This window comes from Ruditapes philippinarum, unplaced genomic scaffold (genome assembly GCF_026571515.1).
Source record: "Ruditapes philippinarum isolate M1 unplaced genomic scaffold, ASM2657151v2 ctg6106_1_1_1_1, whole genome shotgun sequence".
Classification (NCBI taxonomy): Eukaryota; Metazoa; Mollusca; class Bivalvia; order Venerida; family Veneridae; genus Ruditapes; species Ruditapes philippinarum.
The window spans coordinates 53,269-115,731 of NW_026854198.1; the positions used below are offsets into that span (position 1 = coordinate 53,269).

The 62,463-nt window shown below is 30.7% G+C and overlaps 3 protein-coding genes across 3 annotated transcripts; 1 reads left to right on the plus strand and 2 right to left on the minus strand.

Moving 5' to 3' along the window:
* The first annotated feature begins 288 nt into the window (after nt 1–288).
* LOC132739377 (C-type lectin domain family 4 member M-like) lies at nt 289–13,958 on the plus strand. Its single transcript, XM_060727068.1, has 4 exons — nt 289–300; nt 1,826–1,884; nt 5,769–6,782; nt 12,811–13,958. Exons 1-4 carry the CDS (start codon nt 289–291, stop codon nt 12,959–12,961), a joined length of 1,236 nt encoding a protein of 411 aa, XP_060583051.1. The 3' UTR covers nt 12,962–13,958.
* Nucleotides 13,959–25,342: 11,384 nt separating this feature from the next.
* Nucleotides 25,343–33,433, minus strand: LOC132739376 (uncharacterized). Its single transcript, XM_060727067.1, has 4 exons — nt 33,251–33,433; nt 28,699–29,132; nt 28,460–28,531; nt 25,343–25,703 (listed from the first exon to the last, which is right to left on the minus strand). Exons 2-4 carry the CDS (start codon nt 29,098–29,100, stop codon nt 25,374–25,376), a joined length of 804 nt encoding a protein of 267 aa, XP_060583050.1. The 5' UTR covers nt 29,101–29,132; nt 33,251–33,433; the 3' UTR covers nt 25,343–25,373.
* Nucleotides 33,434–41,171: 7,738 nt separating this feature from the next.
* LOC132739378 (putative nuclease HARBI1) lies at nt 41,172–44,668 on the minus strand (the record flags this gene model as incomplete). Its single annotated transcript, XM_060727069.1, has 4 exons — nt 41,172–41,278; nt 41,417–41,494; nt 41,726–41,827; nt 44,260–44,668. Coding segments are annotated over 4 exons (696 nt in total), but the record flags the coding sequence as incomplete, so codon positions are not given.
* Nucleotides 44,669–62,463: the final 17,795 nt, after the last annotated feature.

Here is a 62,463-nt window from a genome sequence, read left to right on the forward strand (position 1 = left end):
AACAACATTAAGTATTGACTGTGTGATTCCTTTTATTTCAAAACATACATAATACATCTTCATTATTTTGAAATAACCAAAAACCTTATCAATCAAATTCTTAATTTTCTACTATCAACTATTCTCTAAAAAAGAGTTTACATAGGAATCTTTTATCTTACCCATCATAGTTGTTTTAATATATATTTTTTCAATGACTTCAATAGAAGCGTTTTCACACTATTTAGCACACATTTTACACTAGATTCTGAGACATGCGTACGTATTTAACAGTAAACAATACTATATATGACAAACAAAGTAGAGAAACAATCAAACATATTCAGAAAAAAGTATCTATTTCACATAAACTTTCTTCTCATTTACAAAAACATGATAGTTCAAATTTCAAGAAAAGTATTCAACCTACTTTAATTTTGAGTTAGATTATGTTTTGGTTTTATCTTTTATTATAGGAATTAAAGGAAATAAGGTTCATATTGTATTGTTATTTAAAATAATCATATTAATTTATAACCGACATCAGCTTAAACTTGATTTAACTTAAATATAATTTAGATATCGATCGAGTTTATCTAATAAGGTCATAGTAATACAGACTTTGATTTTGTTTATTTTTATTTGGTCTAAATGCTATTGCTCCAGCACTTTGAGGTTTTCCTGTATTTCCTGTTATTATAGAAAGCGAACAAAAACATGATTTTATAACATTGTATTGTTTTTTATTTGTATTTGAATTAATTATGTTATAAAAAAACTGTATCATTTTAAACATGTTATTTTGAGAATATTAGGATTGGACTATAATGGGAATATCTTCAATTTTTAAAATTGATTTAAGCAATTGAAGCGTATTCGTATAAAATAGTTCTGAAATAATGTTGATAGAGTTCTAAGTGATTAGTTTGAATACTTAAAATTAATAACGAAACATTATAATGAATATAAGTAATAGAAAACATTATCATTTGCTTTATAGGGATATTTATTATATCTAACCATGTATCTTACACTTACATACAACATTCGTATACATATTTTAGTGTGTGTAAGATACTGAATACTATCATGGTATAACAGACTTTCAATTATGAACAAAATAAATAGCATAATTTTATGAATTGTATTATGAAACGCGTAGTTTATTTTTGTTGCTGTTGTTTGTTTGTATTCTGTATCAGAAAGTTTTAACATGAGAAGCATTCGTCACTTCGATAAGAAATAAATTGCAATCATTACAAATGTAAATGTTAAAATGGTTTCAATATAAATAAAGTAAATAGATAGCATAAAACACATCTTTTATGATAGGTTTTACGTATATTCGAAACACTTAGACTATAAATCACTCAATCATTACAATAAAATCAGACATATTTTTTAAATATACGAAACTAATAACAATGCACTTTCGGAGTTAATACGAGTGTATTCAAAATAAATGTATATAACATGTAGCAAGGCTTTGTCTATGACTGCGTAACGCCTTGTATTGTTGATCTGTTTTTGTAGCAAATAAGGAGTATCATATTAGCAGCATCTGTCTGAAAGGCTCTTTTAAAATTGCTGGAACTGTTATCGACAAAATTTTTTAAAAGATATGGCTACTGTAAGGCGGACCTTAACAGGGTGACATACTTGTTGAATAAAAGTTAACGTACTTTTTGTATTGAGTTCAAAAACAGATTATATAAAAATGATATGTTACAGTGTTAAGATAGGCGGGGCTTAACTTGAATATGCTTGTTAATTAAGTTAGCGCAATTTATTGTTTTGTGCTTAAAAGAAGATTATACAAATATGATATGTTGCAGTGCTAAGATAGTTTGCTTTTATCATAATTGCAATCATAAAGATGTGTACTGAATTTAGCCAGACTGTAACGTTTTCATTTCAAAACTGTTATTTGACATTTTTGTTGTTATATTCTATCGGAGCAAGTGGCATTTTCCCACTTTGTTTCAAAAGTTTGATTAAATAACTTAACAGAATATATATTCAACAGATACACTTACTGTTAATCAATCATACTTACCAGAAACATGCTAGGCATATAACATTACAACAAGTACGCATGTAACACCAAATTAAATGAAATCATGATGTAATGGATCTATCAGTATTCTTATCGTAACTTAACAACATTCCTGATTTAATTTTCATGTTACAGTTACATGTTGCATCAACAAGAGAATAAAACGATATTTTTCTCTGGTGTTATATGTAAAATTATCTGAATTTACAATAATCTATTAAAGAATGTTTAGAAGCAATGCAATCTTGATTGATAACCATCTACAAAAATGGGAAGAAATTGCGAATAGTTTTACAACTGCTATATAACATTTTTAAAGGACATAAAGGCTTCAGAAACACCTAAAATTTTCAATCGTTAAAAGGAACAAAAATTGAGTTTTGTGATATTTTAATATTAGAATGATTTACAATATGTTAGATGTTTATCACTGCTAGAAAATAGCATATACTGTGACGTTATTTGTCACATTTCTATACAAGTAGCAATATGTAAACAAATTTCAAAGTGGTATTTAACTTCCATACAAACTACCAACTTACTTGAGTGAACTTAATTCCGAAATGTCAGAGAAGCAAAGTATGATTCAGCTTCACGACAAAGAATTATGTTTTGGAATAATAAAAATAATTAGATGCAAAAAAATATTCGAGGGGAATTTGAATAATAAAGATAAACTTTTTTTATTTCTGAAATGCAAAACATTGGAACAGTCTCCACTCAAAACTGATGCGCCTTAAAGATTTGTGTATTTTCTGTTCATATACGTATGGGCATAATTTGTTTTCGTGATATTACAATGCGTTTGAGTTTAGAACGTTTCGTAATTTGAAAAGATGGTTTTCTTGCAATTGTAAAATTCACTTTAATAAATGTCATTATTGTAATATATTCATTGTTTATTTTAGTATGCACACACAATTTCAACATGCTTTTATTTAAACATGTTTATTATTTTATGTTTAAAAAACAAAACATGTTACTTAAATAATGCACTTCTATGGAATAATGATTATAAGCATGAGCATTTCGTACTTTAAGACTGCACAAAGAAAGAGTAGTATGCCATAACGAATTATCCCCCATAAACATTAGTGATTTCTTACATGATTCAAGTTAAAGCATCATTTATACAGATTAGCGGACACGATGTAAGAAAACAATCATAAAACATTTTGAGTCAGGACTTTAAGGTATGACTACCCTAACGGGCACAATAAGGAACTGGAAAATTGACATCATAGGTTAGATATATACCTTAAAGTACACCTGTATGCAAAATTTAAACAATTTTTACCGTACGGAAATCAAGTTATGATCACTTTTCTGAACTAAAGCTAGGGTGTTATGATGGCCTTTTTCAGAAATGATGAACCTTTAAATAATCTGCAATAAGATTCTAATGAAAACCGTTTTCCAATTATTTTGGTAAGAAACAAAAAGTACCATTCAGCGAATAATTCACGTAAGCAAAATTATGGTTCCTACTCAAAATTTATGAGCTGTGTGAAAATGTTAACCTACCCCATCCATTTTTAAAACGTGTTTGGTCATTTTCCTACTTAGGGAGCCTAGTTTAAAAAATTCTGTAAATTTACCCAAATTAGTGTCGGTTTTCAAAGTTTACCTAAATTTTTAAAGAAGTATATTTGTTGATCTTGTCAAATATTAAATACTTTTAACGTCTGGTTTTGATTTAATTACATTTTGAAAATATCAGGTACCATATTTATTACTAAATTTAGCACTATTTAGCCAACAAATACATATATAAATTAAATAATCAAAATTAAACACTTTTTTCATCCCAAAGGTGACATTAGAGATACATAAATTATGTTAAAAAAAATTTCCACGGCCCTCAGTTTCAATGAGGTGAACAGTAGTTCTAGCCCTTTTTGAATACTCTTCAAAGCAGAGGTAATGCATAAGGATGTTAATACCTTAACTTGTAAAACTTTCTTTCCATAAGTCTAACTTTTACACGCCATACACACGCAATAATATAATTGTTAACATGCAATAGACCGATTAAGGCAAATCTATGTTTCCGTGCTAATATCAAACTGGCATAATGATTTACAAAATGCAACTTTTTGAGGAACTTTCCGTTGCAACAATAATTTCAAAATATAAACTAAGTACCAAAATAGTTACAGCTCAGAATCGCTCACGTAAAGGAATATAAAAAACACACATGACTTAATATTTACTGAAAAAAAAAGAACATAAGTGTAAAATTGAAAACCCAATTGAATCAATTATGTTTAAACATGTACAACTCTATCGCCCCAAGCATCAACTTGTGCATTGTTCAATCTTCGAGAATGACCTAATAAAAATCAGTAATCTAGAAGGATCATAATAGCTATGCAAAGTGATATAAAAAATTAACGGCAAATTCTCAAAGAAGTGCGTGGCCAAAAGTTCCTGTATGTAGAGTCAAATCCTAATTGTCTTAACCTTTGAATGATAATAAACGAGAATAAATGCGTTGCCAATATTTGCATGTTGTGTCTTGTGTTTTTGTCACTAATAGAGTATAGCTAATACCAGATAAAAAAACATATCTGAAGGAATAATGCTCAGTTATAACTATCTGCCTACAGTATGTTTAGTGAGAATCTCATACAAATATACATATTTAATTATTATATATTCCTCTACTCTTTATTTTTAGAAAACCAGAAGCTTTTTTTATCACGTGTTTTTTTATTAAATTCACAAGTGCTTTTTAAAAGTAAACAGGCATCTATTTAATATATTTATATTGCGTTAGATAAAAACACCTAATCATAGGATCAGAGACATACGATAAACGTGTATGTTTACATTCTTTTGAAGGCCATGATTAGATAAAATGTTCTTGTATATTATCTGTTTTACATTACATCTGGCAAGTGTTTTTGCAAAGAACTACGGAATCCGATAAATTCCACATTTCACTTCATGTATGTAAATGCAACATGTTACGCGACTCAAAGTTTGAAAGACAACATTGTATTAAACCAAACGACCATATGCTATGTCATTCGATATTTCAGCGTTATATTGTTTTTTTATTGTATTTTTGAAATCAATGTTACAATACAAATGTGTGCCGACTGTCATTATCATGTGTTGTATGAAATTTTGCGTTCAGATAGAGCGAGACATTAATAGTTTTACATGTCCGAGTTCACATTTGCATGTTCGTCTGTCGCATTTATACGTCATATTGCCAAAACTAAAAATTTGCTGTGGTACGTACCGTATTTCATAGGTTTAAGTGGAGATTGAAGAACTCGATATTGTTGTTTGATTTAGATAGAACTGGTACCGTTTCTCTCCTAATATAAGCTTCTAATTCCTACCTTTCTATAAAAAGGACGATGAAGTATAAGATTGACTGTCAATGCAACATTACTGCTTGTTTTGCTTTTTATTTAACAACATTATATTAAATTTGTAGATGCATTAAGAAATGTTCTCTCTAACAATAATTCGCCAAGTTGGTGTTTAGCACGGTTTAAGGTGTTTGATATTAGAATAAATACACTATGAACTTTTCAGTTTTTGTTATGTAATCTTGAAGCATTCGTTCAAGTTGAACTGATAAGAAAGCAAATGAGATGATACTTCAGGCATTTTACGCTAATGTTTTGATAGTTGTGAGTTGAAAATAACATTGAAATTTATAAAAAAGAAGATAAATAAATAATTTAGGAATTTAAAACAGAATTGCCAGCTGAAGTTGTTTTCCGCCTCAAGTAGTATTTGGTTGTTTAGAACAGTCAAGATGTTTTTCTGAGACATTTTTAAGATTCTCGTTTGGAAGACAAATAAAACTTGATATAATGGAAAAAATAGTGAGATATCTATGTTTCTTATTACTATGTGTTCCAATTATGGAGGCAAAACGCTTAAAAGATAGATTTGATATCATGGAAAAACGAATGGATGTTGTTGAAATACAAATAAATGCTGATAGGGAACTTAAAAAAACGTGTGTGTCACTACAACAAAACTTCGAGGAACTTAGTGCTTCTGTGATTAATCTTAAGGATGAAGTGGCTCTTAAAATGGGGAAACAGACAGGAAAAGAGATGAAAACAGTTTCTGAAGAAACTGATGATATCTGCAAGGCCAGCCGAATGCTTGCTTCATTGGGGATTGAAAGGGAGAAGAAGTGGCTACGAGATCAAGTAGAAACGCTTACACATCTGATGAATGAACAAAATATCAGGATAGATGCAAAACTGAATCTGCTAGGTAGTTGTGAAGACAAGGCATCTGATTTAGAGATTATTTTGGCTAATATTAATAAAACTGTTCAAACAGAGCTTCGCAAAATGAATGAATCAATAACCAGGAATATAAAATTAATAGATCATCTTATATATCTCAAAATTCAGAGAACCGAAATGACCATAAATGCACAGAATCAAGAGATTGAAAATCTGAAAGAAATATTAGTCGCTAGTAGTAACGTTAATTCTACAACGTCAGCTACATTATCATGTCTGCCAGACTGGACACAATTCTCATCTCACTGTTACTTGCTCGTGAAGGAAAAAAAGTCATTCTTTGCTGCAAGCGCCCGCTGCCATCTCCTAGGAGCAACGTTAGCTGACTTTGAAAGCCGTGAAGCTAGCGCTTTTATCGTTGATAAATATCAAATCCAGCAAGACTTTTGGATTGGTTATTCCGATGAGAAGCAAGAAACTAAGTGGATTTCTGAAAGAACCGGACAACCGGCACAATACATGTATGTTTGCATAATAGTCTAAACTAGGCAACGAGTCTGTTATTCGAATATCTTTAAAAGTTATGTTTTGTTTATCAATGTTTTGTTTATCAATATTTGTATGTTATGTTAAAGCATCAAATAATGTATAGCGATTCATAATTGCTTTTAAAATATGAACAATCATAATTAGTTTAATCCTTCGTCCATGCAAATTGTTTTATATTATTGTTGTAAACACATCGCTAGCATTTACATATTTGACGTACATAGAGAACAGTAAAACATTTTTGTTCAATTGTATAACAAAGATACATCAATAATCGACATAGACATTAAATATTCATACAACCAAATGTATAAAATGTGACAGAGATCATACATTTGAAACAAACGAATCTTCTTCTCACGTTGGGCTTGCATTATAAGAGGAGTATAAATTCATGCTCCATTTTTATGTGTACTTGGTAGTCTTTTTGAAGGTTCCACGAATACTGCCGCATAAACATGTCTGTAGATGTTTCAAGATGAAAAAAATACATGTTTTTGTTATATGTTGAGTTCTGCTTAAATTAGCAAATGCTAGGGATGTAGACATCCGTAAACAGGCTCAATCAAACCGAGTCAGATCGATAAAGAAAAATATTCATAACTCCCCTTAAGGAGATATGACACACCTGGTACGTTTACATATTGATATTTTCAATATTGATCTGTAAGAATTCAAAACCTCAATTTTTTATCCTTAAGCGTGTAGAAAAGAAAAAAGCAATGTGTTGGCCAACTTCTAATGAAGTCATGACTCTAGATCAAGTCATTTTTTAGTTAGGCATGACAAAACTTGAAATTGTATATGTTTTCTTAGTGAAAGGCAAAGTCTTTACCAGCACTGAATAAATTTACAGGCAAGCCCCCAGGAACATAACACCACATAGTGATTAAGTTTCAAGACTTCCGCTCAAACACATTTTGTGTTATGCGCGACAAAAGTTGAAACTGCATATTTTTACTAAGTCAAGGACGATAACTCTTACTAAACTAAATTATTTTTCGCGTATTACACTAGGTGCACAACGTCACATGCGTATCAACATTACAATAAAAAATTTTTGACTCTAGCGCACGCACTTTTAATTGTACACATGACATAATATTTTGGGACGTTTTACTAAAGGCATTTGCTCTACAAATACTGTCTAAATACAAAAGCAATCCCCTAGGTGCACAACTTCACCTGCTGACCAACGTTGCTGTAAAGTTTCATGATTCTAGGTTAAGTTTTTCTTAAGGAGAAGGAGAAGAATTCTATAAGACTTGTCTTTCATTCTCATCCTTTTCCATTGTGTAAAAATGTTTTGTTTGTTATATATTTGTATGTACATTATATATACTTTCGGGAATAAATATGTTTAAACTAAAGGAAACAAAAGTTTAAAATTACAAATTTTACTAAGTCAGAAGTAATAACTCTTACAAAAATTAATTAATTCTCAAGCAAAATCCTAGTTGCACTACTTTACATGGTGATCAACATAACTGTACAGTTTTTTTACTCTACCGCAAAAACGTTAAGAGCTACATATGACTCAACATAGAACGCAGGCACGCACAAACACGCACCTACGTACGGACAAGAGTAAATCTTAATATCCCCTAAAGTGGGATACAAAAAGAAATCATTAAAATATAATTAACTGAAACCACATTTCTCATTTTTACTTGGACAAATTTATGAAAGAAAATTAAGTCGTATTTACCATTTCCGTTTGCCGTTTTACAAAAAAAATGATTTCAAAGTCACACTTTGTGTGGAATGTTGTGCCATCAACAAAGGCTAGTTTTCCCGTACATAAATAAATCATATTGATGTACTTAAATCGAAATTTCATTTTGCATTATATTTTCAATATGTTAAAACAATTATACGACAGCTGATTCATTTTTAAACAATGGTCTGAATGTGTCTGTGTATAATTTCAGCTGTTATGGCATATAATTAACGTTATTTATGAAATACACGTGTTTAACAAATGTTTCAGACAAATCGTAATGCTATATACCACTATCTATGTATCCTTATTTGAATTGTGTAAATTGTAAAGGATTATTTAAATGGACTTTTTTAGGGGAACCGTAAATGATCACATAGCTTTTACCTGTTAAAAATATTGGATTTTGAACCATTGAATAGTAGATTGGCCAATAGTAATTTACAAATGAATACAGCAATCTAAAAGGAAGGTTTTTGTTATACAATGTTACATGACATGAAAAAAATACTTATTTTGATTTAATTATCCTTTCCTTAGTTTAAACAACAGTTTTCTTTCCATGTTATAAAACATGTTATTTTGTTTCTATAAAATCAATTAAAATGTATGATGACTTTTCGCTTAAGATATGAAAGATCAAGATCACAAAGCAAGGGTGGCGTTCAACGAACGACCCAGCAACACGGGACAACAGGCAAAGAGCCTGTAAGTTTGATATAACATTATATTGTGCAACTTACATGTACATCTACAGTAACTATATGATTTGTATTATAGTTGTTTTCAGATAAATATTATACTTACAGGATCAGATTAAAAATCTACTGGGATCAGATTAAAAATCTACTTTCACCGACAGGAGTATCGTAAAGACAGTCTGTTCTTTTTTTCCATCTGCATTATTGAAAAATATAGACTCTTTCATTTAAGCGATAAACGTCGAGGAAGAAAATACTTCCCTTATCGGATGTGACGTAAATTGGGGATTATTCTATAGACCGCGTAAGATGTTAGCTTATTGGAAGTTAAATGCGTAAAAACTGATCGTTCAATTATGATTATAACATGAAGAAATTGACTTATGCATACATAAATATCATATCAAGACCATAAGAAATATACATAAATAAAGATTAAGATTAATTCTTGCTACGGTGTAAACTTGCAGAATTTCAAATTAAATTTTTTCTAATGCCAGGGCAAAAGGGTAGTAACTAAATAAATTTTTGATATTTTATGAACACCCATACACACTGAAAGTACTTAATGTAAATTTAAATGGTCATTTTCTACATTTCTGTGTGATTTCTTGTCATTTAGAACATTCCGGCGTTTTTTGTTTTTGTTTTCTTTTTATTGTGTGTGACAAACATGAAAATAAGATTGTCAATGTTTTTGAATGATTGTTGAACAGTAGCAGAATGCATTCTGCCAAGACTTATTGATTCTTTTTGATTATGTCTTATAAAAACTGAAGGATATAATTTTATAAACATGCCTGAAAGAACAAAAACCATCAGGCAATGACTTTTTTAACGTAAGATTCGTAACAAACGAATATAAAATAATTTTTATATTACAAATCTATTCTTATACTTTTAGGAGAACATTTCACAGTAACTTATTATATAAAGAAATATTTTTTTTATATTTAAGCGCCATTGTGCCGTACCATATTAATTAACAGGGTAAATATGTTGTTTATACTGGCGACTGTGATATCATAAATCACCAGTGTGCATATTTAAGAGTTAAAACATTACATCAGATTATGTCACATTTGTTAGTTGTCAAAATATTTATAATCTGAATTTGGTGATGGATCATTCTAGGGACTTAATTGATTATGCATTTGTACATTTAAAAGAATTATTTTTTATGCTTTAACATTTGTTTTGAAATTACATAGATTTATATTACTGCTTTTCGTTGATTCAGAAATGCTTAAGTCAAAATGATATTCATTCAACCAGTATCTTGCAATTATTTATTAACAGCCGTTTTTCGAAACTACAAAAACCTTACATTTTTGAAACTCGAAGAGCTCTTGGTTACTGTGCAAAAGCAAGTTAGTACGATTTAACTGCCTGCCATTTTATTCAATTTCACAAATGTTGACGATTTCAATCTACCTATCTTACACGAGTAAGGATTCAGGTCTTATATCCTTTTATTAATGTATTTAATCCTATCGGCAATGTCCACTGTCGGCAATGACGTCATCCAAATGAGACATTTTAAACCGGTCTTAAATGAAAGGGTCAATAATCAAGCGATAATGCAACTTATCGCCTCATTTTTGATTAACACGCGACAAGGTGAAAAAAATGGAAACACCACAGAATCTCGAACCCGGATCCTCGGAAATGTTCTGCTTTATTTTCAATATATGTTGTATGGTGAAAATGTTAAGTTAAGTTGTTTATTAATTTTATGTTTCAACGACAAACTGCAACAACAAATATAGGAGATGGATATATCATTTATTTCTCTTAATTGTTTTAATTATTAAATCATCCTCTTTATATAATGAAAGACATCCATTACGTATTAATTTAAATAATTTATACAATTACATAAAATATATATTATAAGCAAAGATCAAAAATACAAATTTATTTGCATAGAGTTCTTATTCTCTTAATTAAAACTTAGTTGGAAACATAGAAATATATTCATCGAAATGTGAAATCTTCATAAAAAGCCAAACAAACAAAAAACAAAACAAATGTGTTAATAATTAATATTATTTAATATACATAGAGTTATATTGTGTAGTTCTACAATATAAGTATACTTACATTGAGACCGACAATGTGGCATATAGGTACATTTCAATGACTTGATAAACATGTTTGATCAGGTCACCAGCTATAAACCACAAGATGAGGTGTATTTTGCTTTAAAACGACAAAACATACACTAATACAAGCAGCTTATATACACATTTGCCTTGTTTGTGGAAATCCGTGTTTTATTCTATATTTCAGTCTGAATGTGTATCAAATTTTCAACTGTTTGTTTATTTTCTTGCATCAACTCATAAACACTGTGCTTTTGTGCTGTACTATTAAAAAAAAACTCTTGTCACCTTTGCACAATGTACTTTTGTTTAAATCTATGTATTTTGCTCGAAATGTTTGATTTCTTTTAAACATATTTTACTAACATAAACGGAGGAGGGGGAGAAATCCACAGTTTCCAAAGCTTGTCAGCGAACAACTGACCACTTCAAAATCAAAACCAGACATATATATATTTTTAGTTTTCGAGCACATATAGTCCCGGTTTTTTTATTTAAAATATTTTTGTCGCGAAAATTAATGACAAAAACAGCAAACGACGTTGTATACCCTTTTTGAAGAAAAGGAAGAAAAGGAAAATATAACAACTTCAAAAATGAGAATTTCACATACTGCATTGTCTGTGCCTTCTTAAGCACTTTACTCTCTGAAAATAAAGTCCAAAGAAGGAGTTATGCACATCCTTTCACAATTTTAAGTCTTATGCATACCCTTAAAATTGAAAAGCTTATTTCCAACCTAGCTCGTAACTCATTCATTTGCATTTGACTGGTACTCCCTGAAAATGGTCAACACTACTGGAATCAATTTTAATAAATTACTAAAACACAATTCTAGCCACAAAAACTTGAAGTACTGTATCTTTAAATTTTAAGAAGCTCAAATACCCACTTCTATTTCAAAACCTTTAAATTTGACCCTGGTCAATTTGAAACTAAACGACCGACTCCCCGTTTACATAGACGCAAGTTATCTTCTTCCTGGCCAGTACTTAATCCGTCTCCAAGATGGTCAGAGTTTTTTAATCCATCGCCGGATACCCACGGCAGAATCATTAACAGGTATTAACCATTATCCAGTTGACTGTGTGTCAATTGCAGCTACGTATTTCATTGGTTGCCTCACGAACTCATTAAAAGTGTTGGTGTTTGTTGCATTTACCTACATTCATTTTCTAATGTGATCAGACATATTTTGGGGTGCGTGTTGCTTGTGGTTGCAGATCTAAAATAAATAGGCTGAGATTTCGGTGTTCGGTGAGTCCTAAGTCACAAACTGTAATGTGAAGCTACGTTAAATTAGTTTCTCATGATGTCCTTTAAATACACTTAGATTTACACTAAAGTGAGCGGGATATTTTATTTATACTGGAATATTTATTTACTTTAGGTGTTGATATTCTGTTTAATTTAGTTCTATTATAAGTATTTATACGAATTTTTTTTCATAAAAACTTTTCAATATATTTTTCAGAAACTTTGCAGACGGACAACCAAATGGAGGTATTGATCAGAATTGTGTTGGGTTTGGTGTTGGGAGCCCTTACGATGAATGGTATGACTTGCCATGTGAAGACGAGCATCCATATTTTTGTAAAAAAGGCGCGACGATAGTTAGAAGTTGAAGCAAGTTTAGTCGAGTGCCCTCCTAATAGAGTGCCGTTTGTTTCTAACAAAAGGCCGATACACTAATTAGAATAGATAGAGTGGTCCAGATGTATTTTAACGTCATTAATGTCATTTTCCATTTTAATCTTTTGGTTTAATAATTATATAAAACGATTAAACCAAAAGTAATATTTTAACTTTTAATTAGAAAATCTGAAGACCGCTTTAAAAATATGTAATGATCGAAAAAGTACAGCAATCATGACAAAAAGTATATGCTATACTGTATCAATATATAATATGTAAAATTTAATTTTACCTATCCCTGTCTTACGGACCCCACATGATTACTTCTGTTAATTGTGTGTCCGTTCATTTATCAGAGCCTCTTAAAATTCGGATAGTTTCCGATAAAGCAATGCTTGCTCTGGCACGCACCTGATCCACTCATTATTCCAAAGATCTTTTTTTTTACTTGTTTTGTACTAAAGGTATCAGATGTCTATTGCAAAATGTCCATTCTAAAAGGTATTCATTTTAATTGAGGACACTGGGTTCAAACCCTAGAAGAGGCAATTTGTTTTCAAGTTTTGTCTTTTTTCTTCTTATTAAAAAAAGTTTTTACCTTGGCCAGATATTCTTTTCTTATCTTTATTTAGAATCTCAAATTAAGAATAAATTCAAATTTGATGAACCTTTAACTTTTTACAGTAAATTGTGTGAAATTGGATAGAATAACAACTTAAAATGATGATAGTTTGAAATTTGCATGGTAAAGTATCTTTATATTTTTCACAAATGTTTAGATATATATCAAAAGAATCATTATTAAATAATATTTTGATGCCCCGATTTTATATGACAAAATTTTATAGGTTTTTCTACCCCACCGTCTTCTTATTTGATGTAAAATGAAAAGTGCCTGTCTCAATAATGCAAGAAGAATTTTTTTCATTGGCTTTATTTGTAGTAATTAAAACATTATGGATCATCATGAGTACTTTTCAACTAACAAATATACAAGGGGCAGGACGTGAATTGGTAGCACACTTGGTTCAAGCGAGCGAACTCGCTTGAACCAAGTGTGCTACCACTTTACGTCCTGCCCCTTGAATATATGAAAATAGCAACACTTTTCTTAAGATTTGTTGTTGTTGTTGTTGTATAAAACTGATACAATAGTTATACTTCAATTGTCAATATTTTTCAAACAAGATGGTAAAGTTTTGTAATATTTTTATTAATGTCCAGGATATGTAGTAAAGTTTATTTATATAAAGTTTAAAATGGCTTTTGAGAAAGTGTTAACCCTAAAATGGATTGTATGATTTACATGCACTTATGAATGAAAATGAGCGGCATCTGAAATTATCAGAAGAAGAGAGACCTTGTATATTTTGTCAAACAAGGTGGAAGCGGAGTACCATTTCCTCCTTATTTATCTACTTTAGTATATATTATCAAACATGGTAGAAGCGGGGTACCATTTCCTCCTTATTTATCTACTTTATAATAGTTTACGTTTAAGGTATTTAAATGAAAAGTTTTGTGTAGCACCATCATTACATAAATTTGATGTCTTAATGCCAAGCAATAATATCTCTGTTATAAATAGGAAATTTAGCGATGTGCATGAAAAACGAAATATTGAATTGGTATATGTGTTTATTGGTAACTTAAACATGAAATAATATACTGTTAACATGAATTTTTTATTGAATTAAGTAGCCACAAAACGTGTCTAGTCATTCACATTATGTATTATTTGAATGTACATTCTGTATAATGTGTATTGGCAGGTGGCCATATATCGGAAAATAAAAATATCAAAAATTTTATATTTAAAAAGAACTTAAACATTCAATCTATTATGTTGACGCTAATTCACGCGTCATATTATGTATAGTCTCTCTGATGAATGCCTATGACATGCGCACTTTTAAATTTCATGCAAATCCTTTATTGACGCATGTTTTTGATTGTTACAGTTATATACTACATTATTCATAATGTTTTCATATGATTTTTGATTTTTTCATATAACATAATTAAATTTGAGCATAATACCATAACTTAAATAGATAATAGATGGATCATTTTCATTTTATTTGATAAGCTTTATAAGATATACTGATTGATAGCGATGTTTCTAAAGTATTATCTCCCTTTTTACAATTTCAACATATGATTAAAGCACGTTTTTTTTTCGAAATTCTAAACTTTCACATAAGTAACTGTTATTTTCATACTTGTTGTAATTATTTACTAGCCTAGTTTCTCTATGAAAGTATATGTATTTTTTGATCCAGTTATTGTTTGTAATTCTTTTCGAAAATTATATAATTTATTATGCTATGTAAATTTACGTTGATACAAACATATGCACACGTTTTATTGTATTGTATTGTAATAGACGTTTTATCTTATTGTAATATTATAACGTTTCTTTTACGCGCCAAATGTGGCGCCTGTTAACGTAGACGTCTGTTTTGTACGTTTACGTCATTTCCTTTATGTACAATGTCAACTGACGAAGCTAATAAAGCGAAACATGTATTGATATTTAAATTTGTGTTGGTTTTTGATCTAATTGTCCAGTATTGCTCGTGTAAAACAAATATTGTAACATTTATGAATAAATTCGATCTTCGGGTTTGAATGTTGTGACGTTTTTTCCCACTAAAATAAATAATATTCATTTTAAAAGATATTTTACATAATTTATATACATGCATATCAATAATGAAAACTGAAAAAATGAAATACAGGTTTTCAGTATTTTTATGCCTGAGCGACGGAGAACTTCAGAGGCTTACGTCTGCAACTTATTTAAGATTGACCCAACTGCCTAAGAAAGGTCTATGTCATTCAATAAGCGATATAATAATGACTTATTTGGTTAGCATGTGGTGCATAATTAAACAATTAAATATTTCTGAAGGAGGCAATCTGATTTATTGGCAAATGTTTGATAGAGTCGTTTTTCAGACTTTCGATGAGCGACTTTGGATATTAAATAAAAGTTTCAAATACAAACCATTTTACATGCGTCCGAATCTCTAATGACGTGAAACTGCAGCATGACAATTTTTACACCGTAAAATTAAATGGGCAGACTGTTTAACCGTCGATAGCCGTACTAGTATATAAATGTCGGTGTAAAAAAAAACACAATTTATGATCGGTAGGTATTTATCTATTTTTAAGATATCCCAACTGTGTTTAAGTAAATAAATGTTATGGATTCATAGTCAATATTCAAAGGAGCATGCCCTGTGCAAGCTTTATTTTAAGTTAATTCTGTCTGAAAATAATCACACTTTCCAATGAGATAAGGCATTTTATGTCTGCTCATTTAATTGTACGATGTCAAAATTGTCTTGCTATAATGTGATAATGTTTTTAGACATTTAAATCATGTATACAATATAAAGCTGTTTACCTGTGAATTGTGCGAGACATACCCATTTTCCTACCAACTTTGCACAACATTTTATTAGTATTAGTGAAACATTTTTTGTAACAATAGCAGGGTTCTTTTATGTAATGATACAAGTTCTTTATCTGAGTGACCCCTGTGAGAGGCCAATATTGACCCATTTACCACGGTTTATAAAACTCGTGTTGACGTCAAAAAGGCATGCTTCATGTAAAATATCTAAACTTTAACAAAACATAAAATAATATTTGTGTGCATATGAAAATGTGTTACAATTACCTCCCTTTATTTAAAGCTTTTTAAAATTTAGAAATGCAATTGTAGTCATGGGCTTAACCTTTTAATGTAAACAATCAGCATTTCAAATAGAAAAAGACTTTAAGCATCATTTACAACTTTTTTATTTAGTGAATTTACAAACATGTGTTTAAAGTAACATCACTTTCAATGAAAATAGATTGTCTTATTTCAAAATTATTAAATCGAAAAACATTTAATCCTCTCAAATATTATTATCTACAGACATACAAAAAATCTACAACTATAAAGTTTGATAAAACAAAACAATTATAAAGTTACAGGTTTTGGGAAATAAAGTGAGGTCACATTTATATTGTGAAGAAACATATTTATTCTTCCATACCTTGTAATCTCCCTTTTGTAATATATACACTTATATAAGAAATGTGAATGAGTAAGATTGACCTTGACCTGAGGTAGTCCAAAACTGGGCTCGGTAATAAACACATTATTGTCAAATATATTTAAGTTTCTACTATCGTTCTAAAACAGAGAGGATACAGTTATTGTTATTGTTAATATTGATACAAAATGACTAAGTGTGACCTTGACTTGAGGAAGACCAAATCTGTGCTCTGCAAATTGTCTTACTGCGGTAAAACATTTTGCCAAGTAGTGTCAATTTCCTTTTCCACCGATTCAAAGATAATGACCAGACAAAAAAATCAAATCTAAGCCTATATAAATCAATTAATCACCGAGACGGGGCCGATTTTGATCTTATAAAGTGTGAACTTGTGCTCTGCAAACCATCTCAATTTTATTTATATTTCTGCAAAAAAGTTTTAAATACTTTCTATCGGTTCAAAAGATATAGAAAGAACACAAAATTTTGATATTGTTACAAAATTGTTACAATCAAACCGGTTTTATATAAGCATTAGATGAATCAAAGTTATTAAAAAACCATTATCCGTGGAAGTTAAACAAAATGGTTATTTTTGAAACAAATGTTTGAAGTAATTTTTTACAAATAAACTTGAAATAATAGAGTCGATTTTTAATGAGCACGATTGTTTTACCAGTTTACCTGCCGGCTATATGGACAACGCCAGGTTTGTTCCCGAAATCGTGAAAATTACCTACTCCATATTGGTTTTGCCAGGGTTAAAATTAGTAACCAGATCGCTTCCAAAGTTATGAAAGCTCACCGATGTTTTGCTGTGTAGAAGGTCACCGGAAATGACTTCGTATTTTGGTCATGGTCATATCTGAAAGTGGAGCGTTATTTAGAGCTGAAATAAAAAATAAGATTGAATCACGGATTTTTATTACAATTATGTCAATTAAAGTCCGTGATTCAATATATGTCGAAATTTTTTGGGCGTATAAAATGTATCCGTGGAATGTTATTGTTTCCTTTCATAAGGTAGCTCCGTGTCTTGACAAAACATACTCATTTCAGCTCGTCTTTTTTTCTTTGTATTTGAAGGTCAATTTAATGAATTTTCTTTTTTTTTTTCATTTTTATTCTTCTACTTTTTTATTTCATTTCATTATTTATTTATTTATTTATTTATTTATTTATTTATTCATTTATTAATTTATTTATTTATCCATTTATTTATTTATGTATGTATATGCTTTAACTGCTTATAGCATAATTATAAATGATTGAATTGGCTTCATATTTTAACACAACATTTTAAGGATAATACCTTCATGTATATTAATAAACTCAAATTGACCTTGGTTCATTTTTCGACCTTTAATAAAATTAAATTATTGAATTTTCACTAATTTTTGCTATACTTGACAGTAACTCAGGAATTTATACATAGATTATATTCATACTATGACAGAATTTTTTTTTGCACAAGACCTTCTTACAAAAATGAATTGACCAATGGCCCTGAGCTTCAAATAGCCTTGACCGTGAGGTTAAAGTATCGAAGTTTTGTTTTATTGTCAAAATTTTGTAATTATGTACTGATTTGATTCATACTTGGACAACACAATACTACCAAACAAGTGTATTGAATAATTAAGATGTGACCTTGACCTTAGATTGACCTTTACTGCCACATTGAAATTAATGCGATTCTTTTAGTTTTGGTTCTGTTACTGGCTATCCCTTTGTTATTTATTAATGAATTAACTTCATATTTAAACTCAAAATCTTTTAGATCAGGAGATTAATGTAGATTAAACTCAATTTGACATTGACTCATGCATGATATTGACTGTCGAGTTATAAAACTCTTAAATAATTATCGCTAATATTGGCTGTAACTTGGTAATTTATTAATGGATAACTCTCATACTTCAACAAAATAACCTTTTGAACAAGACCTTAAAAAGGTTGAAATAACCCTAAGCTGTAAATGTCCTTAAACATCAAGGTCAAAGTATCGAATTCTGGTTAAGTTGTCATCATGTTGTTATTGATGTACGGATTTTATTCTTACTGAACAAACAACACTTGTAAATAAACAGACATATGGATTAATTTAAATATGACCATAATCTTTAAATGATTGAAACTTTATTATAATTTCTTAACTTTGTCATTTATTTACGGAAAGGATTTATACTTGGTTAAAACAACATGTGTGACTAGATAGACATATAAAGATTAAAAAAGGAAAAACTTATTTTTGTTCTTACATATCGTTTTAAAGATTGTTTTAACTATTTGTTTGTTCGCTTTTTTTTAAAAAAAAGTAAAAAGGTCAAGCGTTGACCCGCCTGATGGTGGCTCTTTTTAGGTAAAACGTCACATTCGCTATTCAAACATTTCTTCCAATTCGTGTTTCCTGACTGTTTTTTTGTCCTTGTGTATTTGATAAGTGTCTATTAGAGAAATATTTACATAACAATAATGTCTTTTGGACATTTAAAGAAATGCAAATTCATGCAGTGATTCCTTTCATAACAACAATATACATTATCTAAATTATCTAATATGTACCGCAGTGTTTTCTTAATATATTTAATGCCGAGATTTTTCATTGACTTAGAAATTTGTCGTTTATGCACGAAAAAATGAAATGGCTACCACTACAAGCACTGTCCGAATCATCTCTAAAGAAAACAAAAAAGAACGCTTTTATTTAAAAGGAATTGTTTTCTAGTTTCTTATGGTAAATAAATGGATAGATAAAAATACAGGTTTTTATGATAGTAGAATGCAAACGCTGAGAAACCGATGCGTTTTGTCAAATGCAAAACAGATCTTCTACTGTATAGATGGAGACGACCCAGATTTAATTTTAGCCACAATATAACATTTCGCTAGACTATCATCATATCATGAAGTCAGATAAATGGATAGTTTAGTATTTCTATACGGTGATACGAAAAAAAGGCTTTCTTTTGGACGAATATGCATCGATCCACAAATAAAAAGTGGTTGCAAGCAAAGAGTTACAATGTAAGTTGATATTCGTGAATGTTTGTATAAACATGATTCTAGAACTTTTGACGTGTTGAAAATTGAGTACCTATGATACCGAAGCTAGGGATGTTGCATGTTTTCATTAACCTTCATGTACAAACCCAATTACACCGAGTCTGCAATTTTCAAGTAATTTTGTTGTGGTTAATGCTACCGAGGGATCACCTTTCTTCCAGATGTTTGTAATTTTGTAACGACGTAGGTAGAACGTCATATAATGAGCTTTACAATATGCGAAAACAAAAGATGATGAATTCACATAAAGGATAGTATCCAATATATAAGGGCATAAACCACTCTCGGTGGTGAGCTAGCTTTTCACCGACAGGGTTTGTGTGCCTTAAAAACGTTACATTTGGTGGCCAGTGTGGGGGGATGTAGACAACTGCCAGACCGGAGTTGCCCTACCCACAGATTTCCCAGGCCAAGTCTCGGGACGAGACTTCTCGGAGGGGAAAGTAATGTAACGACGTAGGTAGAACGTCATATAATGAGCTTTACAATATGCGAAAACAAAAGATGATGAATTCACATAAAGGATAGTATCCAATATATAAGGGCATAAACCACTCTCCGTGGTGAGCTAGCTTTTCACCGACAGGGTTTGTGTGCCTTAAAAACGTTACAATTTTATTGAGGGTTCGCAAAATGAAAGGTGTTATAGTCTTATTCAGAATCATATGAAGACTCAACTACTTTACAATTGAGCAAGGCATTTAACAAATATTATAACTAACAGTGCTTCTACAAAATATATTTTATTTATACATATATCCAGAAATATATCCATCATAAAAAACATCGAATATGCATGAAAATATATCATTAACACATTTGTATTGTTAACACAAGACAAAGTGCTTAAATGTTTATACTTTGTGTTTTTGTTAATTCATCGTATATTGTAATGAAATTTTTATTAAGCAAATATATAACAGGGCCAGCATTCCGTTAACATACCCTCCATATGTTTTCTTTAAATGCATTATCTTGATTTGACCAAACAGTTATTAAAGTAACAAGTAAACAAATGACAGATCCGAACAGATCATCGGTTCCCATGTTTTATGTGTATACATATTATAGCAATATTGTTGACGCATAGAGCTATTATTTGTTCTTAAACTTTATAGTTACGTTTATGAGGAAAATAAACATATTTTATAAACAAATCTATTACCCTGAAATAAGTGCCCAAGTATGCTATCTATTTTACAGTAATAATCTATTCTGTACGTGGTTTTTGATTGTTTGAACAAAAAATTTTTGCGGCACATGAGTGTTGTCGTCCGTAATATCAAAGGATCTGAATTTTTCTTTATATCTTTTTACGATTTTCATATTTCTGCATTCCGGTTTTTATCTTTACCAAATGCTTTACTATAACTGACTGTTGGAATATTCTCAAGCGCTTTTTATAAAGTTTTTGTAAGCTCTATGCAGGAACGACATTTCTGATTCCCGCCAATCCCAAACGTGTAATATATTCACCATCGTGGCAGACAGAGTAAAAATTGAACGCTTCAACAAGTTTGATTCCTGACAAGTAAATAGATATTAATGAAAAAAGTTTTTACTTTTTAATTTGAAACGAGGGCAAACCACGGGAAAACTAACATTTAACATGAATTTTTGAAAAAGGTAAAGGGTAAAATGTTTTACAACCAGGACCAGTTCTTTCATAAACATAACAAGCCCACTTCGCGTATAGTTTTTTTCCCCGAGACAAAATAAAAAAATTGATTCCATTTTTTTATAAAAACGAAAAAATTTTCCAATGGATAAAATTGAAAATTTTTCAAGATTTTGACCCCAAACCCTTAAATAGCAAAGCCATTGACCCCACAATAACGACAAACTTTTTAAAAAAGGGAAAAAAAAAGTTTATCAACATCGGTCTTTTTTCCCATTGAAAACCCTTGTAATAAAATTTTTTAAAAAATTCAGACTTTTTAGAAACCCAATAAAACAATAATTTTTAAAGGGGCATTGCTTGCAGCCTCGCTGGGTTTTAAAAAAGTGATTAATGTTTGTTTTTTTGTTTTGACAAACGCTTTTTGGTGTTTTTTTGTGAACATATCAGGTCCAAAAAAAACACATCTTTGAAACCCCAAATAGTTTTATCATTTTAGGCATTTTCCCTTTTCCCCATGTCAAGAGTTAAATTTTTTTTGTCACGTTAAAAAGGTTTTTTCCCGCAACTGTTTGCCCTTCCCTATTTTGTAAATTTCGTGTTTTCTCGTCTTTAAACTTTTACCCAAAAAAAAACTATTTTTAAAAGTCTATAATCGTCAACTTATTTAAATTTTAAAAAATTTACATAGTAAAAAATGTTAAAATCTTTAATAGGCTCCACTTTTTTCTAGAAAAAGACCTCTTTAGCGTTTCTTTTAGAACATAAAAATTAAAGCAGCAAAAAATTTCCCGGGCAAGTTTTTGTGCGAAAAAAGAGACTTAGAAATTTTCTTTTTCTAAAGATTTTTTTGTACTTTTTCGTTAAAAAATCCATAAAAGGCTTAAAATTTCATGTCAACTCCTTTGGACTAAGAAATGTTTCAGCAACTGAACTTTCAAGTACAAGTAAGTTTTCTCTGGTTATACTTGATAATGTGTGGCATGCTAGTCTTCCAAGAGAATTGAGAAGAGTTATGTATTTCATACAATACTCGAGATCCCTTAAGCAATCTGGAATAATATTGACAGAAGTTTCAAAATGCTGCGGAAGCCCCTTGTGTTTCTTTGCCATTCTCGATAACAGGAGTTCGACAATATTTACGTAAAGATTGCATTTTGAACTTCCTATTGGAACTCCGTCGCACCATAAACAAATGGTATACATTAAAAGTAGAGGTATAGAAGTAAGGTCCAAATTTTCTGTAATACTGATTTCCTTATTAAACTCACTGACCTCATTCAGTAACGACATTTCATCAGAATGTGACTTTAATCTTGTCAATGTCTTGTTTACAAATGTTACTGCCGATGAGCTACAAAGTTTTGTAAGTTCTACTTGTTGACCTAATTCATTCGAACTTAGGTTCAAAACTCCTAATTTCCATGGTCTCGTAGTAGTCAGGACAGTACACATTTTTCGATTATTCCTGTGGGGTATCGATTGTGGAACTCTATAGCACATTTTCTCGGGATGAATCCATTCATCCAGTCCATCAAGTATCACAAGACACTTTTCACGATTTAAAATGTCCTGCAAAAAATCTTCTGAAAAGTGTTTTGCGTTAGCTAAATTCGAAATAATTAGCTTGTATATGAGATCATCGATGCAACATAAATCATAAGAATCTCGCAATACCACAAGAAAGAGGAAAATTTTTAAAAAAAATTTTCAGACAATCTAAAACACTTTTTTTTAAAAAATATGTCGGGCGTTTTCTTCTTTTCATTCGCCTGGCACCCTAACATTTTTCCCAACGGTATTTTGGGGGAAAAAATTAAATTTTCCAAAACCCTTTCATCAGCGGGTTAGAAAATATTTTTCTATTAGAATTTTTTCCAGTTTTTAAATGTTTTACAGGGACGACGTTTAAAAATTTGGTTTTTAATTTGAAAGCCCCCAATTGGGGTATCCTTTTTTTCAAAAAAGGCGACAGGGGGAAATTTTCCCGTGTCTCCATTTTTTTAAAAAGCAATCAAATTTTCTTTAAATCGAAGTAAAAAGTAACCAAAGACTTAAGTTTAAATTTTTAAAACATTTGCCTTATAAAATTTAACAAGAAATAGAAAGGATCATTTTTAACGAAACGCTTAAACAATAAAGAGTTATTTCTGATTTTACATTACACGAGTTGGAGCCTTTCTGGGCTCAATATTCGAGATATATAAAAATTAATCAATAAAATATGGATGAATAAGGGGTCTCAATTGCATTAAGCCATTAACCAAACTTATTGTCTTGTTTCACGATTAACTTGCTTCTGTTTTTCTCTATTTTATCTATTTTATTTTTTTTGTAAAATTCATAACTCGAAGAAAAGTTTTAACATTTTACTTGTAGCAGTATAAGATAAAATATATCGCATGAAATGCTAGAAAAGTATAAACCGTGGATCGGGTAATTAAATAATAAGCCTAAATATTGGTTCAAGTGAGATATTGCTTGTCACATTTTAATACTCTTGATAATGACACAAGATGAGAAAAAAAAAATGAACAAAAAGTAAAAGGGATACCCCGGGTTTTTTAATCTTGTTTTTCTTTTTTCATGCAAAGTTAAGGAAATTATTGATGTTTGTGCTTTCCTTCATTTGAGTTTTAAAAAGTTCGCCGCAATTAATTTTGGTCTACTAGCTTCATAAAAGTGTTGTTATTGACCTTATATTGTCTTCCTTCAGCGTTACTCGCTATATACGCAAAGGCAATAAAATAATTTTATATTTTTTAAATTTGGCGTACTCTTTTGTTTCTAAAAAACTATAAGGTTTAAATAAAAACTTTTTAAAATTTTAAAAATAAAAGGGAATTTAACGGGACCAAAACGATTTTCTGTCTATTCTTTGATAAAAAAAATGGCAGCGGCATGCTCTAAATCGATGCTGATCTTTATTAAATTTTTGAAAATGTATTCAAGAGTGTTGTTTGTTTGTTGTATTTTTTTATAAAAAGAAGGTAGTTTAACATTGCAATTGTCACTTTTAAATTCACGTAAATAACCAAATAAATTTCATAATATGCAAAGAAAGTCGCGAAGTCGAAAATGTTGATAGATACTGTAAAATCAGTAAATCATTGCCAGTAACATGTAACATTTTACTTAATCTGTAATGTGTTATTTTTAACAAAAGATCTTAAAACGATTGATTTCCTAAGATTGATTTACTTGAAACTGGAGAAATACAGCTTAACACTTAAACCCCACAATTGACATAACACTTTGGTGTGGTGCAAAACAATTCTGTTTGTCATATAATATTAATTACGAGGGCTGTTCAATAAATACGCGGAAAAATTGTCGGTACAAAGCATCCATTGAAATTATCATAGAAACACTTATAACTTGGCAATATTTAACGACATTGGTTTGGTGACCCATGTTATCAATACCTGTAATACTAAAAAGAATAAAAAAATTGTTACTTTAATTGTTTGAAGATTTTTACCCTGTTTGCGTCGCTGATACGGGTTACTTTGCTCGTTTTAAGCCCCAAATTTATCTTGCAAAAAAATTTAATGAAAACTTAAAAAATTGAAAACTTCTATTTAATTTGAAGGGAATGGATGGATCACTTGAGAGGATATTATTTTAAATCTCATGTCTCTGTAATTATTAATGTATATTCTAAATAGTCTTACCATTGTTAAGTGGTTGTAAACGTTCTTCTATTTTAGCTATTTTGTCCCTGTTTATCCGTATATCTTTATTTATTTTCACCGTACGCTTTCGTGCCTCAAAATGTCTCTTAGTTTGCGTTTGTTTAATGGCTTTATAGCTTTCCTTCAGAAGCTTTAAATCTATTTCTACGGCCTTTTCCAGTCTTCTCCATTTCTCCATTTCATATTTGATCCTCCGTTCTGCTTTCGGATCAAGATGGCATGAATTAAAGTCAGAAATCGTGTGTTGAAGGTCTGTTAGTGGAGACACCGAGGACGAGTTAAGTCTCAGAAGTAACTACAATATATTCAAACTGATTAAAACCTGTAAAATCATTTTTAAGCAGCAACTAACGGTATAATGTCTGGGTGACTATATACCGATGCCATTTTCGCCGTCACCATAATAAAACGATTCAAGACATCTTACACATTTTACCAGGAAATGGCATAATCTTTCAGGAATGTTTTATTATTCAACAAGAAATTCGGTACCTTAAATTCAATATTGTATCAATAAGTATTGTATAAATAAGATCTTTTCACTTTCTTATTTTAGGAGCAATTGTATCGCTGTTAAGCGAGAAGAGATATCGGACTTCTGTCTTAGACTAATGGTCGTTTGTCTCTCATTGCTGAATTAGACGTGCGGTAAGAAGTTGGTCACCTGCAGAGAAGTATTTAATTACTTGTTATTAGAAAGCTTATCAGTTGGATTAACCTTTGACGTACGACTTAAGTTCCTCCAGATGAACAAAACAAATTATAAATTCAATACTGAAACAATTCTTGTTTTAAAAGGAAAAGTGTAAAGACTTCAAAACTAGTTTTTATGAATTATTTTCAAATTATTTCGATTCAGGACGCAATTTTACATTTTCTAAACTATGCGATTGACCAGAAAGGTAAATCTAACATATTTCGGCCTTTTTGATAAATCACTTACCTCGTTGATAGATGTTGAAAATCTGGTTTAGTTTGATAAATTATTTGTTTCATTTTCTTTTTTATGATTAGTATGAATTGGAGTGATCTTTTATGTGTTTTACACATGGCGTAAAACACAAAAACACAAGCTTAAAAAGGGGCGTCACAATGTCTTTCAGAAGCATTCTTGTTAACTAAAAATCGGCATTTAAAACCGTTTTATAAAGAGTTAGCACCATTTTATTTTATCAACTGAAATCTTAATATGTATGAATAAATTATCCCGAGGAAAACATGTTCACTAATAAAAATATTGTCTGCGGTGCTTATTTGCTAACTATTAACTATCAATTCATATTTAAATCAAACGCTTAAAAGGTTAAAAGAACTGATTATAGTATTTAATTTTTTCTTTTAATCTTTGATTTTACCGTTTTACAAGGTGTAAAAACTTATTCTGTGCACCCATTGGAAAACAAGTCTGCTTTCAAATGATCATGCACGCGCGCTTAAAACGAATCGAATTGCTTCTTAAGATGACATCTTTTAGAACGTGAAATTATTTAAACGTAATAAAAAATGAGTAGAGATACCATTTTATTTTGTTCCAAAATAAATTCTTAATATGTAAGAAAGATTCTACAACCTGTCCTAACAGACGGAATATCTGTTCGGGTCTGTTTAGTTAATCGGCAGATTTACTTAAAAACCTCGATGCTTAAGTTCGTCTGTAACTGGCAGTGTAAGATTTCCTCAAGTGTCATTCCGGCTGAAAATATAAAAGCCAATAAACAGTACTGTTTTTGGGTTGGCCGATAAAAAGTTATCTCTCATAAATTGGGGTTAAAATAATTAAATGTTTACCTCTGTTCGTTTTTATTTTTATTGTCATTGGTAAAACGGTTAAAAGTAAACGGGTTCAAACTTGTATGCTCACTAGTGTGGCTTTGTGTAGGGGTTGCGTTCATTGAACGCGGCCTTTCCTTTTTGATTTTGTTTATCATATTTTATGCTCATAACCGTGTTGTTTGTGCCGTGTAAAAAGTCTCCACGTACATGCAGTCGATGTTGTTACATTGTCATCCTCAAGGGATTGTTCGGCGTTCAATGTTGGTGTCCCCCCCCATGAGTCCAGTCTTATGGATCGTGTGGGGGTTGCATTCATTGAACGCTGCCTTTCTATGTTAATCTTGTTTATCATATTTTGAAGTACTAGTGTACCGCTCTAGCCGGTGCTATGAGGCGTGAGGGATGTTGCACTTTTCATTATCCCTTATGTACAGACTCAATCAAACCAAGTCTGCAATTTTCATGTAATTTTGTTGTGATTAATGCTTCCGAGGGTTCCCAGATTTTTATACTTCAAAAAAGCAGGTGTTAAGTGCTGTGTGGCAGCTGTAAAAAAAGTTGCCTCGTACTTCACTTTAATATTGTTTTATTTTTACTGGTCATTCGGGAAGATTAACGCCAGCACTATTAAGTTTTGAGAATTAAGTACCGCTCAAGCCGGTGCTAGGCGGCGTGAGGGATGTTGCACTTTTCACTAACCCTTATGTATAGACTCAAACAAACCGAGTCTGCAGTTTTCATGTAATTTTGTTGTGATTAATGCTTCCGAGGATCACTTTGTTTCCACATTTCTTGATCTGTCACAGTCAAAGTAATTATTAATATAAAACACAAAATGGTTGAACACGTTATGCAGCAGTACAAAATGCAAGAAATCATTGTAAAAAGTGTCCTTTCTCTTTTTCATTACGTCCAACAGCAGGTGTCAAGTGCATTCTGGCAGCTGTAAAACGTTGCCCCGTACTTCGCTTCCGTGTTCTTATATTTTTTTCTGGTCCTTCGGGATCATTGATGCCAGCACTATTAAGTGTTTAAAATTGAGTTCCGCTCAAGCCGGTGCTAATGAGCGTGAAGGATGTTGCATTTATTCATTTTTCCTCATGTAAAGACTCAATCAAACCGAGTCTGCAATCTTCACCCAAGGCGGCTCAAAAAGCGATTCGTTACATCGATTTTTTAAAATGGCGGACTTATATTAGCATATAAAAAGGTATCCTGGATGAGCAACCCGAATTACTTTGGCATATAAAGTTGATAAAAGAACATTTAATTAAGTACCTGTTCTATTTCCATCCACATGTTTTTGAAGCTGCTTTGTTGAATTCCTGTCGTTGTCGATATATGACTGATCTGAAAATGTGGTAACAAACATATGCTTTCAATATTTAAAGCTCTTGGACAAAGTAAAAATGCATGTATAATAACTGTAATTCATTATTAACAAATTATATTTTTGAGTTTATTGAAAAGTTAATATAAATTTAAGATACTTTAATGTTAACTTTAAAAAAACTCACTTCATTCCGGTAGCTCTTCAGCCTATAAATATCTGCTTCGATAGAAAAATCACTTTGTCCTGGTGAAGAGTTCCAGTTGAAGTTTGGATTTAAACCGAAACACTTTAGGTTTCTCAGAAGACAAACTATAAGCGTAATGTCCAAATCCGACATGGCTACACTACCACCCGATGGATGCAGCACATCGTATTGTACCTGAGTAATAATATTACGTCCTTTCAAACGTGTAATAGTAGGTTTTTCTTGAGCAACACATGCACTGAGAGAAACGGACTGGGCTGATAATATCTGATCTGCATAATTTCTAAGAACTAAAAGTCCACCGTCTATGGTGAGCATTTGCAAACGGGCAAGGTAGACACGATTGGTCACGGCCGATGTACCCGGTTGCGTAGCAGCCATAACCAACTCTTTGATCTTTGATGACGTCAAACCTTTAAATATGAACAAAACATTAATCCTTACGATAACAATGAAAAAAGTACATACGTTTATTTTAGATATGCTACATACAACAGATAATATACTTTAGAACAAAACGATGCTAGTATCAATTGAATTACGCCCTAATAGCTAGAGATTTTGTAAGGCTACGAAAATATGTTTTGAATTTCATTTGCTCTGCATCAACAACTGCTGGATCACATTATGTAAATAAACTTAATTGTGACGCTAGGGTTTTATCTTCCCAATCATTTTTGTGTGTGTTTGTTATAAACATTTGTTGTGTTACTTTATTCTAGGCATGTTTACTTATCCTCTACTAAGTCGTAATGCACTAGTGTACGATGTCCGGTTAAAATTGATGCTGTAGAGTATCATTATTATATCATCGATGGAGCATGTCTCCTTTGTTTAACTTTTAGCGTATTCATTCGAAGAAAAAGTACCCTTAGAATATAAATATGTGTGGTTGAGGTTATGGTCTTCAGTCAAAGAAGCAGACACAATAATGTATGTTGATACAACGAAATTGAACATAAATCTCGTAGCAATATGTCTAGTCCAAACATGTCATAAAGTCATACCAAATGCTAAAGAAGATCACATGCGACCATTCGTCATGTATTTAAGTTACGAGCAAACATCTGAGTAGAATGACTGACGTTCTTAAAGCTTTGTGAATAGCTTCCTATCATGAAAGTAACCGATGTCCAAAATGAGATTCGAACAGCGGACATGGGATTCGTATTCAAAGCCCGAACGCCACTGTGAGTTTATTGTTATAAACTTCAATGTGCAATTAAATTATATGATTATCGTAAATAACTAACTGATACGCTATAATTCTTACTTTTTAATTTAAAGCCGTACAAAGCAATATTTGCTGCAACAATAAATGTTTTGATTTAAATGAAAAAAGCCCGAAATGCTTGTATATTAAAAGAAGTATGGTGGTAATTTACCTTTAAAACAAATGGCGCATGCACGATCTCATTGCTCAATGGATAAAATCAAACGTAAAATAGCAGGATAATGTTCTGTTTACTTAACTTTATACCCTTGAATCGAGTCATATCACTGAAAACTTGAACACAATATCTAAGCTATTTATTAGTTTACAAGTGGTATAATAAAAAAACTGTTTCGGGTATCGACAGGAAATAAATAAATCACAATTTGAACATGGCCTTTCAGGCAACACAGTTATATAAAATAAGACAAAATGTCAATATATACGTATCCCATACACTACGAAATTTAATATTGCAGATAAAATTCTTCACTTAATCTATTTTGACCTTAAAACTGTCATTTGCAATGTTATCTTTTTATAAAAGACATATAACGACAAAAGCCAGGAGCGTAATCTTAAAATTAATGAAATCGATTTTTGAAACGTTTTTGTAAAACAAGATTTTTTTTCTTCTGATTGATTAAAATAAAATACAATGTATGTTAAAAGTTTCCAAATGTTGATTAAATCAATTCACATAGAAAACAATGAACATGTAACATAATAGGTTTAGGCGAAAAATGTATTTACAATATTTATAGATGAAACGATAGAGAGAAGTAGTTTAAAGCAAAATAAATTTAAAAATAGTAAAAAAAAAGTGTCCAAAATATCAATGTTTCAAACTCTAAAGCTTTTTAAGCACTTAAGGATTGAATAAATATAAAAAATGAACTATTTAATTTTGCCTGAAATGTAAAAAACATTAAAAAGGCATTTTGTGCCAAAATTGCGATTAAAGATATTATACAAGGACCGTCATATTATTATACATGTATTTCTGCTTAAAATACTACTTCAAGTATTGAATAAGTTCCTGATACGGTAGCTTCCTTAAAGCAATTTCAAATTCAAACCAAATCCTAACAGCAATGTTTGTAACTATACCATTCTGTAAATAGAAAAAATGTGTGCTTATTCGTAAACTAATTTGCTTCAACAGTCGTCCGAATATTTTGTGCACTCCTTGTTGATATTCATAAATATAATTTTCGTTCGGTTTTAAATGATCAAAACAGTTTGAAGCCTACAAACCGACCAAGCGTTTCATTTGAACAGTTCTATACATTGAGTAACATAATCAAAAGATATGCAGTTGTAGAGCCTAAACCATATATGTGCTTGCTGAAATGAAATGAAAACCCTATTTAGTCTAGATTCTGTGTGTATGAAAAGTCCCCTAATAATTTATGATAATTCTAACTAACAATACAGAGAGCATCCAATCTTATTAATTTAAAAGATGTATTCATAATTTTTGTTATAATGTTATTCTCTTTCATTACCGATGTTTAAACGAAAATCTAATTTTTATTTTGGTGCTTGTCGGTGCGCGGCTTTTCTCAATCAATCCAAGTCTGCAATTTTCATGTTGTTGTGCTGATTGAATGCTTCCGAGGTATTACTATTTGCAGTTTTTTTTTCTATTTGCATACCTTTCAACATTTCTCAAGGTATTTTAACCACACAGTAACAGAATGATACTACAATGTAATGAGTCATCAACAGCCCTTGCACGTTCTGCCGAGATTTTTGTTTGTTTATTTATATTTTTATATGTTTTTTTGTTGTTTTTTAAGGGAGACACAGGCAAAATTTTCATTTCTTAGTTTTGAATTCTTCATTCATTATTATGTAAATGCCCTCAAAAGGAATATTTTCGACAGTCAAAGGAACAAAACTTTTCTCCATATAAAGAATAAAATAGTGGTTTCCTAACTTGACCCGCGTGGGTCAGGTTAGAGCGCTAGGATTTCACAATTGTTGTCACAGTGAACTCTGTAAACGTTAAAGAACATGTCAAGTGAATGATTTAGACTTGTTTAAATCATATAATATCTACAATATCTGCTATTGTCACTTCAAGGGTTTGTTCAAGTCACCTGACTTGTTTTAAAACTATTCGGTGATTCTATTGGCGTCTAAATTTTGTTCAACATATATACATATATTTACGCTTAAAACCCAAAATATATAGAATTTAAACAGAAATTCATGCTGAAACTTTAAGAAAAGCCATTTTAGAGTGATTTGAGTACATAAGATCATTTTAATATTTTTGTCATTATTTTGCCTGAATATCCCTTTAAGTGTTATTGCGCTTTGTTTAAATATTTATCCATAGCATATCTTATACATTTGAAAACCACGGTTTTTGACAATAGATTAAAAGTTAGTACTAATTTGATGAAAAAAAGTTCCCTCATTTGTAAATGTTTGACTTTAAAAACAAGATCAAATTTAAATATACGTTTTTTTTATTAAAGTTCACCTACAAATACAGTCTTTTATTAAAATACTCTTCTAAAATTTGTTTGTAATTAGGAACTTTCTCTGAAATCCCTCCATTGTATATTTAAATTCTTTAGAGTAATTTTTAAATATGGTTTTAAAAATTAAATCTTTAAGAACCTTGCTGAAAAGAAATTTGAAGAAATTAATTTTGCAGATAGCTTTTAACCTGGTCTAAGACAATGACCTTTGTATACAGTGTTTTTCTTACTATGTTAGCTTTCTCTTAGGGCTTGTTTTATTTTTTTTTAACTTAAAATTAATAATAAAAACAACAGCAAAATTTCCAGAAGTAAAATGCGTAAATTACTTTTTATAATCACTCGGCCACTGAAAAGAGAGTAAAACTAACTAGTTGCCACGGAAATAAAAAAATAAAAATAAAATGATAGTCCGATTTGGTGTTTGATTGTTTCATTCTTTTTATCTTTAACACAAGATATTTTTTATCATCAATACAAGTTAACGTTTTTAGGTTAGCTATAAGGTATTAAAAACATTTGTTTATTATCTTCTTTTATTCCGTAATTTTAGCAAAATACATATATTTTTGTTAGAGAAATAGATTTTCTGAACTCTGACAAGCGTTTTATTACAAAATAATCTTAATTACATTAATTATCATCGAACGACATGTTTAAATTCTTTCGACGGTTCTTTTTTTCCCGAAGTTTTCTTTGGTGAATTAATAAATTGTAAAGATATTAAGATTAAAATATTTTAACAAAAATCGTTTTAACGTTTCCAAAAAGCACTAAGTCTTTATAATTATAAATTATTATAAATATTACTATAATGTCCTACCTGATTTAAATACCTTCAGTATACTTCTTTAAACATTTTTTGTAGACCGATTTCTCCCATTGTACAATTTTCATTTTTATGAAACAATAAACTCTTTCAATCCTCCTTTGTAAACTCACTTAGTCGAAGTAAACACTTCAGTGGATCATTACGACATTGACGTTATATATGACCTTGCATGAACACACTTGTTTAATGACCCTTTCCCGTCGTGTTGATTTATCAAAAGTTGAATTTAAACAAGTTTAAAACATTATACCGGTACATTGATTTCTTTGTGCGAAAAAATACCCAATTAATGACAAGTTTGGTGTTTTATATTTATTTTTAAGTAAGGAAAATTTCATCGAAACTTTATGATTTTGTGTCATATCAATACATTTATATTATGAATAGTATTTAATTAAAATACATTAATAATGAAAGGATTTATAATTCCTTGTTCAAGTCCTCACATATCTTGTTTGTGTTTTCAGAGTTTTTTTTTTTTGAAAGTCATCGTACTTTCAGGGGTTTGCTTTTCTTGAGACTTAAATTTCACCATTTTCGTGTTAAATGTTGAATTCTGCTTAAGCCGGTGCTAGCGGGCGTGGACGGCACTTGCACTTTCCATTACCGTCCATGAACAGGCTCAATCAAACCGAGCCTGCAACATTTTCAATTTTGTCGTGTTGTTCTTTCTTTAGGGATTCTGTATTTCTCTATTTCATTGTCACATCCGTGTTATTTTCGCGTGTGGCGGCTGTAAAAAGTCTCCCCGTACATTTAATCAATGATATTATATTTTCGATCCTTGAAGATCGTTCAGCACGACATTATTGTTGTGTATACATGTTATTTGGTACTTTAAGTTTTTTTGTACATGTATTTGGCCTTTTTCAACTTGGGTGGTTCCAGTATTCTTACTTGACTACTGTATAATCACCCTTAGGAAATGTTGCCTGCTTTTTAAATTTGTCTTTTGACGTCATATCTGTGATATGCAGGCTTCATAACCTCAGATCCCCTTTCAAAATTCCATTTTATTTAGTTCCGCCCATTGTTTTCTCGTTTAGGGCACACGCATTCTTTTACTTGGGGACCATACGCCGCTTTTCATGGAATGGCACTTCGGTGTCACATTGAAGATTCCATGATAACCGCCGTATGAACACATCTGCGGATGTTCTAAATTCAAAATTTCACCATTTTCGTGTTAAATGTTGAATTCTGCTTAAGCCGGTGCTAGGGGGCGTGGACGGAACTGGCACTTTCCATGAACAGGCTCAATCAAACCGAGCCTGCAACATTTTCAATTTTGTCGTGTTGGGCTTTCTTTATGGAATCTGTATTTCTCTATTTTATGGAAATAGAAATAATGTATTTAACTGTGTGCCATGCAGGACTTTCATTCTACGTGTATAGTGAAGTGAGACAAATATATACGACGAGATATATCATCAAAACACCTGCCGCATAATAAAATACTTGTATAAGCCCAATTTATCGAAACGCAAGGCAACTATTCAAAATCTTGTATTTCAAGTTCTACCATATTAAACTGTAAAATGTCAGTTTATTGCGTTGTAAAAGTATTGAACGGATGTTAACAAAGCTATAAATTATACAGGTCATAAAAAAACATTCAAAATTGTTATCATTTTGGATATTGAAATCGTTTGACGATTAAAGGACAATAATTGACTCTTTTTATAACTAAATATATACTTGATCACCTGGCACCAATGATGTGTCGGGTAATTTGCATTCATCACTGTCTCATTGACAATACAAGTCGTGATCGGAAATCTTTGCACTAAACAATTGTGAAGTTTGCTGATTTAATTGATAAGTGTAGGACAAAAACCTGAAATATCTTCCTAAAATCGAAAACAAATTATTTAATAATCTTTTTTTGTTTTTCTTTTTATTTTTCTTTTCTTTTCTTTTTTTTGAACGAAACCCTGTTTTGATCCACTTATAACAAACATACAGACAAACAAACAAGCAGAATATTTTACTTTTAGTTTAAAGATATCTTATATGGTTATATTAAACATATTGGGTTATGTCATTAAAGTGCTACATTTATAAAATAATCAATGTACAATAGATAAACAAAGAACTTGATTTTCAGTCAATGCATCTAAAAATAACTCATAATTAAAGTTACGAAAAAAGCAATTTAAATTTGTGCGATTTTTACGTTGATCCTTCTAAGCCAGTTTACAATTAATATCTTATATAAAATAAAAACATTTATCTGTATTTGCACCTTCGACTACATTAACCCTGTGTGATGTCCTTTCATGATTAATCCTTAGAAAAACTATTTCTATTTATTTAAGTATAGTGTTGATGTAAGATTTTCATATCCAGTTGGAACAGTAAGAAATGAGGAATATTATATTTATTATTACATTTTTTATTACATAACTTTTTATAAATGGTCATGAAAACATATGACATATTTACAAATGAGTGTTTTATGGGTTGACATAAAAACAATCATAGTACGTTTTGAGAAATGAAAGATGGCCGCCAATAAAAATCAAAAATAGTTCTAAAAATAGAAAATAAATCAATTTCATATTTTCGAATTGTGAAGCTCTTACATCACCAATACTAAAGTATAATAAATACATAAAAATCATAATCTAACGACATGCAAAGTTTAAAAAAAAATCTATTCAACAGTTTTAATTTTGCCTATAATTCTATTATATGAAAATTCCCGAAAACGTACCATGATTTACATGTCTGTCCAAATTATTGCTTAATTCAAATAAGTAGCTCTACATTGATTTAATATGTACCCATGTACTTTATTTGCACACAAATGGACCCCAATGATTATATTATATTCTAAACTGGTTGTCGCTCTTTATCATGTGTTGGTCAAATATCTTAGTTTTTAACTCAAAGTTCTGGAAACAACTTTATTTCACACTAAATGAAACTAAACAATTGGACAACATATCAAGTTATTTTTTCTAAACATTGACCTGAATATGTAATATTTCCCTTGTTCTCATTTAACACCGTTGGTAAGATATATAGTGTTAAAATATCATTTGATGGCCTACTGACGAAGGAATATTCCGCCTTTTGTCCTTTTGTTGATGCCATCTGTCAGATGGTCATTAAATATTTAAAAGAATCGGAAATAGTTTATGATATATGTATATATTCAATTCTTATCAAATAACGTACTATTTTAGCATAATTTTAGGCTACATTATGTGCGTTAAGTATGGGTTATATAACAGCCATTACAATAAACCATATACACACTAATGATATAACATATTTTTTGTGACAGAAATTTCCTTATACGTCATCAAATCACAGCTTTTTATGGCTTATGTATTTGCTATATCTTCAGATCCTTGGTTATAAGTGATTCCAATGCTTTTAATATTTAACAATTGATACAGCTCGAGTCAAAACGGTACAATGAACTTTGAAATGTTCAAGTATTTATTATCTCTCATAAACCAGCAGCCAATTGTATAAACGATGGTTAAAATATACCGCGGTAAGTTAATTACCGTGGTATATATCGTGGTTAGGTTACCACACGGTTTTTCGAATTGTATAAACAAATTAACCACGCAGTTACCTAACCACGCAAAACCGAAAGTTTAACCGTGGTAATATTACCTATGATGCACCGCGACGTGACGTAATTTTCCCGAACAAATGTCAGACGGTAATATTTACAAACAAAATGGCGTCCACCACAAAAGTAAATAGAGCAAGAATGTTCAATCTCCGTGAAACGGATGTGATAACAGAATTTATGAAGATCAATTTACATTCGTTAAAAGCGAGTCATGCTCAGGGAGGGCCTGGGGCTTCCCAAAAGGTGTCTAAGGTCTGGGACAGGCTTACGGAGGAGGTGAATGCTTGCGGGAACGCCCCCGAACGAGCAAACAAGTTAAAGAAAAGTGGAGGAATATGGTTTGTTTTCAAGTTTTCCGTTTATCACATATAAGCAACGGTTGTGATGTATTTTTTAATCAATTTGTTTTAAAATATTCAAAGGTTTTAAAAGCTATCTTGTTGATTTATTTGTCTAAATCATTCAATATGGTGACAATGATATGTAGAGATCTACCTATTTATATAGATATCATGATTATAGGTAATAGATATACAAACAATATGTATTTCACGTCACATATGAAAAATATGTTTTGTTCACAATCAGGTTAAGAACGCTAAGAGTGAAGTTTCTGCAGAGAAGTGCAGTATGAGGAAAACGGGAGGTGGACCGGCAAGACCTGAGATGTCGCAGCAATCTCAGTCTGTGGCAAGCCTTTTCAAGACCTCGGCATCATTCCATGGTGTCTGTTCTGATGCCGACACCGTCAGCACAAACAAAGGTAAATAGATCTATGTGTAAAATAATTATAAAAAAAACTTTTAGTATCACAGTAAATATCAAAGGGTACATACATGAATTAACTCGTCAATCCTGACTGACATAGTTTTTCATTAAGAAAACTGTCAGGTCTAATTTATTTTACAGTAAATTTACTGACAAATAGTTTAATATCGTTTAATATACAAATTTCAATTTTAATTTCATTTTCTTGACCTAAAGGTCTATAAATTATATTAAAACACTCCAAAGTGACTCATATGCATGTATAGCATTTCCATCTTATGAAATGTGTGTTTTTCTCAGGCTTTGATGATTTAATGACGTTGTTGATGACAATCTTCTTAGCAGTGACCTTCTTATCTTGTGTCCGCTTGAGACGTTAACAAAAGGTGTCTGGATCTTCTGATTTCCTTTTCATAATTTAATAAGCTCCGAAATAAATTTCACTATCCATTTCCTAAATTATGCACTTATTATCCTCAATCACGTTCATTTCATTCAAGTCACTTAATGAATAAATGTCGATATTACATTCCAATATGTTAACACATGCATATTGTTTTTAAAATTTTACCGGTAAACACACTATTCACAGAATAGAACACTTTATCTTAGTGGGTGGTTTTTACAAATGTGTAATACAGTAAAGTAATTAATTTATTTCATTTTCAACATTTTTGAACTTGCATATGCTATAAGAATTAAATAAACAAATAGATTTTACAGATATTATTCAATTATTAAACACAGTAAACGTGTGCACCAACCATTTAAACGATTTAACACATTCCTGCCTTACCTAACTCTATTCACAAATAAACTCACCCGTTGACCTGTTTCGGTGAGCTATGGAAGGCTACATCCGTCTTTAAATGAAGAACTAGCCCCAACTACGACAATTTCCAATATTACTGTAGACATATATGATTTATTTTTCTTGTAAAATTCTGTAATATTTGTACTTTTGTAGGAAGGTGTATTATACATATTATGAGATATGACATTTAAGTTGTGAATAGTCTTCTTAATCCATATAAATCAATTTTCATGACCCATACTCAGATATTATATTTTTCATAAAAATATTCAATATTCAAAAATGTTTCTTTTTGCATGACTTTTACAAATGAAATATTGCAGATGTTCAAGATAACATGAACATGCCATCCATGTCGGTGACAGCAGACGAAACTTTCACACAGCAAAGAGCAAGTTATCCAGAGGGGTCTGCAACAAATGCTCCAAGCCAAACTGCTTCATGTGATTATTTTTTAATTTTGTTTTCCTTATAAATCTTTATTATCACATCTACCAAATTCAATAAAGCTTAGATGTACAGTATATCATATACAATTACATCTATCTGCTACCATACTAAAGCTTGTGGATCTTAGTTTGATTTTATAAATTTTGAGATTCATGGAAGGTCGGTTTAATACTCAAGTAGTCGCACCCGTGCGTTAAATAATGCATGAAGGAACACTTGTCGTCTTCCTTCACCAGTAAAGCTGGAACGTCATAACTTTTGTTCTAATTTTCAGTTTTGTGTGTTGTTTTATTACGGGTTAACCGTTTAAAAAATGGAAGAAAAATCCCAGTCTAGTCAGTTAATCAAATTTATCTCTCCTACATTCAAAGTGGGATAAAATATGACGATATTTCACAATAATTTTATTAATCTAATAAAGCTGTAAAATTTATTTGCAGTTACGTCGGATGAAAAGAGGCAGCATAAAAACAAAAACTCACCAGAAAAGGTTAAAACATATTTTTAATATATTTAAAATTCATTTCACAAAATTTAAAAAAATACGTCCGTCACACCCAGCTCCGGTTCTCATCATCTGTAAGCCTGGAAGAAATATGTTTTTGATCTTTTTTAAGAACTTTTTAAACTAGAGAGATCAAAATGTAATGATAGATAATCTGTCAAATCGTTATATGGCTTTGTGATAGGATATGATATGATGTAACATGATAGAATGACAAAATTTGATGGAATATGACAGGAAGTGTTTTGATAAGATATGGCATGATATGGTAGAATACCGGTTTGGCAGGATGAAATAAGATATCTTACGCGCAGAATAAGTCGCAAAAGAACAATACTTTAACTTAAATATAGGTTAGTGTTTAATAATATGTATTAACAAAAATAATTGGTCGAAGCCTGCTGGCAGGCAGGCGACCAATTATTTGTGTTAATGCATATTATTAAACATTAACCTATTTAATGATCAACATTATTTTTTTCAACCAAAAACAAGGCATTTCATTAAATCACCGATAGCTCCGCCCTTTCGCTCTACAAGATGTCTACACCTTGTTAAGTTTCTAACATATCACATTTAGATAAGCTAAATAAATGGCCCTATCAACAAATAATCAGGCACATTTTTTACTGAAATGTCACAGAATTTATACCTTTATCTACAGTTAGACTATCATGCTGAAAAAAAATCTATGTAATAAATTAATTGATTGTATCCTCACATTTAGAAACACCTGACCTCGCCCAATTGTTTTTTACGTTGGCATTGTTTTGCTAACCTAGATATTTTATAATTCAGAGTGCAAATCACACCTCTAACTCCTCCCTAATATAATGCATTATTGAAAATTGTTAGACTCAGGTTAGACGGCAGATTAAATAAATTTTATTTAGTTAGTACACATTAACCAAAGTTAGACTTAGCAGAAATTTGAAAAATACTACAATGTGATTGGACAAAAAATAATGTTGATCATTTATATAAATATGTTATGTACGCCAAAATTTCTGTAATATATTACCATGTATTACAGAACACTGAAGGATCTACAGATGACATTTTATGAGAGGCAGATCCAGCTCTCCGAGACACAAATGAAATGTTACAATAAATTTGCACAGCTGGCTGATGTTTTGATAGAGAAATATAAAATTGATTAATATAAACGAAACTATTTAATGTATGCTTTGGTGCTTTGTTCTGAGGACAGAACTTGTTAAAATTTTTGATGTTTTAAATGAAATATTGTTTTTTGGAGTATAAAATTTGTTTAAACTTGAAATTCGAAAAATAGATTGTATTTGCCTAAAAACATGTTCTTTACTAACTATATTTTATCCTAGAAATATGTCTGAACAATGTGCTGCCTCACTCCTTTGCCATCCATAGTCCCCTGAAATATCTCTGTTGGAGGTTGGTCCTGGTCAGAGTCACTGCCCTCTTGAGGCTCACCCCACTGTAATCTTAAATTGTGCAGAACAGCGCAGGCTACAATAATTCGCAGTGACTCTATGTGGTTTCATGCGTATCTATAATCGAAAGAATGTGTCAATTTTATTTTAAATGTAAGCGTCAAAACCTTTAAGAACGTACAACACGGCAAATAAAAATAAAATTTATCGCGCGGTTTGAATGTTCATTATGTAATGTAAAACAGAAGGACATGTACATGTCATTACAAATGTAATTGTCATTGACAATTTTCTCAATAAGAGAATTATAAAGGACATGAACTTTTTGAAATACAACTGGAAACAAGTGTAATTAAATATGACATACTTCACCATGTAAGATATTGAAAGGTTCTCTTCCAAACTCCGAACACTCTCTCTACTACATTGCGTGTCGAAATGTGTGCCTTGTTAAATCGCTCTTCATTCTCGTTTCCTACAAAATGAACGGTTCGTTCTTGATCACCAGTCTCAAAGTGTCAACAGAAATTATGAAAAGATCGAATTTTAACAACAATTTTAAAAACAATATGCTACCACTAAGTTTATATTTTAAATGTGTATGTGTACGTACTTGGCTGTAAAAAGGGTGTGATAAGAAATGGTCGGCACGGGTATCCACTGTCTCCTAAAAGGTATCCATTTTGTGGGTCTGAAATTAATAAATTGTAAGTTATCCTATACTCTCTGTTGATGTTTATACTACAGAATAGAGAAAAACGATGATTTGGTAGTAAATCGATTTAATAAGTTATTTTTTAGAAATATAATTTTTATTGCCTTAGATATAATACATATTTAACGTTACCAAATCGCTTCATTCTAATTAATAAATACATTGATAAACATATAACTCATTATTTATCAACATTATAAAAAGTACCTTGGTTGTGACTTTGCAAGTGTCTGCCAATACTTGACATTCTGAAGACGTGGCTGTCATGGCAACTTCCTGGCCAGCACGCATTTAGGCTTGTAAACTTCCCTGTTAAATGATAAATTATAATAAATTTCGAATCAATCAATTATGATGGAAATAACGTTAATATCATTATCAAATTTCAATAAGATGTATTTTCTTTAAAGATAATAATTGAATAGATAATACATGTACCAGCCTTTTCTCAAACCTTTCACTCACGAGCTGTTTATTACTTTTTTCAACTTGAAGTGACCATGATGTAATCTTCTCGTGGGAATAAAAGCTTAGTTTCTTACAGACACGTCAGTTGTCAAATGAAAACAATGCATATGAACATATATTTACATTAGATATTTTATTACTTATCGTAATTTCTTACTAATTACTATTACCTTTATAAGTCCTGTAAATACACCATATTAGAGTTGTATCATAGTTTGGGGACCTTTCTGTTGAAATAGTGTCAGAGTTAAATCGTATATATATGCATGCACAGTGCGGTAACTGAAGTGCAGGTATCAGTTACCCGCACTCCAGATAATGCCCGTGGATTGGCTCATTTTTGCTAGGGTTTACTTATTGTGACAGCAGAGAAAGGGAAAGCGGAAGAAATATATTCAAATGCTCGTTCATTTGTTACTTTTTCCAGGGGTTTCATAGTGTGACAATAGGGAACGTGTTGTTATGTTTGACTATGATACAAAATAGAAAGAACACCAAAACACTCGGCAATCTGATTTATACTCTGGGGCTACGCCCCTTCGTACAAATTAGATAGCCTCGTGTTTCGGTGCTCTTTCTATTACTTAACTGGTTAGTATTATTACTTAACTGGTTAGTTCTATTACTTAACTGGTTAGTCCACGATATATCCTTTCTATTTAGTCAGATTTAAATCTACTATTCAGTTTGGACAAGCGATATTGACAAGAAAATGAATTTAATTCAGTATTAAGTATTTAAACATTTATTACTGGCATGCAGGCAGTTACGTAAAGAAGTTGTACGGGTCCGTTTTTTTCGTCTAAATGCTTGATTTTTTTCTCGCATTCTTCAAAAATTGATATCAAAATAATCAGATGCATAAACGAGACAAAATATAATGTGTCAATCCGGCAGTACGTATAAAAAGTTTCATTTTAAATCACTTTCACCTATGCGTTGTCCAAACATGACCGTGTTAACTTTGAGTGATTCCGTCCTTGCGCACATGTGCAAAAAATACTTACATGAAACCCGTTAAAAGGTTTTGCATGTAAACTACCTGTGTACAGATAAGTAGGCAGTGTGACGAAAACCTGATTTGATCTTTTTTTATTATTTCTAATAATTTTATGGCTTTACTGAGTAAATTTATCATGCAATGCATGTGAATGCGTTAGGAGAATGGTACCGGGTAATAGATCTATACTAGCGTTTAGTCTACGCCCTATATCCTGAATAACACCTACATTACTCTGGGAAATGGTCTCTTCAACAATTATAAATGAAAAATAGGTCCGATATAACAACATATTAGAATTATAATGGGTTATATTACATGTATGGGAACTACTTCTCTTCTTACAAAATAATGGATAATTAGGGTACCCCATATGAGGCCTCATAACTAAGGGTTATTCTATGTTTAGAACATAATGGAATTTCCATAATTTGTATGACGAGCCTAATTTTGATGTGTAGCATTTAATTTTTTGGTGAGTGAGCGTAATAAAAAATAATATTTAAGTCACTTCGATTTTTGTACGGGAACTGCTCGCATTAAAAACTATACTGTACTATACTGGGTACTGTACTTTATATGTAGAGTCTAATATAAAAAAAAACAACATTTAAAGGTTGCAAAATAAGTTTTGCGAAAACCAAGTGCTGATTGTACAGCAGTACTGTACTGTAGTACTATTACATCGCTAACCAATGAGTGTGTGCTGAACATGACAGTAATTGCTTTCCATACAATACTTTTACCTTTGACACTTTATGATGTCATCAAATATGTGATGTCATCTTTACCAGGAAAAAAATCATTATTCTGGTAAAAGAGGAAGTGAAAGTAAATAAATTTACATGTGTCGTTACAGTAGGGTTTCTAGTTGTGCTGTGACTTCTAGATTGAGAATTTAATTTAGACTATACTGAATATGGATTTAATTAAACAAATGCATGGATTTAATTCAATGTACTGTGTAGTCCACTGGGCTAGATTATAGAAAATACAGGAGTGACATTGTGGAATTTGTGTACAGTATCATCGTATCATGTCAACTTTAGGTCTACAGTAGAGAGTCTAAGAAAATTTGTAAAGTGAGGAAATAGTGAAAATGAGTTTAAATGACAATGACTTCACTATAGAAAAGTACAGGTAAGATTTATTTATAAAGAAACAAAGATCTTGAACTATCTTAGTCTATTATACACTGTTTACTGCAGTAGATATTATAAGTCAACAAAATCTGAATTGGAAATCAAGTTGTTTACTGTATATGTGTATGTACCTTTATGATCACAAGTTGCCTGTACATTTATACTATGCTGATGTTTCCTGTTAACATATGCTGCTTCATCTGGTTGTCCTGGGGATATCAGTTTTACGTGAGTTCCATCTATGCATCCAATCACTGAGGGAAATCCGCGTATTGCGTAAAACCCATTCATGACTTTTCGTCGGTCAGTGTCGGTCATTGGAAACTTTATTACCTGGTCCTTCAGTCCGAAAAGTATGTCAGTCACTTTTGTGATAACTCTGGAAACTGTAGCAATGTCCACACCAAAGGTGTCACCAATAACCTGCATGAAATTACTCGTGGCAAGAAACCTCAAGGTAATCAAAATCTGTTGTCGGGTGTAAGGGCTTGATTCCGACGGGTCTGTCGCTCCAAAAGTGGTCCAATAAGTCTGACTAGTCTGTCAATATTGTCAGCAGAAAACCTATACCGTTTCCGCAATTCCTCGTCCGTAAAGTCAGTCAATTGTCGATCAACTCGTCGAAATTGTCGGGGTCGTCGGTGTGAAACGCGTAAAATGTCCGCCATGTTGGTTTTGGTTACCGTGCAGTTACCGAGCTACTTTACCTGGGTTAAATTTAACCGCGGTTATAGCGCGGTAACTGCTTTTGATGTTTTTTTTACCGCGAGGTTACCGGCTGGTTACCGTAACCGTGTGGTAACCGCGCGGTTAAATTGTTTATACAATTCGCTGCAGGTCGGCTATTATCAGTTTTTTATTTGCATTGTTATAATAGGAACGACCTCTTTCAAATTTTTTCAACTTTTTTTAAATCTAGAATGGCCGTTAATGACTAAAATGACTGTCCAAGCTGGTCCTTAATAAACCCTTACAAACTTGTTTAGTTATAATTTCGAAATAATTAAATTATCTTATTTTTCATTCTTTTTACTTGAGTCCTTAAAAATTAAATATAACATATAAATAGAAAGACGACAAAGAAGCAATGTTTCACTTTATTTCTACAGTTTGTTTCTTCTTCTTTTGTCCTTCTTATTAATACGTTATAATAAAACATTCTAACACTGTCGGAAATTTTTCTATATAAAAAAAGAAGGCCCGAAGCGTGCATTATTCTACAACAATGCATTCGCCGTTTTTATTATCTCCCCGAGTATTTCCACATTGAGGGCGCTATTTTGTTTGAAAAATGTGATAATAAAAAACAATTTTTTGTCGAATTTTGTTGTGAAACCTATCTAGAATGAAAGAAAATGGTCTAACTAAGAAAATGAATCCGAACAACAATATCTTTAATTCAGTCGTTAACGCTGTACAGACGTTTAAAGTGTTGTTTACGTGACGTCACAATGTAGCGCAAAACAGCACGTGCAAAACAATTAAAATCAAGTACGCTATTTTAATGTCGCAAACGAGTTAAGTTTTACATGTATTTCACTTTTAATAATTTGTATTTCGCTTGGAAAATTATAGACGGAAATAAAATAAACAAACCAAGTTTTATCAACGTTTTCAAAATTCGTTATTCTCAAAATGTTTCTACACACGGTAGATTTAACGACAGTTTCCTTTTTCAACCCACTGGAACAGCCTTTTAAAAACGTTTCTATTGGATACTCTGAGGCAAAAACAAATTTAACCACCAAACATAAAGTCCAACTTTATAATAATAATAATATTTTTTCTTGACGTGTTAGAATGGAAATAGATATTAATTCTTCGTGCATTTTTGTATAATAATGCTCGTTCAAATGCTTTGTAATTAATCACTCAGGCCTATCGGCCTTCGTGATTATATTCCTACGCATTTGAACTCAAACCGTGCATTATTCTACAACAATGCACTCAGAATTGATATCTATTTCCTAAATAACATTTCCTAATCGAAATGATGTTATTTTTCAACACATTTAATTGATACAAACTTGTTTCATAAAAACTACTGTAAAGTACTGATGTAACATAATTACTAACTAAAATGACAAAGAATGTTGACCAAATGTGTTTTTGGAAGATACAAATTTGCAATACGTACTTAAGCTTGAACATTTAGTTATATATTATTTAATATGTAGACTAGACTGGAATTAACAAAATGTTGGAAGATTTTTCCCCCATCACCGTCTTTAATGTTTATTATATAAGAAGATGAATTTGATTTCTTACATCCCATATTAAGTGTTTATACAAATAAAAAGTCCAATTGAATAAAGATACGAAACTGTCAGTAATGATTATATAAAAATGAATCACATTTGATTGTAATCAATTTAATGTTTACAAATTGCAATCAAGGTATATTCTAAATTAAATGATTTAACAAACCTGTATTTAAAGTTTAAACTCGCTTTATATGCAACGATATGTATAATTCTTCAAGGCGCCTAACCGAGTTTCATGATGAACAAAACATTTTAAAATCTATCATAGACCACATTGGATATACAAAACGGAATATTATGCAAAAACGGAATTAAAAAGTATTATGTAAATTTAGATGCAAGTATATATTATAAAACAACTGTTCGTTCAGTTTGTGAACATTTTTCGATTCCTTTTACAAAAGGAGTACCATCGTCTGTTAAATTGAGGACGTGCCTCCTATTCGACATCTATAGATATAATAGAAAGAATTTAGAAAAAACGTACGGAAAACATGTCGGCAATAATTTTACTTATGAAAAACAAATAATATATTAAAAATTTTACACCTTACGTCAAACTCCCCCTGTATCGGAAATGGCGTCCAGACATCAAGCACGCGAAACGAATTAACGCATTTTGCATAATAAAACAACCGAATATATTAAAAATTATTAAAGCGAATGACATGTACAGTATATGTAAAATAATGGCATAGTTACATTATAATTATTATTAACTGTATTTAAGCCGTTTTGATTTTAACAAGTAGCTACATTATTACGAGCAAAAGAGTTCTGTCAAAAAATCCCACGTGCTTCTTAAATAACTATTTTACCCTTGCGTTTATTTTGTATTTTCAAGTAAATAACTTGTTTATTTAATATACTTTTTATTATGTTTTTGGCATGTTTATTTCCATTTCTTCACTAATGTCACACCTAGTGGTCATGTCTACTCATTCTGTTTTAATATGTCTATACTATTCTCTAATTATGTATTTGTAGATATAAATGTCGGCTCGTCTTTTGTATAATGCAACTTTTTAAACATTTAAATGAACACAAAACGGACGTTATTCAGTCTTACCAAGCTAATTCAAGCTTCATTTTTTGAAAACTTATTACGTTTATTTATGTATGTACCGGATGAATTCAAGACATTTTAAATATGTGTATGTGTACGTCATACACATCATTTCTACAAATAAGAGAAGTTTTCTTGTCAAATGTCAAGTTTAATTTTTCCGTGTCTTTCGATGCTTCCTGGGTGAATAGTGAAATGGTCTATATTTGAAGGTCTGTAATATGATAAATAATTACGGCGATGGTAACTCTTGACAAAGCAACAAACCACAAAATAACAATGCCATAAAATAACTATTTTGGCAAGTGTGAGATGCATGATCCGATATAACATATATTTGTATAGCAGATAATAAAATGTTCTAGAATAAAATATTATTATTCATCATATAAATGTTCATTCTGAATCACTAAGACCATTTTCAGCATTCTTTTTTGTTCAGGAAACATTTTATAGGAATATCCAAATGATTCATTTCTATTGTTTTTAATCAACATTTGATATACTTATAGAAATTAGTGCCCTACGCAGACAAATTTTTAACGAAAAAGTTGAAATAAACCGGCACCAGGTGAAACTTACAAAAAATATTGTAATAAAAGATATAGAACCGATATGTAAACATAAACATTTTGAGAAAAGAAATGCATCTCTGAATTGAAGAAAAGAGACGTGTCTATAAATTAATATTCTTGAAAGGTGTAAATGTGTATGACTGCATTGACGAAAAAGAGAGAAACAACATAATTGATGTTATATAGCAATTCTTATTATTCCTAAAGTTTAAATGTTTAATAAAGACGTCTCGTGATTGTTTAATCTACATATATTGTTGGGTTTTGTTCCTATTCTGTGTACATGTACTATCTGGACTTTTTGAATAACACAAGTAAAAGTGAAATTTAATGTAGCATATAATTAAAACAATTATTATAGAAAATTTACATGACGAGTATTTGCATTTTTATAAATAAAATTGGACGCCTAAAATGCTAAAATGAAAGTATTCGCAATGCAAAGTCAAGAAATAGAAATAAATTGCAGAGATTACAGCAATAATGTCTGGAATATTCATTTTTAACATGAACTTTAATACTTTCGGCAATATAGAGATAAATTTTCATTGATAGCTCCTATATATTAAGTAAAATTGAATGCAGTTTACACATATATGGGTTTTGTTATATGGGAATTGTATTGTGCGGAAAGCGGAAACCGTATAGGTTTCCTTCATTACTCTTTACAGGTTTGATTGATATTCATTACAACTTTTAATAATGGCCAAATAGTGAAAATACGTATTCATTGATTTGAAGAATTAATTTCAAATTTATAATACAGAAAAAGTCTGCTTCAAAAATAATTCATACTTTCTAGAATATCCAATATGGCTAAATGTATTGACTTATTTTTTTATTTTATTTTGTCAAGTTCAACTTTTTTATTTATATTTGTTTATTTTTTTTTCGCGGGGGGTACGTTGTATTAGATGAAAATTCTATTTTGCCAAATCACAAAGTATGAATAATCTCATATAGTTCTACTATTTTTTTTATACTTTATGCTTTTTATATCGGACTCTATTATAGCTACAATATACAGTATATTGTTAAACCTCGTGTTGTATACTCTGATATACCTGAGTGAAATAATATGTCTGTAAGTTCTACTAATAAAATCATAATTATCTTATAAATCAAAAACAATTCCTATTTGTATATGTATTTAATTGGCGGATAAAGCGGTCGCTTTCCATTTGTTATCACTATTGTGTTTGTTTGTTTTTTTTTGTTTCGTTTTACGACGCACGTAGACAATTAAGGATGTATGGCGCCTAAAGGAGAAGATGACTATCCAGTTTTAAGTATATTACGTAACTCTACTGCACGGTATCTAGCCGTCAAAACAATGAACAATAATCTTTCATTCACACCATCATTCATTTGACATTTTAATGGTACTGTGTTATATCAATTACAATGGATTAGATATGGACTTTTCGAGAAAGCTTAATTGATTAATTAGATCCAATGATGATATTTGTTTTCAAACACCATGTGGTACAAAAGCTTTGTTTACAAATATAGTCATTTTAAGTCAACCAATTATGGATGCATTACAAGTTAAACAATATAATTAAAGTAGCATTTTAACAAGTCCATAATTGTCTACAGTATAAACTGATATACGAACTAAATGTCCGCTAACAGGTTACATGTACATCCGAAACATTGAAAGAAAAAAATCAAGATAAGTCGAATTATTTTCTTACAAAGTTCATCGTATTGCATTTACTTCGATTTCACAAAGCTTTTAATGTCTCGACACATAATCATAATCATGTAGTTAAAATTCTTTTAAGCCATGTCGAAAAGCTAATGTTAAAAGTTTTAAAGCACTTAAAATTATTTATCATATATTGACAAGATGTCAGTGATGGAATTCTGGAAATGTAGAGTTTCAGATTTTGAAAAATGTGCTAAAACTTAAACACAACTATAGACGAAAAAATAATTCTCTTTAGAATCCAGACTGTATTAAGCCTCACTGTAAAAAGTTAATCAAATTGTTTTAATAAGTTTTGTAAAATATAACAGTTTTGGCGAAGCATATTGGGCTCAATGTAAAAAGTTAACCAAATTGTTTAAATTTGTTTTAGAAAAATGTAACAATTTTTGCGAAGTATGAGTAATCGCAATCTGTTTTAATGTCTTTTTGCACATATTTTATAAACCTTCGGCAGTAAATAAAAATTAACATCAACATTATGTCAAGACTTGAAAAATGTATGCAATGAATTGTCTTTTGTTTACTTTTCCATATTGCTCTTGGGGACATCATAAATGATGTGGAGATACTCAAGACAATCTCTCAAAGTCACCGTCAGTAGTGAAAATTCGAATGAAAAAAGGTCATAAATTAAGTTTGAGCTCGACTTTTTCGCCTTTAAATTAAAGATACAAGAATGGTCGTCGAAACTATAAAATATGATAAACAATATCAACAATCATCTTAATTTCACGTAGCCGAGATCAGTTTCGATTTTTCTGTAAAAATTAGGTTTGTTTGTTATTGAGGAATATAAAGCTCATATTTATGTCATATCATGTTTTCAATTATGCCACAAAATGTCACCTTCTACATTTCTGTATTTCTCTGTAGGGGCGGTGTATATGACAAACAACTTTTACTCGTAGCGTAACACAATTTTCTTTATTAGATTTTCAGCGTAAAATGGGGTTAATTGAGGATATGGTAACTTAAGTCCAATTGTTCTCCAGAAACACTTGCTGTCTCAAAAGATTTTTATTTTTTCGTGTCCTGATATTGTTTCCATCATGTTGCCCATTGGCAAAGTGCCTGAACCATTTTTTTAACTTCAGTTTCTGTTATATTTTAGCAATAAGTAGAAATATAGTGATTCTAACTTTTGTATGGAAGTCAAAGTTCTACTTTGATTAAATTTTGCTACTTTTTTGACAAAATAATTCACATTCAGCGACACTTCCTACAGCTGATAAGCATAGAACCAATATTAAAACGTTAAAAACCTGATCCTAATGAATGAAACATTTAGGCATATTTTTCCTTTAATGAAACATTTATCTCGATAAACATTAGCTTCATGAGCTATTTAGCACAAGGAGTAAGTTGTTAAATATAAGTATACAAATTCCTAACTTTATACATTTGGTGGAGCAATTGGTAAGCTAAATACAGCTTGCCGTTGCTTCTATATAAAGACCTGAACTCAAGACCATTTATAATGCACTTTCATGGCGCTTTTTTAAATATAGTTGCAAGTTTGTGTGGTTATAATTTATTCTTCTGATTGGGAGTTTCCAGAATTTCTACGTGAACAATTTTCTAGCTTTCCTACTTTATAATACGCATTGTTTTATTTGGGTCTACACCAGTTCAAAGGTTCGTCACATTCAAGGGGGTCATACCATGCGCGCGCATCCTCATAATTCTGATCCCGCGAACACTTTTTTCAACCGGTATTTTGAACAAAAACGAGTCATGTATAGCAATCAGAATATATTTGAATTTAATTTCTTTCGCAAAGAAGATGTCCTTACTTCTAGTTTTAGTATTCTAAATACCTTGACACAATTCGTCCCTTTCTTGTCAGTATTTCGAGTTGAATGCGATTTTATTTCTGGATACTTTGCATAGGTGTGTTTCTTGTCTTCTTGAGTGGTTTTTCTGACACAGAAACGCCGTTTACAAAATAAGAAGGTACTTTTAGCGGGCATATATAAGTTACAATAAGGATTTGAAGTGTTAGTTTTATTTTATTTTTTCTGTCGTCTACTTGTGAAACTTGAATATGTTCTTAAGTTTAATTCAATATAATAACTTTGAGCTCTCGACATTGTATGTCTGCAAACAATGGTTGTACACTGAATTCACCTTTTCGAATGAATTGTAACAAACTCTGACTTTCCCTTGTACTCAAATGTAAATTTTGCATCATGTACGGCAATTATCATGGAACCTTCAAAGTGACACGTTAGTGCCAAATTTAAAAATATTGGGGTACCGTAAACGAAAAACAATGGGCGAAATTTCAAAAAAAAAATAAAAGGGGATCTGAGGTTGTGAAGCCTGCATATCACAGATAAGACGTCAAAAGACAAATAAAAAAGAAGGTAAGGCAACATATCCTAATGGATAAACAACTGTCAATGCTAATTCTCCTTACTAACTTCCATGTCACATTTTATAATTACAAATTTCACTATATTGTATAAAACATTCAGTTTTTTTTCCTCAGAGGTCTCACACAATTTTTCAGAATTCTAACTCTTTACATTACTGTTTAATTTCTAAATGTTGCTATCTTTGCGTGCCATACGTGCAAACTTATATATCTTTCGCATACATCTTTTATATGATAAGGAAGTGAAAACAAAATTTATCGGCAGAATGAAGCGCTCATTAGATATACCGGGACAAATTGTGCTGACGTTGAGCATATATGTACTGTTGAATATTATTATATCCGAAATTATCTCCAGACGTTTCATGTCTGTAAAATACTAAAACTGAGGTTAGTGCATTGTATTGACATTACAGAATGCAAAGCAACGTCATATTGATGAGTATCTGACAATATATTTGCATTTGAAAAGAGTGATTGTGATATTTTGATCTAGTAAAATAAAATTTCAGATGATTTATACTCGATGGTTTTAGCATGCAATGATAACAATTCGTGCTGTAAAACATGTAATTTCTGAACATTGTTGTCGATTTTAAACATAATATAGCTTTTTGTATGTGTATTTGAAGCAATAAGAATGAACAAGTAAAAGATTCGTGTCCATATTTGTTTGTTCATGAATTTTGTTTTGTTGGGGGGCTGTTTTCGATGTTTTTTTTTGTTTTGTTTTTTGTTTTTTTTTTGTTTTTTTTTTCTGTTTTGGAAGGGGGTGTTGTTTTGTTTGCTTTGTTTTTATTTGTTTGTTGTTTTGTAGGGAGGCTTATTGTGATAAACAAAGGATGCTGAATTGCCGTATGGTGAACAATATTTGACGTACGCAAGGCGGCAATCCGTGATAGTTATCCAGAATTATATTGTCAGGGATGGTTGGGTCGCACACCAGTAAATCGGCCACTTAGATTATCCTTACAACTTAATGTGTCAGTGTGTATTTGCGCAATTAATTTTGTTAATAAGATTAATCATTAAATAAAAAGGAACGATATTCACAAGATTTACGCACAAGAATATTGATGACAATACGATTCACACACACTTACAGAAGTACAGATCTACATACAATTGATATTTGAGGACACAGTAGTAGGGTGCCGAAACAGGCTAACCTCGGGTGTCACAAATTTATATTAACACAAGGAGTCAAAACCTCAACACCTGAGTGAGTGATGCATAGACCAGTTATTTGAACCAATTCAGCCGCCTCTTTCGATCACACAGGAATAAACAAAAACTGCATTTATGATGCTTCTAACCTTAAAGTCAACCCCTCAGCCACAGGGGAGGTGGGGGACTTAAATGTTTGTGTTTATTAATGTGGCCAGTATACTTCAAAGAATTCTGAACAATTGCATATCAGAGTCGCATAACAAGATATTGATATGATAACATGTGTTTATTTTTCTATGTTTTGTCTTTGAGTATGAATTTCAATTAAATTTCAATGCTTTCGATGGATCATTTTTTCCAGATATTAAGTTATATCTTAATTCTTGCCGATTTGCTTATTGATTTACAGTGAAATCTGTTATTACTGGTGTACAACCATTTTTAAAAAAATTATCATTTAAAAAGGCATCTTGTACAAGAAAGAGTATTGCAAAACCTTCAGTAATGATTTTAATTTGTAAACCAAATTACTGCTCGCAATTTTATACGCACTCTATGTTAATAGTGGATAGTAGATAAATATTTTACAATCAGTATTCAACATGTGTCCTGAAAACCGCTTTATATTAGTGAGCAGATATTTTTTAACGATAGCATCACACTTTTCTTTTTCTTGCATTAATCCTTACAACTGTTATTTTTTGCATCATTTTGCGAATTGAATACAAACATTATCCTATTTGATATCAAGAAAATAAAGGTAGTAAGAAAGTAATATATATGTGTACCGTCCATTGATAGCCAAAAGGGCTTATCAGCACTTTTTCAAGTTTTGAGAAAAAGACGATTTAAGATTCAAGGCTCAATATTAATACTGGTAAAATGACCTTAGTTATTGAATCTGTATATTAAATTAGAATTATATGCAAATAATTTGCTCTGGAATTACTAAGTTCATGCAATAAATATGATTGCCGTATTTGGCAGCATTTGCTGATGAACCCTTTTGGCTGCCAAATTTAACCCACCATTTTAGGGTAAAAAGACTTATCAGTATATAAAAGAGACTGATACGTTGTATTTTAACTATTTAATTCATTTCAATCACCAATAATAAGTATTTTATATATTTGCTGACTGTTTGATTGTCTCTTATAGTCAGAGTTTAAGTGTTTTCATCGTCGTCCGTATCAACGTCTTCTTCAAAAATGTCCGGGCATGGCAGTCTGTCCTTAATGGCTGATTTACTTGGAATATTATTCCGGCATATTCTAATTTCATTTCTGATTTAAGGTTATTTAAGATTATGTAATTGCAAAATAATGTAATTTCATTATGGATTTTAATAAACTCTCCATAAAAATCGAAATACTTCTGATTCAAGCTTTGTATACACAAGTTTAGTACTCAGTGGTGGATATGTAAAAAACAAACGGTAAACCTATTCAAGACCTATTCAAGACATTTTAAAGTGTTACTGTAATTTGCGATTAAGGATTCTCATTAATCTTGACCTTTTTTGATCTTTCTTTTAACTCATTTATGCCCTATTTAAATGAATAGATGATGAAAGTCCTTAAGTTGTTTTATAAAGTTTAAAAACGATCAAGGTTGCAAACTTGTTCTAGCAATTACTACAATTATAGGGCAAAATATCAGGTGTTTTTGAGGCCAGTTATCCTTGTAACCTAAAGTGCCATCATCCATTTTAGTCTACCGTTTTAGCCTAACTGACTTTTGTGAGGTAGCATTTTCCTCACAGCTTGAAATCTCAATTTAATTTGTGCCAAAAAATATATGTACATAAAATACTGCTATGACAAGTTTATGTTAGAGATGCTAACTTAAGGTGTGTGCCGATTTATCAATTCAAATGAAAAGAACAAAGAAACAACTAAAAACCGGTATTTATTCTGTCTGCAGCGGACACTTATTAGCTATTTATACTCGACGGAGATGTCTCCTGTACACGACGTGGGATTTGTTTTCGTCAAGGTTTCATTGAAAGGGTATTATGTATAGACAAATTTAATGTGAACATGGTAAGTGGCAAATATTGAACCCAAAGATACATCACTAACGTAGACATTGGACTCGTCTATAAGTATATGATAATCTTTTATATTTACCCGTCTTTTGGATTCTTTTCATATACACACAGTGCAGCTTAATAATTATTCATAAATAATGCAATTAACAACATCTATGTATCATAAAATACTGGAAAATTTCAATTTCCGCATTATGGTTATATTAAAATGAAATCTGTTGAAGTGATATTCAGGTATTACAATTTTGTAATTGATCAATTAAATTGTCCATAACTTTAAGTCAAGAAAAAGATTAGTTTTATCTGAATACAATGAATTCAAACGTTATATGTCAAGTAGTGTGCAAGTATTATCTAATAAAACGTACATGGAACAACATAATTAAGTATTTTGATTGATGCTTCAGTCTCTCAAATATATCCATGTGAAGTCTATTTTTTTAATTCCAACACGTTTTCTTTTTCATTACGTGCATCAATCATTGTAATACTTATTATAAGTGTTTGATTTTTTTTGTCTATTGTTTTAAAGCAAAATGTTAAAATAAAAATAAGAATAAGGTGAATATGCATTTATTATTTTATTATGTTGTCAGAACATTTTTTCCTAGTCTTTGACATTTTGAGAATACGACAAACATATAAACAGTATATCAATCATTCTTATCAGGTAATCTTTAAAATGTATTTTGAAGCTTTTAAAACAAAAGCAGCGCTTGAATCTCCATGGGATTTGAATTTCCATTATTTACATTATCAGTATTCGTATTGTGCTCTAAAGCATTGAATGTCGCGATAAGCTTTTTTAGAAAACGTTATCTACAAGTGACAAAAAATCAATTAATAGTCAATGGTAACGTATTTTGATTCTAAAGGTAAGCAAGTTTGCGATATATTTTAAGATAAAGCATCTATGATAGATTACACGACTCTCGTGTGAACAGTTAAATTAAGATTTTCTGTCGACACTTTACAAGTAATTTGGATAAGGAATATATATAAAAAAAAGCATCTGATCTGTATTCGTCTTGCATAATTAAAGATTTCTTAAATGGATAGATATGTATATCTGATCAGTTTTATTGATTCAAATACTTAAAGATCATAGGAACTTTGAAGGTTTTGTTTTGAAAGTTAATGTAAACTAAAAAAATTGCTATGCAGTGTCAACGGAATATACTTTTATTCATGTTAAAGAACATCATACTATATGTTATATTTATACGTCAATAATATGTTATTTGCTACACTGAAATATTGTTTGTTATCCAAACGACATGCTATCTTACATTAAACCTGTTCGCAGACATCAAAGCTTCACAATTAACAGTGCTAATTATTTTCTTTCTCAGTGCTGGTTAATTTAATTTAAACAGTGTCTTGTTTTATTTCCTGTAAACAACGTAATGTGCATTTTTTCTTTGATTGTATCATGATTTTTTACCTGCCTTACTCCTTACAACTGTTCAGTTATTTTTTATCATATTGGGAAATATATACAACAATTGTATCATAGTTTGGGGACACTATGTTACTAAAATAAAATATGCTACATATTATTACAAGTATTTGGTAAAGCTTATTTCCAATGCGGGTGTTTTGAGTTTGATCGCATGTTACAGAAGTTACATTTAGTGAAAATGAAAAAAGACATTTTTATCCGCTAAAATTATTACTTTACATATGTGATATTCTTAGGTAATGCAAACTTAAGGGATTCGTCTTTTTTTCGCCACATTAGCTTTGTTTGTGGTGTATGGAGGCCGTTAAAAGTCGCCCCGTATATTCAGTCAGAGATGCTATAGTTCCGATCCATAAAGATCGTTCAGCACGACATTTTTGATGCGTGTTTGTGGTATTTTTTAGTTCTTTCTATTTGGCTATTTTCTCGATGGGTGGTTCCCGTATTCCTCTCTTGAATACTATTTTATTACCCTTAGGACATGGGGTCTGCTTTATAAATGTGTCTTTTGGCAGCTTGATATGCAGGTTTCATAATTCATGATTCCTTTTCAAAATTCTTTTTTATTTAGCTCAGCCCATTGTTTTCTCGTTTAGGACACACGCATTCTTTTACTTGGGGACCATACGCTGCTTTTCATGGAATGTTTCAAAAGTGTAACATTGTTTCTGTTAGTTCGAAATTTCACCATTACCATGATTACATGTTGAATTCCGCTTAAGCCCGTGCTAGGGAGCATGGACGGTAGTTTGTACTTGACAGTACCGTCCATGAACAGACTCAAACAACCGAGTCTGCAAATAAATATATTTAAAATGTTAAGCTACCCAATTTGCACCTCGTTCACACTAAGACGTATATAAAACTGCAAAATTAAAGAATTTGCAACAAATCATTAAATATTATAAACCAATATCTGCATGCCCCCATTAGTTTGGAAACCAGCGTGACATGTAAACTTTGTTTCCATACTGAAAACAGGCATGTAATACCTTAACAGCATAGCTCTTGATACGTCAAGTTATCTTTAAATATTCTAAATATTGAGCTGTCCTGTGAGAAATATTCATTTCAAGACAGACAATTGCTATAATTGATAGAATACTTCGACTCAAGAAAACAATATTTCGATTTTGATAGATTACTGATTAATCAATAATGAGAAAAACTGAATAAGAATAATCAATAAATACATCTATAGTACACAAACCCCCGATCTGTTCTGATATCTCCTATAAATTAGGTTTGTTTGTACTTAAGCAAAATAAAGCTCATGTTTATGCCATCTCTTGTTTTCAATTATGCCACAAACTGTCACCTTTTACATTACTGTATTTCTCTGTAGTATATGACAAACAACTATTAGTCTGACACAATTTCTATATTAGATTTTCTTCCTTAAATGGGGTTAATGGATTATATGGTGACTTAAGGCCAATTTACTCCAGAAACACGTGCATTTCTCAAAAGATTTTTATGTTTTGTGTCATGTTACAGTTTCCAAAATGTTACACATTTTGGCAATTACCTGGCCATTATATTTTACTTTTGTTGCAATTTGGCAAATAGTAAAATATAGTGATTCAGAATTTTGAATGGAAGTCACTACTATTACTTTGTTAACATTTTGCTACATTTATGACAAAACATTTCACTTTTTTCAGGTGATAAGCATGTAAATTCTCTAGAACCAATATCAAGGGGCAGGACGTATATGTTCCAATGTTTAAAAACACAAACGTAATTTGTTCAAGCGCACTTTGGTTGCAAACTATTTATCACGATGAGTAAGTTGATAAGTTTAATTGTTTTCCTAACTTTATATATTTGGTGGATCAATTGGGATGTCGTTGCTTGTATCAAAAGACATGCACTCAATACCAAGTTAAGAGTATATATGATGTGCGCTCTCATGGCAGTATTGTTGCACGTTTGTGTGGTTATAATTCCTTCTTTTGATTTCTAGTATTCCTACATGAATAATATTCTAGTTTTCATACTGGATTATACGCATTTTGTTACTTGGGAGTATTCGCCTGTTTAATGGAATGGCACGCAGTGTGCAATTGAGATATGCCGAGTGCACACATCTGCGATGATTAAAGTTTCAAAATGTTGCCAATTCTTAAAGTTTAAATAACCTTATTAAAACAAAACTTTTTAACCATTGAAAAACTGGTTTCGTGGTATTGCCCTGTTTCTTGTCTTATTGATAATTGTTTCCGATGCAATCTTTGATACAGAAACACCATTTACACAAAATAATGTACTTTCAGCGGGAAAATATAAAGTTACAATCAGAGCTGCATTACTGGTACTGGTACTGGTACTGCAGTACGTACTGCAGCGATTTTGCAAGTACTGGTACTGATACTGAATTACTCTTACAAAATTTTGCTACTACTGGTACTGGTACTGCATTACTGTCTTAAAAAGTGGTACTGCTACTGCATTACCCAGTACTTTTGGTTTTGATAAAATTAAAAATAACATCAATTTTTCTCATAAAATAAAGCTGTAAATTACATTAACTATATTTTATTTTTGTGAAAAAGTAAGTTATCAAATCTAAAGATAATTTGCTGCAATATTCCTTCAAATGTTAACATAGTATTCATCATAAAAAGCACCAAAGACTTTAAGTAAAAATTAAATTAAGATAAACAGACTCAATTACTCTTTACCCTAAAATATCCTTATTAAAATATTTTATTACTTTGTATTTACTAGTAAAAGAGCAAAATAAACACTAATTAATTTCTTCTATTCTAAAAAATCCCATCTCAAGTGAAAAAAGTGATATTGTTAGCACCATAAAAAGTTGTTATTTACTTTGGTATAAATTGAACAGAGGTGTGAAAGGCAACAAAAGACTGTTGTGTTTTAAATGAAAGATGTTTGCATTGTATTTATACAGTTGACTGGTTACTAAACAATTAGATATGACATGAATATATGTTGTAAATATTGTTTGTAAAAAGTATGTTAAAACTTTAAAGCAGCATGCCTCCAGATTCATCCTAATTTTCATGAAAATTTTGAAAATGTATTTAAAGGTAAAATATTGTTAAATGAACAAAGAAAGTACTTGACACATTACAATCGGCACTTAAAATCCACGTAAATTACCAAAAAGAGGTCAAAACATGCATAAATAGCACCTACTACGTTAGTAACGCAGTAGAAATATAATGATAAATACTACAAAATACAGTCATTAATTGCACATAAGATATAAATTATCACTTGAATCTTTAATTTGTTTACTTTTCTCAAAGTTTTAGTAATTTTTTTCCAAGTTTAATTTTCTTGAAATATTTTGGGTCATCTGGAGGTATGCAGCTTTAAAGTAAATTATGATTTTTATTTCTTTGCTGAATAATATTTGCAATTATTTGTTTGACACTGTATTTATTCAAACTTTGATGAATATATAAAAGTAATGGTACTGATACTTAATTACTTCACCAAAAAAAGTACTGGTACTGCAGTACCGAGCTAAAATCTAGTACTGGTACTGGTAATGGTACTGCATAATTTGCCAAGTACTGGTACTGGTACTTAAGTACTACACCCTTGGTACTGATGCAGCTCTGGTTACAATAAAGATTTAGTGTTCATTTTATTTTATTTTATATTGTCGCGTATCTACTTGTGAAACTTGTATATTTTCTTAAGTTTAATTCAATATTATAACGTTGAGCTCGAAATTGCCTGTCTGCAAACAATTGATGTATATTGAAAAGACCTTTTCTAATGTAACAATTTCTGACTTTCCATTGTACTCATGCAAATTCTGCATTAAGTACATTTTTACGAAACACGTATTTATAACAGAAGGATCATATTTCTTTTTATATACATAGAAAGAGACTGGTCAAGTTGAGTGGCGTAAATTTTTTTTCTTTAAAATTTCAGCATTTATTTTAAGTTTTTAAATATAGTTGTTTCAACTTCAGAGATGAATTCGTTGTTGAATTTCCCGATATAATTGTTTCTGTTTTTAAAGATGGATTTTTTTCCTTTTATACAATGTTTATATCTTAGAGGCAAACATGTCTAAAACAAAGGTCATTGCTGAAAAACTTCCATGTCACACTTTTAATTACAAATTTCACTATATTGTGTTAATTAAATACTGTATACACCATTGAGTCCTCTTTAATCTAAAGATTTCTCGTCATCTCTACCTTTTCGAGATGTTTGTCTATTTTTGATATCGGTTGAACTAGACTTTGTTTTGTAACTAGCTCGTTCACTCTTTGTAAAAACTTTTTATCCAGTGATGATTCCTTTATAAAATGTTTGATTAGTTAAAAGATTTTTATTCATGTTTGCAATTTCAGTAACATGATTTAAGCTTTAGTTTTAATTGTTACAGAAGTTTCATGCACGACTCGATCAAGACGTGTATGGCTCAAAAAGACTATGTTAGGGATTTGTTGAAGATTTTCTTATTTCTACTCGTCATGCAATCATGATTTAATCTTCAGATCTTTGCACGCGCCAGAAGGCTTTTCAGAAATGAATGTTTTAGCAAGGAATTGTCCTGCATCAATATTAATTAAAAAGGAAGTACTTGGCGATAAATTAAATAGGGAAAATCCCACACTATGTAAATGTTTAAAAACAAATGCTGGGATTTTTCAGTAGCAAATTATTTATATATTAAATGTTTTCATCGTTTACAGTTTCCATTTAAAATATTGGTTATTATAACTTTTCTGTTAAGCTTTTAACATTTATTTTACTTACTTTTATGTAGTTCACTGACATTTTGGCATTAAATTATTTTGCTTATACTAACATATTCCAAGAATGGAATTAATGTTTATGCTTTACTCCATAGCTGAATTAGTTAAAGATCCTGTATGTTTTGTGATTGATATTGTTACTGTGTGTATACCACATTGCAAAAAATTATATATGTATATAATTATGCAAATAAAACAATTTTCAAACATCGAATAATATGTAAAATGTGTATTGCAAATATTTGTGCACATTGTTTTTAATAAATAAATTACATGCATTCATTTCTTATTGGAAAATTTGACTAAGAATTTATAGAAAACAAATTTCTAATTACCTCCCTTTATTTACATGAAATGTTAAACTGGGTAATATCTTTATAAATAATGCTTATTGGAACTTACAATATTGACAAATCTTAATTTGAGCATCATAATTATGAAATAAAACCATGAAAAAATTGTGTTACATGATCTTTATGGAGTTTGTTATTTTCTTATTGCTTTGCTTTTTTATTTTTACTATCAGGACTTTTAACTAACGTGTAGATTCTTATTCTGTATCACACTGGCGTACCACGTGATAAGGTGAGTTTCACTGCTTCTTCAATATGACATTTTTATTTTTACCTTGACACGTATGTGTCCCTAGATGTGTATGTCACAAAGAGATAATTGTGATAGATATGACCAGCACTGAGAATGAAATTAACCAGCACTGTTAATTGTGAAGCTGTGATGTCTGTGAACAGGTGAACCGCTATAATGTAAGATATTATGTCGTTTGAAAAAACAAATATCTGTTCAGGATCATAACGTAGAGACATAACTTATAATATGATGTTCTTCAATAGAAATAAAAGTATATTCCGTTGAAACTGCATAACAATTTTTTATCCAGGTTAA

Excerpts from the sequence above, each read along its gene's own strand:
- LOC132739377 (XM_060727068.1), top strand. Across the intron at positions 1,885-5,768 it reads GAATTTAGCCAGACTGTAAC|TTGTTTTCCGCCTCAAGTAG; the intron begins GTTTTCATTTCA and ends TGCCAGCTGAAG. Across the intron at positions 6,783-12,810 it reads GGACAACCGGCACAATACAT|AAACTTTGCAGACGGACAAC; the intron begins GTATGTTTGCAT and ends TATATTTTTCAG.
- LOC132739376 (XM_060727067.1), bottom strand. The coding sequence starts at position 29,100 with ATGGCTGCTACGCAACCGGGTACATCGGCCGTGACCAATCGTGTCTAC. Across the intron at positions 28,532-28,698 it reads TGAAGAGCTACCGGAATGAA|ATCAGTCATATATCGACAAC; the intron begins GTGAGTTTTTTT and ends CCACATTTTCAG. Across the intron at positions 25,704-28,459 it reads TGTGGATGGAAATAGAACAG|TTACTTCTGAGACTTAACTC; the intron begins GTACTTAATTAA and ends AATATATTGTAG.